Source organism: Anguilla rostrata, chromosome 7 (assembly GCF_018555375.3).
Source record: "Anguilla rostrata isolate EN2019 chromosome 7, ASM1855537v3, whole genome shotgun sequence".
NCBI classification, from domain to species: Eukaryota; Metazoa; Chordata; class Actinopteri; order Anguilliformes; family Anguillidae; genus Anguilla; species Anguilla rostrata.
The window spans coordinates 54,790,068-54,849,322 of NC_057939.1; the positions used below are offsets into that span (position 1 = coordinate 54,790,068).

Genomic DNA, 59,255 nt, shown 5'->3' on the forward strand with positions numbered 1-59,255 from the left:
AGTGTATGGAAATGTGGAAGACATCCCAAAAAATAATAATGATACAGAAAGAAAAGAAACTGCAGACCTCAACTAAAAATTGATGAATTATAGAGATGTGTAGCATATGTATGTCTCCAAAGGGTAACTCAAAAATATTTCATAATCTGGAAAAGCACAGTAGGTCTATATTTTTAACGGGAATCAAAGCCAAAAAATGGACATGAACCACTGGCTAGATGGAAACACAGATGGAATATCAGCACATCAATATGCTTAATCCTGACAGGAGCAAGCTGAGATCACAGAAATTCAAGTCAAGAAGAGATAAGAGTTATCTTTCTTCGCTGAAACACATCTGTATTTTGTCCAGAATGAATGTTGGGCACAGTGGGCTTCGGGACCATGATCTCCACGATGCTTCCTTACCATTACATGTCAAAGAGATCTTCAGAAGTTGATGTACTGCTTGTTAACAAATTTCAGGTCGAACAGAATCAAGCTACGCGCAACAGGGCATTCGTGGATGGGATTTTGTGGCAGTCGGTCCGGTGGAGAAGCGGATTGGTCTCGGACACGCCTTACCAGTGGAGAGAACACAACACGCACCTGGGTCGCGTTAGCTAAGCGGGATCCAGGTGCTTAAAGGTGCGCTCTTCTCCACGGCACGGGGCCGAGACTGGGAGCACACGCCGAGCGAGTGTGTGAGTCTGCTTTAGAGTTTGTAGGCCAGCCCTACAAACGCGAATGTCTGTGACTGAGTGACTGAAGTTACACCATTGGCCGGCCGTTCCAGCCATATACTAGGTTTTGACCTGGTCTTGTTTTTTGTTTGTTGGCCTACAGAAGACAAAGCGAAAGAAACCACTGCTGAAAAGTGGAAAAGCTGGTCAGCGGAAGTATTGGCCAGCTGAGACCAAAGCTGTCAGTGGGTTTTGCTTTCTTTGATCTTTGTTTTTTCAGTCTGCCGTGTTAATTTATTGCTTTTGCCCAGAACCCGTAAAGGTGTTCGGTTATTTGTCATTGTGTTGCTGTCTTTGACTCAGGGCTTCCTAAACCTATTCCTGAAGATCCAACCATCCTGTAGGTTTTCACTCCAACCATAACAAGGCATAACTCATTCAACAGCTATAGATCTTGTTGAGCTGCTCATTAGTTGAATCAGGAGCACCAAAATAGGGTTGAAATGAAAACCTACATGATGGTAGATCTGAAGGAACGGGGTTGGGCAGCCCTGGTTTAACCTCTTCCTCCAATGTACTATGGGACTTCAGTTTGCCAGTTAACTTAATAATTGTGAGGGAGTAGGGGTTTTGGGAGACCAACCGCAACTGAACAGGAGGTTCTTCAAGTTATTCACCAGAGGTAGAATAACCACAAAGTCTAAAGAGACAAGGACAGCGGAAAAATGGAAAGGAAAACAATACTCCTTAGGGAGAGTATCCCAAAGAAAAGCTCTACACAACCCATGTACTGGGTTTATATAAAAAAAAAATAAAAATAAAATTTTTTTTTTAAAAACCTAAAGCTTAAGGAGTATGAACTCTGAAAATAACAAAACTGCCGAAGCAGAAAATGGGGCAACTCAAAGAAAACAGACCTCAAACCGAGGCTGAAAAGGTAACACCCTAAAGAAAGAATTCCGAGTTTAGATTGTGGCACTAACTTGTTGCCAACAACCTAATAAGCTAAAGACTGTTGTGCTAATTTTATAGCCACAACAATCCGTTTACCGTTTACCGTTTACCGTTTACCGTTTACCGTTTACCGTTTACCGTTTACCGTTTACCGTTTACCGTTTACCGTTTACCGTTTACCGTTTACCGTTTACCGTTTACCGTTTACCGTTTACCGTTTACCGTGCTTGACAGATTACCGGCTCTCGTGCAACATAAGTGACACTGAAGCAAAGCTTATCGGCTTGCTCGGGGTTTAAATAGAACGCCAACAGGTGCAAATTGTAAAAAGAAATTTCCACGTGTATAATTCAATCAACTCAATGACCGTAATAACTGAAGAAAAGGCGCATAAAAAAACCAATGGCCGTAATAACTGAAGAAAAGGCGCAGAAGGAAAAGAAATGGTGGTATCAGCCAAAACCATGACAATAATAGAAGAAAATATATTTTCAGTTCATGCGATGCAGAGTATCTTGTTGATTGTCTGCTTGTGTCATTCTGAGAAATGCACTTTGGTTTTATAAATCTGTTTTAAATCAGACGGGAAATGTCTGTGTGCTGTTTTCATTATATTTATGTTACAGATGTTTTAAAATATATCATGTGAAAATGCAATGAAAGTGATACAAATGCATGTAAATTTTAGTATGCTTGTGGATCTATGAATTGCTTTTTTTACAAGACAATGAAACTATAAGAGCCTATAGCCTATGTACTTTTCAATTACTCTGATACGTTTAAATGAGAGTGTCTGGGCTATCTAATGTCGATGATATCTGATCTGACTTCTGATTTAACAAGCAACATCAGCTGTATTTCATGTTATTTTAAACCCTTGATTTACATGATGGTTATGATAGTTTTCAGATCAGCTTTATACATGAAGGTACTGTATCATGAATAGGACAGGCAGCAAGTGAGTGAGGTGTAGCAAACTGAGTGCCCTAGTCTAGCTTCACAAGAAGAGGATATGAGGCCTGCAAAGGCTAGTCATGTTTAGTTTGGCTTTAAACGCAATGTGACAGTGGATCAATTCCAATGGCCACTCTTCGCAGCGATGGAAGCTAATAGGCATGCTACACGAGCTTCCAGTCCATTGATGTACGGCTGTCTTTTAACAGACAGAGGAAGGATGTCTCCTGACCCAACGGCATCGCTGCTTTGTTGTTTGTGAAAACAAAACAAAAAAAAAGGGGGTGAAAAGAGTAAAAAAAAATGGCATTAGCCCGTCACCGGTAACAATGGCGTCTGCTCGCCGACTCAGAGATGATGTCATATATCTAGGCTCCCACGCGTGGCCCTGTAAGGGGCGGGGCCTCCTCGCTGCCTCTCCACCGGGGCTGGATGAGCCTGGCAGTCGCCGGTTACACACAGCGGCCGGGCTAACAGCCTCACTTCCACACGGCCCGGCGGCCATTTCACACAGAATGAGGTTTCCGGGTCCTTCTGTCACCGCTGTCCTCGGCTGAGTTGCCTGCGCTGCCACAGGACAGGTGAAGACAGCACGGGATTGGCGGGATTGCTGTCAATGGATCACCATTTTGTTGTAAATAAAATGGAAACTGAATGAGAAGCACATGGTATTTGGAAGGGGGGGGGTGGTGGTGGTGGTGGTGGGGGCTATTTATCTTTAAAATGGAACAGCAGAGGGTGGAATGAAGACTCTGGGAATTCAGGAGAACTCATCATATCAGTCAGACCCGCTGATATTTCCCTCATTATTTATGTTTTATGTTCAGACACAAAAAGTGAAAAACACATGACTGCGAGTCGACTCTACCTCTTTTGATGTGCGTGAAAACTCTCAGAACCGAGTCCATACAAGTGATTGTTAGCGCACACAGGTCACCTCAGTGCATATCGCAGCCAAGGCTGGAACTGCATGACTCCTAAGCTGAGTACGCGTTGCAGTCGTGCACTGATTGCTGCCAGAGACAGATTCAGCTTGTGGCAGAAAGCTATGTGAAAGGTGGATGGTGTGCCCTGGAGTAGATGGTGGTGCACCATTATCCTTCGAGTCAACATTTCCACTAATATTAAAATCAAATTTTCATTACCACTAGATGATGATAATGTTAGTCTTTCTCATTTGTTTGCTTACCAGATGCTATTATCAGCGACTTCCAGTGTTTATTTTTGAGTCCCGGAATATGGCTGAGTGTTTATTGCAGAAATTTCAGGGTAAATTCTTTGCTCAAATATACAACAGCGTCGCCCCATCTGGGAATTTAAAATTGCAACCTCCTGGCCATAATTCAAGTTCCCGAAAGAATGCCAAATCTTCACTGCCAGTTAAGTCAAACAAGCGGAACATTTTGCACGCCCTTTGCTAGGGTAAACCTAAATTAGTGCAGGTGCAAAAATAAATAAATTAATAAATAAATCCTCATTGGACTTTATGCGCAATAATTGTGGTCCAAAGAGATTCCAGAGCAGTTTAGGACAGTGGCTATATAAACATAGAGTCTGGAGAAATGACTTTTAAAAGACACGTCTAAGTCACTGGGTACCTCTTTGAGCATGGTCAAATCAGTTATTTGGATTCGAGCAAATGTGCTGATTAGGAATTATTATTATTATTATTATTATTATTAGTTTTAGTAGTAGTAGTAGTAGTGGTGGTAGTATTAGAATTATTAGTATTTAAACCACACACGGCTCAACAATGGGTTGAATGACACTGAAGGGCTTAAATACACAGTGTACTGTTATAGTCACTGGAGTGGATGGAGCCTGAATTTGAGCACGGCAGTAGTTATGTCAGTCTTCCGGCAAGTGTTAATGGTGGGCGTTAGGTTAGTGTGAGAAAAGAGAGCCTGACCGCGGAGATAATGCCACATTGTTGCATTTTGTTCGGATTGACAAAGTTATCCCTTCACCACCCACAAACACTCAATGGTGCCTATCACATTAAACTGCCTGAGCGAGACACGCTGACAAAGCTTCCCTTCAGGAAATGAGGAATGACATCGGATGGGAGAGGGCAGGTTCCGACGGCCGACCCTGGGGGGTGGGAGGGGTTCAGCGTCACCATTTTCTGCCGTTGAAAGGTGAACAAAAACCGGGGGGGATCATGTTTTCCCCCCGAGACCAACGGCGGGCTCTCCATCACGGACCGAAGAGCGCTCAGCGGCCCTTACCCGACTGCGGCCGTAGATGTGGGAGATAACGCAGGCTCGTTATCACGTTTGTCCGGACCTGAGTAAAATAAATGAACGTTTAATAGATATGTGTGGAGTATTTTACAGTGTTTAACACATAATGAAAAGATGTTTTAACCAAACAAACAGTGCAGGTGTTCTTGTAATGGTGGTAGTGAAGGGCTAATTATATCACAATTTGAATGCATGTACAAACTCTTTTATTTAGATCCAATAAATGAAAAACTTTGAAAGCTTGGAGGGCAACCTGGAGGGCTGCAGTGTCAGGAAGTTTTTTTTGTTTCCTTTCAATCAGCAGCTTGGAAAGAAGGCATGCAGATCTATTCATAGATAACATATAATCAATTACTTATGCAAGGCTGCTCATAATAATAATGTAAGACAGGGTATACTGGCGAAAACCTGCGAAGCCAAGGTGTTTAAATTGTTCTTAAACAGAAAGAAGTTTTATTCACATGTCCATTTTTTTGGAGTAGGCCATGATGTTCTTCTACATATTATAGTTTTTATCAGAGTTAACTCAATTTTTAAACTCAAACCACATCAGTTTATTAAAGTCCAATTATATATACAAATAAAATTATATATATGAATTTCCGCATTTTGCATCCTTGTTGTGTTTTCAAATTGGAGGAAACCCGTCATTGCAATTGTGGAATTTGTTTAATAGAAAACACAGTTTTAGCTTCCCAGCATGCAAGTCAATTTCCTTTGCCCTGTGCTTGATATATATTATACATTTAACAGACATATGACTCAACAAAACAGTGGAAAAAATGAAAGAATATATAAGTAATATAAAAAATGAATGAGTATTTTATGGCAGTATGGCTATTGAACCACATTAAAGTAAATATCAATCAGAATGACACACACAGGAGAGTGAAAACATGCTGTACGTTACCATTCTACCGTGTTTACACCTAGCCTTGAGGTCTTGGTTTTTGCTGACATATGCGGGAACAGTTTTGGGATTCCAGACCTGAAGTGGAAAAAAAAACTCCGCAATTTTTACTCTCATTAACGAGCCAACATAACGGGCTTTGTTTCAACCAACAATATCCCTTTCTTCAGGCTCTGTTCAAAAAGAGTGAACTTGTGAACGCTATTATGAATGATTAATGTGACTGCAGTGAAAACCACTCTGTCATTATCAGGATGGCAACTGACATCAGTGGTAAATACAAACCACAGCTAACAACACTTGTGTTGTTATTTCCATTTTAAAACATTGTTATTCCTGGCTCTGCAACAAAGAACAAGATTCTTTTTATTTATTTTAATGTTTTGAATGGACATAAAACAATTTCAGGCTGTTTTAATGTAGTTTGTTAGATTTTTTTTTTCTTGTTCAGAATGAAAAATGAAGTCTAATTTGCAAAGACCTGTGTGATACTGCAAGAAGAACACAGGATTAGAGCCTTTCAAGGCAAATCATGCCAGTTCTCTTGAGAGGGACATTTGCAGGGCGAGACTCTTGTCTACAATCATAGAGTAGAATATTAAATGCACACCCGATACTGCGATGGCAAGCCAAAGAGGAAAATACATGGAAAATGACTGCATCGCAGCAAGAAAGGAAAGCTTCGCCCCCTCAAAGTGTGAGCCAGGGAGAGACCATAAATATAGATAAAGATAAAATAACCATAACTTTGATTTGTTTGGTGAGCACTCTTATCTGGAACATCACACATAGCAGGACGTGTATACTGTGCCAGACGTCTTAAGATCTGTAGGAACAAAGTGTTTCAAATAAATAAATACATAAATAAATAAGTATATAAATAAATCGTAATGACCAAAAGTCTACTATAATTCATTAACAGAAAATCAATTGCTCTTTAGAAACAGGTTATCAGTTTTGTCATCACAGTTCGAACAGTGTGAGCTTTCGTAACCTCAAAGAAAAGACAGCATCCAGTTTCTTCAAGACAGAGGCCTGGATCCAATCAGCATTCGCCTTGTTGTGTTAAACATGAACGCATGCACGGTTTGGCAAATTAATCTCGGAGACCACAGAAATTGCCACACTGTTCTGACGATGACAATAAAAAAATAAAACGAATGCTTGTTATGAATGTTTGTGTAAAATTTAAGTTCAAATGTTGATTGAATGCAGGCCTGAGTCTCTCATTTCTGGGTGATATATATCACCAGAGGGAAAATTTTTTATCATTGTGGGTTTGGAAAATCTGATACAATGTGTAATCATCTGATTTACAGCCAATGCAACACAAATCTGAACCTCGATCCAAGTCCGGCCCTGGTTTTCCCCTCCCCCCCAGATAATTAACTGAACAATTAGTGCTACTGATTGACAAGACAGTATTCACACCTGACTCCCAGGTAAAGGGAGGGTTGGCAGTTCCTGGACCTTGAGGGCTGTGGTTTGTGTGACAGGGCCTTATGGTTTCAGTCCAATGAGACAGCATCCTTCACTTTACAGAATGAATGTGAGGTACCTTCAAACAAAGATCATTTTTGGAGTAACTGAGAATTTGTACAAATTTGTCTGCGCCTGTTCATCAGAAGGAATTTATTTCACTCTGTAGTGGAGACTTGGGCCAGCTTCCCGTGGGCTCTTTGTACCTTGCGGATGGCCTGCGTCGTAGCGAACTGCCTCTTTCTGTTTCCACCATTTCATCAGCAGTTCTCTTTCACTTTCCCCAGAAAGTTCAAAGCTGCGATTTACACGATTACGCTGCCCCACAAAGTATCTCACAGCCTTTCCTGCTCGTGCCGAAAGGTCAAAGGTGAAATTGCTTATAGGAGACGCTCACTTTGATATGTTCCGGCACATCCTTGTTTCCCATCAGAGAGGGGAAATGTCAAAGTGATAGCTGCTCAAGAGCAGGAGAGGGAAGCACTTTGTTGTAAACGTCTCTGTTGTCTGCTGATTAATGAGCTGCTGGGCTTAAAGCTGAGGCCCTCTCCTCCTATTGACACCCGGGGAACCGGAGAGCACAGTGGCCGTGGGTTTGATTCAAGGCTGTGAAAATGAAACGGAGTAGCCAAAAATTATTCAGCAGTTGCGAGTCCATTTTCTTGACGTTTCATAGCCCACTTCTGATGTACGGCACCAACATTCCACACGACTTGAATTGAATTTGCACATGTCCCCATTAGACATAAAATGAGCACCTTGTGCCAAAAATATCAAATGCCTGGGAGCTCTGTGCATGATGCAATAGGAGGTCTAGGTGGATACAGCGAGCGCTGCAAATTAAAGTGACATCTTACCTTTGGCTGTGTACATGGCAAAAGACAGGAAACCCCATAGGGCAATATCTTAAAAAATGAAGTGTTCTTCCATGTAAAATGATGCAATAACAACATGGGGGGGGTGTAGGAATACCCGAGGGATTAACTTTCATTGAGTAGTGTGCACACTGCTGGACTAGCCACACCCCCACTTGAGGGCCAAGGGCTTTGAGCTCCTGGATGTGTGATTATTTCTGCATAGTGCTCAGTCTGTGCTGCTTAACTGATCTGAGGTCAGGTCAGGCATTTTAGGGCACTTTGAGCTCACTTAGCTATTTTCTGAAAATACTGATCTTCTTTTTTTTTTTAAATCCATTACTATGCAGCCAAAATAGTCCTCATATGAAAATACATTGGGAGTTATTGTTACCCATAAAATGTGAGCAAATTGGTTTTTTTTTTGTTTGTTTTTTTTTAAAGCCGCTTTGCAATATTTAGCAATTTGTTTAGGAATATTTGCTATGTGAAATTAAGAATTAATGAGACAGTTCAGCAGTTACTGATTTATCAAAAGCAACTAATGATGCCTTAGAATGACACATCTGGTATACAAACAGATATCAAGCAAATGAGTGTTTTTACAGAATTTTCATTTATCTGGGAAATGCAGGACATTTACACTGACTCGGGTATAGATGGGAATTTTCATTTGTTTAAAAATGTGCTTTGTCTTGGAAGTGTGGCATTTTTTCATGAATATTGAACATCTGGGAAACACATTGGAACACATGTTCAGTTTTGGAATTTCCCAGTCTGTTAAAGGGTTTTAATAATAGAGAAAAAGCAGAGGATTTACTGGCCTTTATGTGGGACACTGCAGCAGTTTTAAAAATCATTCCACAGCATGGAACGTCTGCAAGTCAAATATTCTCTTCAGGAAAGGGTGGCATGGGGCTCGTCACTGTAACTGACATAATTAAGTGTGTTCTGTTGTACTTAATTATTGCACCTGAAGGGATTCCTAGGCCCATTCTTGACAAGTTGTCTAAAAGTCTAATAAACAATTTTAAGTGAGTATTGCATTTCATTAAATCTAATTCACTTTTTATGGCTTGGTGTGGTGGATGTACTGCAAAAATAATAGCGAAACTAATAGTTAGCTAGTAATAGTTAAAAGTATTCCCTCAGCATAAAATATGAAATTATACTGGCAATATTTTAGGGAACAATCACGGTCTGCTTCACAGGACCCTTATTTGTTTGGGTGGTCACTTCTGGCCGCCCAAGTTGAGATGCAGGGTCCGTGGTATTTGTAATTAAATAAATTGAAAACAAATCACGTTTTCGCAAACATTTGCGGCTTGGTAGTACACTTACATCTGCTGAGTGAGTGTCTTCGTTTTGGAAAAACTGAATAACAAGTAAAGAAATCCTATCAGGTCCTTTTTTATTTGGGTTAGTCTGAGGAGTAGCCACTTGTGTGGCCCTATCCACGTTCAGAAGATTTCTGGTGAGCATTATTTCCTGTGTACTTTAAATGTGAAGTGAGAAGGGGTTTCACAGGGGAAAGAAGACAGAGCCTTTTGAAGAGATAATATGAAAGAGAACGATTTCACTTCTGAGAAATAAATGGTGCCGTATTAAGTTCATTTTAATTACCTATTTTTTTATGGACGTAAACACTCGTCAGAACTGAATCGCTTGGAATTTCGCTCGAATAATTTGTTTACATCAATCTGTGAATCCTGCACATGTCGAGTGGACCAATCACAAGTCAATTGAACGGGTCTCTGCGAGCGTTTGTGTATACTTTTCATCTTAGCATTGGCGCTCTGAGGGCCCGTGTCTAGGACGCGGCCTGTTCTCAATTTTGTACGTGATGCAAACAGAGTAGATCAATGGCCAGGAGTGAACATGCACAGATGTCGCGTCGGCCGATCCATCTGAAGCAATTCCCAGCGTTTTGCAGATCACACCCATTATAATTTCTCTTTATCGTGTCTCAAAAATGTGCCTGCACTGGCTAGCAATCCATAAATTTGTACGGATGGACTGATGAATTGCTGTAACAGCGCAAAACGAAGGTAAGCGATTTGTAAAAACACTTCTCAGGCAGAATCTCTATCCACTATCCATTAAACCAGCATGAGAATAACTGATTCATTTATTCAATTGTCTTTGTGACCGATTACTAACAGCAATAGCCAGTCACAGTATTTCCAGTATGTTATGATCCTTGGTGAATTCACTTCTCGGAAATGAATGAATTTGTCGAGTCATCAACTCAAATATTATTTTTCAAATATCATGTTTGACTTTATGAATCCTGATACTCTGAGGATCAGGCAGCAACAAACACAACAAATCAGGCGATTGTATGCTTAAGCTGAGAAGCCTCAGTTCTCCACAGAACCGCAGTGTGTAGATCAGAAACCCAGAGGGAGCGCTTGTGTCCCGGTGCTCCTTAACCATCCAAACGCACACGGACTCCTCCAAGCCTCTCAGGAGGGTCAGAAACATCTGTTCTGGAAACTTTGCGAAGCAGGGAGCAAACATATCTAGCAGAACAGATGCCAACGGTCTCTACCTGGCTTCAAAGGTGTAGAGCTGTCCTCGAGCAACCTGGTCAACGTCTGACTAGCCAGAAGCTGAGGAGAGCTGGGTCGCCCAGTCTTGGGGTCCCATATGTGGGAATTCATGTTTTGTTTCAAATCTCAATTTTGTGTTGCTGCGCTTGATATACGAAAGTACCAAAGGTGGAAAGTCCAGGGGTCAGAAAGCTAAAGTCGAGCCACGTGTTTCTTACGCCCATGAACTCAGCCAGCTGATTTCAGCCAATAGTTCTCTGTCCTGGCTGAAGAATTGTGCTAATTAGCAAATCCAGGTGATTGTAACAAAATACTGAAGAGGACACACACACACATGCACGCAGGCACACATATACACATACACACGCATTGATTGCATTTTTGGGAGAAGGAATGGTTAAAATAAGTCAAGGAAACGCGTCTCCATGCTTTCCTTTCAGTTTCATTGACTAGCATACAGGACCACAGCTGTGAGTGTATTCAGTAATAACAGGTCCCAGTTCAAAATGCCATGATTAGCGGTGACAAACCCCAAGCACAACAGCAGCAACTTCCTGGTACATATGAGCTCAGGATCACTGCAAGTGTTAAGTTTGAGTGAGACAGCAAGTCCAATCCCGTGACAAGAGTGAAACAACTTTGCCCATATTCCACGAGTTTATACAGGTTTTTTTTTGTTTTTTAGATATAGTTCTGCAGTTTTGGATATGAAAAATGTTGTCTCTGGCCTGGAACCTGACTGGGTTATGAAGTCTGGCAGGTTTGTGGCAGAAGAAAGCGCAGATGTTATAGAAATATGCCACGGCCATGGACTTTGCAACCCCCCTGTGAAGTCTCTGAATGTCATATCTGACAAGACCCAACACAGAACAGAGCTTTTCTCCAACTGTGAAATGAAATGGTTTTCCTTAACTGTCAAAACAACAGAAATAAGGAATTGAACCCCACTGGCATTAATGGGAATGGAGCAATGGGGATTATCATTTGTATTGTGCTGTTTTTTTAAGTCTTTACCATCAGCCAGATATTAAGTAATTTTTTCAGCATTATTGAGATTAATTTGAAAAGCAATTCATTCATTAATTCATTCGTTCATTCATTGAACAAAAAAAAAGAACTGGAAAAAGTGCATTACGTATTGGGCCCCCTCTGCTTGGAGTATGCTGCAGAAGGACCTAAAACTAACCGATTTAATCCATTCAATGTTTTTCAATCTAAAATGAAAAACAAAATGGAGGCAGCTTACAAGGAGGGTGTAATTTTATTAATTAGCTTTTTACTGGCTAGCACATTGGAAAACTTGTCTTTTTACATTGTATTTTTAATTTGAAACAAAGCAAAATCATTTGGGAACCAAATAAACTTAAAAACAAGCCTATATCGCATAGTGGCAAAATAAAATTTTAAGGAGGAGTCAAAGAGAAATGAGGGTTTGTTGATCTGTGGGGGGAAGTGTAGTCAAGGGCAATTAAGGGTTAGAGTGGGCTGACAGCACAGGCAGTTGTGCACACCATTACTGAATGATGAATATTAAAAAGCGCTTTCTGTAAAAATGAAATGTGGGATCCATATTACTTGCATCTGCTTCGCGTGTCATGAATACACATCTAGGACGGAATGTTCCATTTGTCACCCTATGTAGGTTAAAGGCAGTGATGTCCACTCCGCTCAAACTTTTGATGTTGTGTCTTCAGTCAACAGGAAGGTTCATTTGTCGTATGTGCATTACATATATCAGCGTCCTGGCTCGTTTTAATCTTTGATTTTTTTTTCTTCTTTTTCCTGGAAAATTCTGTAGCTTCAGGGAGAGACTTGACATGAGCTCGTTTAGATATGCCATGGCTGATCGGTGGAGTTGGGAAACGGAAATATTCTGTTTAGGTTGGTCTTTACCCCTCAAAGGCTTTCAAGGTAGGGAAGTGTTGGGGGGCCAGTGTTTACAAAGCATCACATGACCCACACAGAGTGAGAACAGCTGTCGCCAGGAAACCATACTTTTCCCGAATAAGGAAGGACAAAACTTCCCATTTGTCTGGTTGGTTTACTACAATGTGTCACACCAATATAAAAATTCCAAGTCAGTGTTCTAGAACTCCACTGCCAGTAGTGATTGTTACATCGGCATAAGAATGTTCAGTTAAGAACACTCCATTCACATATGTGTCCATCTTACACCTTAAAGGGTTAAATCAAATACTTTAATCTGTATTTGTGATTCTAACTCCCAGACATCTTGCATTTATTTTATTTCTGTATCGTATTATTGTTTCTGGTTTGAATGTTATGTGTCACAAAGAAAAGGAGTATCACCTCTGTTTTTTGTAAAAAAGCAGCTTTTCTTTCTCTGGCATGGTCTTATTCCTCCAGAGGCCCTGCTCTGTTGAATCATTGCGATTTAATTCTACCACGGGGGTTGCATTTTAAAAAAGTAACTTTTTCCAAGTAGCTTTAAGCCAGTGTAATGTGATTTTAACTTTGCTTACAGTGTGCATGCTGACTTTTACTTTGATGAATTGGAAATAGAGACCAATGTCTGCTGTCACCTTACACAGGACACTGTATGAGCTAATGGGTGGCTTTCTGAATGACTTACATATGGCTATATGAGACAGTAAACTGAGGAAAAAAGTTTTTAATTTTTTAAAATTAAATTTTAAATTTCTGGTTCATGGAAAAATCCCTGCTCAATTTAAATGTATTTTCCCCCTCAAAAATAATTTATTAACTGCAGAAGCATGGCATCAGAAAGAAAACATTTCTTTTGCAATTATAAATAATCAAGTGTTAAGCTGAGGTTTAAAAAGTGCTTTTGCCAGACAAGCAAAAAAAAAAAGTAAATCCAAGAAATTAGAATAAAATGCTATGATTTGAAGTCCTAATTAATGGCATCACTTTATATGATGTAAAGTTCTGCACATTTCATTAAAGTTGATTTTTGTTTTACTATCATTTTTCCTTGCATTGTATTTTTACTGTAAATGAAAGTGATCAGTAAATGACACTGGGATTCAGGGATTATACAGTGATCTGGACGTTATTTAGCTGCGTCTGACTGGGCACAGCGCACCCTTCTGTAAGCCGATATCTGCCTGCCAGCTAAACATGGTAATTAATTGGCCACTTTGTGTCTCTCTGGTTCTTGAGTTCCTGGGTTGACATGCTTGCTTGGGAACACATTAGCAGAAAATGCACTGATCAGAACCACCCTTCGGGAAAGAAAGGGTAAGAGGACTACTCATTCTAGCAATAGAAAGGGAACAAGCATTCCATGCTTGTGGGGGGGGGGGGGTGAAGCTTTTCGCTCAGCTCTCTCAGAAACATCCAAGCACCTGCCTTCGATTAGACAGGCTTGGTTTTCCACGCTTGCCCCGCGTTTCCTGACAGGAAAACATTTCATTGCCGAGCACATGGTAGAGAATAGGTGGAATCCGGCCGCAGGTCGGCTTTCTCTAGCCTGCTAACGGTCCCCCCCCAGACCCCCCAAACCCCCAAACCCCCCCGTCCATTATTTTAACCTGCGGAACTAACCCAGAGCAAATGGCGACAAGCAATAACCCAGCCTCACAAATAAGGCTGCTACCACCTCTCTCCTCTTTGTTCTTGTGATCTTGATTCTAATCCACGACTGCCCTGCCTACCCGAGATGCATCAGCAGCAGGTAACTGCAGACAAGCATTGCCGTCAGACACATCCACATCCATCTCTAACTGGCCCGTCCTGCTTCAAAACAGGAACTATGTCATATGTGAAAGACAAGGTAGATTTAAAAAACTGCAGTGAAAGTCAACCAATTCGACGTATGTGTTACTATCTTGCACATATGAGATATTATCTTGTACGCAGGACTAATTATGTCATGAGTATGAGGTGTTATCTTTTGGCCGGCATCTTTTGGTCAATGTTGACCACTATTTATTTATTTTTCACCTTGCCTTCCAGGGCTTCCATATATAGAAATATATATAAATAATTAAAGAAAATTTTGAAATACAAACAATTCTCGTTACGTTAAATATAAATTGTTTAATTTATTGATCATTGTAAATACACAACATCTCTCTGGAAGTTATAAATATAAACAGCTCTACAACATTGGCAACATCTGGATAGGCACCACTGCCAAAGTCCATATAAAGCACCAAGCAAGCATTTTGAAAGAATTTACATTATTATTATCTTTACAGGGACATAGGAATACAGCATGCCAATTTTCTCTGTCATATTTTCTATAGAGTCACAGATATCCTCCAAATTTTTGAATGCACAAAGGGTGGCTCCTAAAATGTTATGGTACTCATACAAAGGTAAGCAAAGGTAAGCAAAGGCATAGGTCAATATATTTTTATATTCACACAGATTGAAAAGGCAAAACCTCAAAAAGACGCAAAACCTTCCAACGCTTACTCCCAAAAGTAAGGTAAGTTTTACCTTAAATGTTCTATTTTACAATAATACAACTGAAGATTACTGTTTTGTTGCAATTTGAACACAGATTGTGTTGGATTAAAACACAATTTTAATCTCTGTTATTGTACATGAAGTGTTCCAGATTTTAAAAATGCCTTGGTATTCATAATTTTTATTTACAATATAAGAGTTCATTACCTCTGGCACTGGTGAAGTTGTGTGTCTGTCTGTCTGTCTCAGAATGTGACATTATATACATATTTATCTGAAACTGGGATAAATTATTAATTCATTAATTATTATTCATAATTCAAATTATTAATTACCAATAGGTGTTTAAGTACAGCTTTGAATTCCACCAGCAACTATTTTCCTACAGATTATCTTTTTGCTCATATGGATGTCATTCAAACTGTGCAACATGGTGGCAGTGTTCCTCAGCAACACTGTTCTTAACTGCAGAAAAAAAAGGTCACCGAAATGGTGCCAACATCCATAATAATATATTGTTTTAAAAATAAAAATGTATATACAATTGGAAACGGACTCATTTTCACTATATTTAATGTCATTTCATTCTTATTTACCTGCATCAAAGAACCATATTATGTTTGGGTAAGGGCTCTCCCTGTTGCTTAAATCAATATGATTTGATACATATGACCTCTTTGGCAATATAAGGTTTAAAAGGGGCAATTCGTGAGATTTTTGACCCTTTTTAACATTTAAGGCATGGCATCATTATGATCTCACTTTTACTCTCATGTTTGACCAGCGACCAAACAAGGCAAATTGGGATTTTAGACAATTACCCCATGTATTCCCATTGGTTTTTTTTATATCACCACGCATACACTGACCTGTGGCCTAAATCAGAATCACTACATTTGTTGCAACATTGCTAGCTAAGATTCTGTATGTATGAAAGGAATCTATATTCAATGGTCAGAGGAAACGATGATTCACGCACACATTAGTCGTTCCAATGAAAACATATGAAAAATGACACTCACACACAGGGAACAGATACCTACTCCTGAAAGAAAATTCAACCGTTAGTCTCCAAAAAGCATGAAAATTCATCCTAATCAATGTCTTGCTACCCCTTGTTTCGGAGGTCTTCTCATGACGTGTCCTCGACCGAAGATGAAGGTTAACTATGAAAAGCGAGTCTCACTGAGTGGTGCTTGCTGGTAAAAGCGATTCTCACTGAGTGGTGCTTGCTGGTAAAAGCGAGTCTCACTGAGTGGTGCTTGCTGGTAAAAGCGATTATCATTGAGTGGTGCTTGCTGGTAAAAGCGAGTCTCATTGAGTGGTGCTTGCTGGTAAAAGCGAGTCTCATTGAGTGGTGCTTGCTGGTTGGAATAGACACAGATTTTTGCGTTCTGACCAGTCAGTTGTCGTCGTGAGACAGAGTCCGCTGGCTTCCGCTAGCGCGGCGCTAATGGAGTCAGTTCCTGTCCCTCACCCCCCCCCCGTCCTCTCTCCTGGCTCCGCCCCCCCCACCCTCTGGCACATGTGCAGTCTGACTTGGGGTTAGGTTAGGGTTGGGGCGGGGTGTATGGATGGGGGGGGGGGGCATGTAGATGTGTGGCTCCGCCCCCTCACACCCTCTGGCACATGTGCAGTCTGGATATGGCGGGTTAGGGTTAGGGTTGGGGTTGGGGCGGGGTGTTTGGGGGGGGGGGGGTGCGTATGCGTGTGGCTCCGCCCTCACACCCGCTGGCACATGTGCAGTCTGGACTTGGTGGGTTAGGGTTAGGGTTGGGTTGGGCGGGGTGTTTGGGTGGGGGGGGTGCGTATGCGTGTGGCTCCGCCCCCTCACACCCGCTGGCACATGTGCAGTCTGGACTTGGTGGGTTAGGGTTAGGGTTGGGGTTGGGGCAGGGTGTTTGGAGGGGGGGGGGGGGGTGTGCGTATGCGTGTGGCTCCGCCCCCTCACACCCGCTGGCACATGTGCAGTCTGGACTTGGTGGCGGCGGAGGCGTCCCTCCAGGCCTTGCAGGCCAGGCCCTTGGCGCAGTCGCAGCGCTGGAAGATCTCCAGGCCGTGCGAGCCCTTCCTGCGCTGCCGCGTGCACACCTCCCCCTGCCGCAGCACCGGCTTGCAGATCTTCGTCCAGAAGTGCCGGGCGCAGCAGTTTCCGTCCGCGCAGTCCGAGGACCGCAGGCAGGGGGCGCCCTCGTGACCTGTCCCGGGGAAAGAGAAGCTCTACCTCAGGCTCTGCGTTTAGGAGACACACCTGACTGCGTCTATGAGACACACCTAAACACGTTTTAGAGACACACCTGACTGTGTTTATGAGAGACACCTAACTGCGTTTAACGAGACACAGCTGACCATGTTTACGAGACGTACCTAACTGCGTTTAACAAGACCAGTACCACCTAACTGCTAATCATCACATTACTGAAGGAAACCGCCGCTTTTATTGTTTTTAATTTTATTTAATTTTATAAAGCCATGAGAAAAAAATTCAATCAGGCGCTTTTATTTAGTTTGTAATGACCTTGACAGGAATGCCTTTACAAAACATGTTTAAAACAGCTGAATGCCAAATGTGCACTGATTATTATGTAAAAATACAAATAATGTTTTATGAAGCATGAAAATAAAATCAATATTTAAATTAAACATAGTGCTGTATACAATGTATACAGAGGAAATGGGTCTGTGTTCTTTCATCAAGCCTTCACAACCCGATACAATAAATACAATTAAACAGAACGCTTAGCAACTCATGTTTATGGAATGCATTACCAATAGTACAAAGAACAAAACCAGCAAGGAGGATGTACTCTGTGGAAATCCCTTCAAAATGAATTCAATTTACACGCTTTTGGTAAAAACCAAATTCCCTGGATCTTCTAGAGAACAGGATGCAATACCTACTAATGTCTATGTTTTTGAGTAAAGCCATTCGTCCTCAATTATTAAGTAATTAAATCTCATTTAAGTATAATTTGATACCCGCAAAGGTTGGTACACGTTACTCTTTCAAAGTCATAATTAGTAAAGCAAATATTTATTATAGATGATAATCAGTCGTGCAGCTTTCCATGAAATTAAATGGCATTCCTGGTTCCTTTGCCAACGGCTTTTTCACACACGACTAGAGGCCCAGAATCCTTTGCAAATCCGGCACTTTCCGGCCCAGCTTGCTTAAATAAAGCTGAAATCAATAGTGTGCGATAAAGCATGGCATTATGGCTTTGCCTCTAGATGGGCTCTCTAAAATGATGAATGGTTTGCAGTTGTATATTTCCGGATATTGTTTGGCATGCAATATGAAAAGCTTGTACTGCTGGATTCAGTACTCTTCAGAATCTCAGTGCATTACTTTCACAACAAAACTGTTTAGACTGGGTTTGAAGGATTCATCTGTTTATTTTTTCTTTTGCGTGTAGTCTTTGTTTTACTGTGTGCGTAATGTAGTTTACATTTTGAAATATTAATGTATTGATATACGTTCAATGCTGTTGGGACTATTGTAACTTGTGTAACTAGCAAAAACACATGCCATGCACGTGCAGTTGAATTCACCAAATATTTATGTGAAGAGTACAGTCTCTGTTCTTTATTCCATTCCTTACAACATACTCTGCTATCATTACCTTCACTATATTCATGCCAGATTTTAAGATGTATAAATACAAAGACGTGCTAAATGTTTTTTTGACAGAACAAGCCTTATCACGTTTTGTAGTTGTCTTTTTATATTACAAGCTGTGTGCTGAGGGGTACTTTGCATAACCTTTCATACGGTTCCCAGAATAATGTGGTTAGTCTGCATCCAATGCTGTTATTCAGCTCGGATAATTATTTGAGTGGTAGCGGACGGGTGTCTGACTCACAACATGTGGCTTAACGAAAAGAATAACAGCAGTTACTGATTGACTGCTGGTCATGCGTGCAAGGGGTCACAGAAGACTTTTTGAACTACGGAACAAAAGCAGACCTGCACCAAAGACAACTTTCACTGATGTAAAACTCTTTTCAAATCCTAAAATTTGCAGTATAAAGAGACGTTATTTTTCCAATGTAGATTTCATTTGAAATGCAATGTGACAGAAAATTATGCAAATAGCTTTAGACAAGTCCTAACTAGTTCTCAATGCATTAAAGAAAAATGAATGTCTGGCAAACCTTTGGACAGAGGCAGCTTTGAATGTGCTTTTCCATTCTTTTTCCAGCCATTCCTCTTGACAGGCAGCTTGTTGTGCTCCTCTAAAGCTGGGATTTGGGGTGGCAGAACACTTTCTGAGATTGGAACACAGATATCTGAGTGAGAGAAAGAGAGAGCGAGAGAGAGAGAGATTCCTTTGTTATTACATTAAGAATAATTTGAGTTAAGAATATAAATGGCACTTGACACATTTTAGTTGAAGATGACATCGATTCCCATTCCAAAGATCCAAAGAACTGCAAGTTCTCAGATGAGAGATTAAATGCATGAAAGTATCGTTTTACTTTTGTTTTATTTCACCATCTGTAAACCAATGAAAAGGCCACAGCAAGCGGTGAGCGTCCAAGCGCACTGAGGAGAGGACATCCTGGCGATAGATCTCATTTAGGTGGGAGACGTCAGCTCCTAGCACAGCTTCGGCGAGCTGGAATGTGATATCCCTGGGTATTATCAGACACTTAGCATAACGTCTCGAGGCAGGCGGAGAGACAGACAGTCTGGTGCGTGAGACGGAACAGCGGGGGCTTGGGTCCCCGTCCCGTGGATAAGCCGGGGCAAATCTGGGAACCCCCACCGGCGCGGGCAGCCGAATATATCAAAGCAGTCGAGAGGAACGGGTTTTGGTGATGGAGGGTGTGGGCCATTATAGTCATCAGGAAATGAAACTCCATGTCCAGCATGCCGTTATCAAAGATGAAGAAAAAATAACAAAGCCCATTTTGGGAAGAGCTATGGACTCCTGTCAGGTCTGCACAGAGGACCAAACATTACTTCATAGAAGGTTCACATAAATTGTATAAAGCTTAGATGGGGAAGGTATAGCGATGCCTTGACAGAACAATCAGTTCAATATGCCAATCTCCACACATAGTGAGCTCCATGATTCTTGGGAGAAAGGCATATTTTTTTCTTGATTTGGCTCTGTACTCCACATTTTTAGATTTGTTATCAAATATTTCACGTGTGATTAAATGCACATTCTCAGCTATTATTTAAGGGTATCATTGGCTTCACCATGTAGAAATTACTTTATATACATAGCCCCCCATTTTTGGACACCATAATATTATATATATTTGAATATATGTAACATATAGACATATTAATGTTATGTAAATGAAAGTAGTCATGTTCAGTACTTCATGGCATATCCTTTGCATCCAATGACAAGATACCCTTAAATAATAGCTGAGAATGTGCACTTTAATCACATAATGATTAAATATTATTTATGATTATTAATATTTGATAACAAATTAAAAATTGTGGAGTACAGAGTTAAATCTGGAAAAAGAATATACCTTTGTCCCAGCAATTATGGAGCTCACCGTGTTGCACTTCGTAGTAATTTTCCAGACATACTGACTCACGAATAGGATGTCAATTTTCCACATTCTCTTAGGACTCCATAAGTCACTCATAAGTCACTCATAGCAAGGAGCCAGAAGCTCAGGTTGACGTACAGCTGCTGCAGCGGTTGCCGGGGCAACACATGCTGTCTCTATGGCAACGCCTCTTCCTCCTCCGGCAGTTGAGGCAGCGGGAGGGGCCATGGTGGGGGGCGTGGCAGTAGCTTCCCACGGTGCACTCCTTATCGGCGCTGCAGTGATACACCTACAGGGGGGGTGGGGGGGGGGGAGAGATGGATCAGACAGACATTACAGCAACACCAAGACTGAAGGGCATCTAAACCAAGCCTGGTCCAATGAAATTACTGGGAAACCAGGTGTGGTCCAATTAAATGGCTGAGAAACCAGGTGTGGTCCAATGAAATGACTGGGCTGAGGGGCAAATAGTCCTCTATCGTATCCATAAAGCTACCCAATTAAGTGCTCCTCTTAATAATGCCCTTGACTTCATGCTAATATTTGATTTTCCAGGTATTCTACAGATGCCTTATTTTATAGACTCTTCGACTGAGCAACTCTATCCGTTTGGTTTGGATGTCTCAAAAGTGCCTCATAAGTTTGGGAAGATTTTGGACACTCTGCAATAAGGAATAAGGCTTAGAAGTAAGATATAACCAATGGCACTTTGACAAATAGTCCTTTTTATATAAAATATAATAAGGCAGATTTACTCTTTTCAAAATAAAACACCATAAATTAAAATGAAGTGCTGCAATAGATGTGAAATTCAGCCACTTTGGCAAAGATGGAGCCAGAAAAGAGATACTGTTTCACTGGAAAATAAGAAGACTGTACGTCCTAAAACAGTTATACATCAGCGCCGGAAAAAAGCTGTCGCATTGCAACGATTATTCGGGCCTTAGAGACAGGGTGTTGTGCCTCTTACAATAAAACAAACAACTCACCAGCACTGCCTCAAACGGCATTCTTATTTTAAATTTAAATTGCAGTAGACAGTAGCCAGATTTATAAAGCATTTTAAAGCAAGTTTCTGCATTCCCTTGGAATGTATAGAATTTCAAAGAAGTGCTAGCATTCTTTTGGAACACTCCTGTAAAGGTATTTACCACAAAAGACGGCCAGAAATATTTCTGAATGTTGACAGCGGCGCCACTGCATTTCTTAACCGCAGATAAACCACTGCTCAGTGTCCTATATGGCCAATCTCTAAATGGCTTTCTGTCCACACATCATCCTAACTGCCCAGTGAACCTCCGACAATGCACACAAAGCATTTAAAAATGGCAGTTCTTTGACTCACAACATTTTGAATCATCACACATCAAGGTGCACAGGTACAAGTAGAACAGAGTATTGGTGCCCAATACAAAGACATATTGTCATCAACTTTATCTCACCGACTATTGCGTTGTGTAAAGACCTACAGCAGCTAATCCTCGCAGTACTGGAGCATCTGGGCACAGGTCGATCAAAAAATATAAAATAAATACAAGCGTTGTTTTATTCAGTCAAAGGACTGGTGAGCTTTAATTCTGAAGAGAACATGTGAGTCAAAGTTCAGGACAAATGTTGACTGAAAGCAGCCCACAGAGTCAGTGGTGTCAATCCACTGAAACCGTGAGTTCCAAAACGTAGCGGGAAACTGCCAAAAACGGCCTCAGACGAAAGCACGAGAGAATTATATCTGACCGTGTGCCATTCCTCTAAACTAAAATTAACACAAAATCTCTCTGGATTTTAATAAAATACTGTGTGAACTGCAGTTTGAGGTGCCAACCAAAACAATCGAGGATCAATTCAGGTTAAGCGCTTGGCTCAGGGGCGTTAAAGCTGTGCACCGCAAAAGATTTGAACCCGCAGCCTCCTGGTTGGGAGCCATGTTCCTACACACTGCGTCAACATGCTGCATAACACACAGCTAGTGTAGCACTGGGAGGAACGATGCTATCAAAAACACTCATGTGACAGGAAATGCAACAACTTCCTGCAGGAATTCCTATCTGGCACTCCGTAATCCTTAGAAGGTGTGACCAAACAGCAGTGTCGACGAAAACTCTTCATGAGATGAAAGAATGAAATCCTCACTTTACTGATCCACGAGCCTTTGTGTATGCAAGTGTAGCCGTTGTGATGTATGGTTCAATCGTACACTGAACAAACGCAAGGATACTCCCCCAAGAACAATAATTCATCTTAAAAACTAACATAAAAATACTTTCAGTCGTCAGTCGAAATCAAGTGAAATTATTCTGAGTGAAGCATACCCATTATTTTTTAAAACCGAAATAGTTTTTAGACATTATTTGCCATTGTTCGGGAAATTTCATTAGATCTCAAAGCTTGTTACACAGAGCTCAGACATACTGTCTCCCCGAGCATGGATAAGTAAATCCACTTGCGAGCCATCATTAATATGAAGCAACTGCTAGGGCAATGTATGGAAAATGTTACAGGCCAGAATAATCCTATCATACCAAAACAAAAACATAAGCCTTTGATTTATTTTGCACCATAATGATATCAATTGGGGCCAACATGGTTGACAACTCAACCAGTCTATAAGGTTATGCTGTAATGCACTGCACAATACACCTAAATATGGTTCTGATTTTGCTCTCGATAAGGTCCCAGTCACACATGATCTGGTTACAAGCACCATTTCACCCGCAGGAAAAAATTAGCAGTAACATCCACACATCATTTTCTAATGATGTAACAATATATGTGTCTAATTCACAAACACTAAAATATAGGCTATTCATTTGATAGGCAAAGATACATGACTGGTTTTGCTGTATATTAGCACAAGAAAGTTGTGCTTTCTTGTGTTAATATACAGTAGATGCTATATTTTGGTGTCATCACAATGAATCACCTTCTCTAGTCTTCACTGTAAAACATCGATCCTTGAAATGCATGGAAAACACCATAGACACTGGAATTAGCGTCACGTACTGCAAAAGCAGCGTCTTTATGTGTAGAGGGACTTAGTTCGGTTCTTCAGACAAACGAGGTGCAAATTTTCTTATGTAGTAGCCTATGTTTGCGAGTACGGCCCTTGCTAGCGGGCTGAGAGGTGGTGACAATTCTAGGGGCCCAAAACACAGCGGTACCAATTGCTCTTTTTTTACGACCAATGTGAAAACGTATAAAATGAAAGTGGTGGGGTCTGTTGCATGTTAACTTCCGCTGCAACGACTGATTCGTGTGACGTGTGCCATTTCCAACACATATTAGTCGATGCGAAAAATTCACAGCTCATTTCTCCCATGAACGAGGGTATGATTAGGTGGCGAAGACCAAGCCAATTAAAGGATTTTGCCAAGAAACTTGGCTTAGAGCCCTCTGGTGTTCCATTTTGGAATCAAAAATGGTCGTAAATGTTTTATGACATTGTTTTGCAGATGTTTTATTGACTGTAAATTTTATGGCGTTAATATTGTTGCGTAATGAGTTTGTTGCGCAGCCATCCAACTTTTGAACTGCTGTGAAGTCATTTTGCCTTCACAGCTATTGCTTACCATCGAGGACCACAAGAGATAAGTTTTTTATCTTTATTGTGCCATCCTTGACCATAAAAGCTCTGTCTTTTATCAATTGGTCAAATAAAAGTAATTAACTGACTAATTAGCAGGTCCAATTACGGCATAAAACGCATACGAGTCTCTGTGGGACACTGTGACTGCGCTGCAGTGACGTCGTTTAAATTCCTCCCAGAATTGTCTCCCTCCCCGTTCCTCTCGAAGTGCAGAGCTTTTCGGGGTTCGTTGGTTTTACAGTTCACAAACAGGGGTTTGCACCAAAACAGAGGTCAGTGTGGTATCAAGCAGTCACACCGCGCTCTGTTTTATTTCACTCTTTCAGCTCGTTTGTATCACTAAGCACTTTATTAACTTATGGCAAGGAAGGTAGGAAACGTGCATTTTTAACGAGCGAATGAAACCTAGTAGCATAAATTCGTTTGATAATCTCTGCACTAACAATCTGATCCAATAGATTGGATTATTTATCATTTCAACAGCAAACTGAATAAATAAATACATATGAAGGACATCAAAGTGCACTTTATCATAAGTCATAAACAATGCCAATTCAAACACAAGGCTATCCTATCCAAACAAACATTTTCCAAAAATTTCCGGATATCCAGGCCCATAATTTCTTACTATTATAAACGATCAAAAGACCGTCTGTCATGACAGCAGGTTAGCTAAAGTTTGGCTTAATATGCTTCACAAACCGTTCTGATCGCGAGTTTTAACGCAGATGCTCCGTTTTGAGTGAGACATGCCAACTTGCGCGCAATGCACTGCAGCACTAACAGGCTAGTCAACCAGTTTACGGTGTTAATATCGGCCATGACCCGCATTCGCGTTATTTCGTATAAGTTCCCTGGGAAATAGGTGCATGATTATATAGGATGTATTAAAATCTGCAAAACTTCGCAAGAAGGTTTTGTGACCCTTGTTTTTTTCCCCCCCGTTAGCCCGAAAATGTCGTTCTGGATTGGTGACCCCCCCATATGGGCCATACATACACACATATCCATTTGGTGTACAAACTGGTCCACGGGTCTTGCTCAGAAGTTACATTAATTTCTGGCGGAACTGAGTAGCTATGCACCGCGCTTTCCATTTCAAGCCGCTGAACGCGAAGTTTAATTTGCTGCGTAAACAATAATTACACTCGGAAATGCAGGTTGTGATTGCAAATGTCTGTGAGAAAAACGCCAGCTCTTGATTCCCAAGCGGAGTTAAATCATTTACTTGTGGAGCCATGCAGGGGTCTACAGATTAAATATTGTCCACCATTTCCGGTTCGTTTTTTTACCTCCATAATATCAGGCGTTTATTACACCACGGTGTGATTTAATTAGGTTACATTCTTCTAGACATCTGAAAGGGGGCTTTTAAATAATTTTATTTCAAGTTTAGCAATAAGAAATAAACACAAATTGTCGCCGTACTGTGTAATCAAATATTATCAACATGCAATTAATTGTTTGTGTGTAGCACAGTGCGTTTGGATTTAACAATTACGTTCGAATTGTTTTTTTTTATTTATTTTTTTAGCTTAGCATAGTTGTTCCAGGTCTTTATTATTTTCAAGTGCCTAATTTATTCCTACTGAATGGTCAGCCTACTTATGACAGAATTAGTTTGAATTGATCAATTCACTTACCTGTATAGGGTTGGCCTTTTTGACGGTTCCAGTCTGATGATTCGCGGAGTGGTTGGTCGATTGTGTCGGTGGTTCCTCCAGTAAAACCGATTTGATTGCGTTTACCTTAGCCCCTACTTCTTCCATCCTTATCACCGCGCCCAGCAGAATAAAAAAACACCAGCACCTAGTCCACGCCAGTTCCAGCATTCTTGGCAAACAGTCTTGGTGGTGTGTATTTCAGAACAAAAGTAGGATAGTTTAATATTGACAGGTAACAAAAAACGAGTAGGCTACCCTTCACTGATTATACGCCCACCTATAAAGATTGACACTTGAAAACAAACTACTCCCCATGTAATTTTTGAAATTCTGAAACTGCAAATAAAGTCGTTCTTTGGGTTGTTTTTGTTTTTAGAGAAATATAGCCCAATGAATGTGGTAGACTATCGCAATACCGTGGCTAATATATTTAGTGTAAATACAAAAGTTTAATTCATTAAAAATTTAGATGCCCACAGGATACAGAAGTCTGTCCCTCACTACATGTGAGCATTTTGCGAGGCAGCTTAGAGTTTTATGATCTCAGATACATTCGTTTTATAGGTTCCTAATGGGTCTGTTTCCCCCGCCCCTATTCAGATTTGACAAAGAGTGAAACCGATCTCTCGCCAGTGCTCGCGCGCTGGAGAGCTGTTCATTGTCGTTTGAGCACCTTCGTCCAGACGCAGGCACCCGAAACCCCGTTGGGGAAAACCTATAAAGTTGTGCACTATATTTGTGACTATTTATTTGACCACGTTTAGTGTGAAACGATTGAATGCAATGGAAACTGTGAGTGGCTAATTTTGGGGGTTAAATTCTTATGAGCCAAGCAATAGCCTACAGCCTACTGGTATAACTAGGCAGTTAATTTCGTATCTCTGACATTGTATTTAACAACATTTGTCGTAACAAATTCCGATGGTGAACAGATTTGATCGTTTAATTACAGATATCACGACCAGCATTAATCGATATGAGGAATAAAATATTTGCCTTTTCCATGCAATTAATTTTCACAATTAATAAACATGCAGCATACTTAACCCTGGATTTAGATATGATTGGTCATTTACCTTGATTCGCAAGTAAATGCAAATTAAACGTTTATTGTTCCTGTAGAAAAACATTTTTGCGAATTCAAATAACATAAAAATGAAAATGCGATTGAACTGAAAAGCGAAACTCGTTATTTATATGTTAAGGTTTAAGTTAGACTGCATGGCATGTCGTCTGTGACCTTTCTCCTTATTCTTATGAAGTAATCAAATAAAATAAATAAAAATTGGAAAACATATGAGTGTGTAAGAGAGAGAGAGAGAGAGAGAGACGAACACATCTGGTTGCAACGGTACTCTGAGCTAAAACAATCTATGCGCAAAAGCAGCTGGTGATTAATTCTCAATCTGTAGGAGATCCGCAGTAAAACGTTTTTTTTCTTTGCTACTTGATTGTGATTTGTGGGGAGGTATTGTATAAGGCAATAACAAGCATTCTGTTTCCTGCAATTACTGTGTGAGTGCGCGCGCGTGTCTGTGTGAGTCCGTGCATGTGAATCTGTGTGCGTCTGTGTTTGCGCAAGCGAGTGTGTGCGTGCGTGTGCGTGGGCATGTGCATGTGTGTGTGCTTACACTATATGAATTGTACAGACTTGTTACAGAAGGCACGTGAAGTTGTTGAATAAAGCAGGCCTTGCACACATACTGATAAGTGCAGCTAATGTATGACTAAAAGTCCACAGCAGTACTTTCCTATATGTCCAAAGGAAGTTCCACCTGTAAATTAGCGTGCACCACTGTGCACTGATTCCAAACCCCAAAGTTCTTATTAGTGGCACACAAAGCCTTAGCTGTTTTAGGCACAATATGTGCACATTTTTTTCAGCTGACAAGTGGAATCTATTGGCTACAGAAGTAACCACAATAGATGTTGCACAATTCTCCTCTGGAATGTAATCAGGCTGAAATGATTCAAACAAGAAAAATGTGATTTAAAAAAAAAAGATTTTTTTGACAAGTCTACGTGTTAAAGCACATGTTCACACAAAAAAATACAACAAAACCACTAAACAAAGATGCACTTAGTTTAGACAATTTATGGATGAAGATGGAAATTCTAAGGTTAATAATGTGCTAAAAACTAATATTTTATTCAACTTCATGTGGGTTAACACAAAAGTATGTAAACAATGTCTACTGTTGTTTACCATTTCCTGATATTTGAATCACATTTGCCAAAGGAAATTATTCACAGGCGGTTAAAGAAGGGTCAGTGACAAAGCATGCAATTAATGCATAATATAGAACAAGATGGAGTAGACTAGTCTGGTGCCAGAAGTTAGGTGCGTGTTCTGGTTTCTGTCCCAAACGGTTACACTCGCAGAATAGACACCCGTACACACAAATACACATTCACTCCCATATCCATCCACGTGTCCATCCATCCACTTTCTAAAACCACTTATTCCTGGAGCCTATCCCAGCATGCAGTGGGTGAGAAGCAGGAATACTCCCTTAATTTACTAACTGACAGCTGGCATGGCAGCTGACTGTCTGAAAAATTTCCCAGCAGGGATGTGGGAAATGTATGTGATACGTAAATATGAAATTATGTACAAATTAGGGCCATCCATGTGGATTGTCAACAAAAGCTAAACCAAAAGGCTAGGCCACTGTGGTGTTGGTGGACTATGTGAAAAGGAGCAGTCTTGGTATACGAAGCCCTGCGCTGTAGATGACCTGCTTGGTCAGTCACTTTTCATTTTTAAATGTCTTTTGACAAAGCACAACACCATGGAACAAAAGTGATTGTGTTCTTGCACAAATACGCTGTTCATGTACCACAGAGGATAATTAAAAGAACAATTCAGGGAAATTAAATATAGATGCTGTTGGGGGGGGCCTTGTGTTTGAGCAAGATTGGAAAAAAAGTGTGTTGAATATCAGGTGTTGCGTTTCCATTTTGGCACAATCTAGCTCATTCATACGGGGAGCACTTTGTAACGCTGGACAGCCTCCAGCGTAGGCAGTTGTGAAACGTGATTCAGCCGCACAAATAATAATGCGTTTATTGTCCCACACACAAGCGCAGCGAGCAGCACTGCTCTATTTCGGAGGCACCCTTTAACCTTTTAGAAGAGCGAAGGCTTTTTTGGAATGTTTTTTTTGTTCCTTCTTCTTCAAAATTCCAAGCCAGCGTTCTAGACCTCCATTGCTTTCAATCGCCGGTAGTGATTGCTAAGTCAGCGTTTGCCACCTAGCCCTTGTTAAATTCACGCACGTGCACTGTGCATGTAGTTCATGTAGTTTGCGTTTATAAAAGTGTTACCACGCCGCTATCGGAACGATTTGCTGGTATTAATTTGGGCATCTGTGGTGACCGTGATGATGGCCTCGTTAGGCTACAAAAAGTGACCATGCCATTCGGCCTGGCCTGCACATGGACAGCTGTCTTTCATGAGCCTTGCGTTTCTGGTCCCTGCATGTGCACATCCAGATACACAGAGGAACGTATCAAATATCCAACCGCTTCACTTCATCATTTGTGTTTTACTCCAGGCAATCAGTGGTCAGCAGTCTTGACTGGACTGGAGTCTCTAAATGATCTTGCGGGATCTTAATTTGCCACCCAAGGCCAATTTTCCATTTTAATGCCTCAGTTCACATTTGGGCAACCATCAAGTAGGTAACCGTCTCGGGACCAGTGCTCCCTTGTTAAAGGGCGGGATCGTCCCACAGATCGCTTCACCGCAAAAGAAGCCAATTAGCCTGCAGCTTAGCCTGAGAGCGAAGTGATATGCATCTCCAGAAACAAAGCAAGGAGCCTAATTAGGCACATGCATTTTCAGCAGATATTCCATTCACAGGAAGTTCTATTCATGCAGCTCCAGGAGTGCATGACATCATGGGAGAGCCATATTCTTTTCCTCAAAAGCATGTCACTTTGTGTGTTAGGCTACCATTGTAAGACAATGGTGCTGCAATGCTTTTTATACCCTAAAGATCACATGGACACTGATTGCAAATATGGAGCTTTCACTTGTTTTGTTTATCACTATAAATTAATGAAGAATGATATATTTTATTATTTATTTATTTATTTATTCATTCAAAATTACTTTCCAATGTACCCATATTAGGTTCATTGGATAATTAATAAGCCAAACACAAGATGAGACATCAGAGTTAATGTTTCAAGAGTGCAATTAAATATTTGTGGTTTCATAGCTTTGAAGCACATGGTGCTGTTGCATTCCATCTAGCCCCAGTAAACTGCACAGCTTCCTATATAAATAACGGGACCTACAACTAGCCGCATCTTTTTTTAAAACAAAAGCTGCACATCATCAGGGAAACACACGGGCAGAGCTGATTCTTTATAGAGGCCACCTCGGTTTTTTTTTTATTATTCGTGAATAGAGAGTCAAGAGTCGGGGCCTTGCACACATTAGTTTTTTTCCCCCACAGTCGGACCTCGTCAGAAACGCCTTTAAATCACACACGCCAAGGCTTTTTAAGTGAATCTGTGGATGCGGATCACACATTCGCAAAACGACGAAGAGCGATTTAAAAAATAATTAATTCATTTCTCTACCGCCTCCTCTGTCTTCCTCCACATGGAAGCGATTTGACGGCGCGGGTTTGTGCGGCAGGTGGCTGGCAGTTTGTATCTCATGGGGGCGAAAGGGGCGGTTTAGAATGTTGGAGGATGAGCCGCGAGACAAGCGCAGGCAGCTGAGATTCATCTTGAGAACTTTGACCCACATTTTATACGAACTGCCGGTCCACCCCACGCAATGGATCCGACAGAGCATGATGACATAGAGCAGTTTACACTTCTGAAGCTGGGTCTTCTGTTATGTAAATAGGTGAATTAATAACAAAAATGATTTTTTTTTAGTCCGTCAAAGTGTCAGGTGATGGCATGTGGTGTTGAGTAAACTGAAACCACGCTCTGTACCTGTACCCCCCCCCCCCTCACTTTGAGCTACAGCAGTGTAAAAGGCTTGAGGGTTTGGGTGGGGTGGGGGGGAATGGGGGGAGCTGGTGTCCTACCTGGCAGCGACCACCTGTCTCCTCAGCACGGAGACTTCCTCCTTTCATCTGCAGCGATGGAGAGTGTGTTCAGGAACACGCTGGCACCAGGTCAGAGAATCTCTTGGCAGGGACTTCACATAAGTAATGAGAGGATCAGGTTCATGTGGGCTGCAAGACAACAGATATAGTATTTCAGGAATAGCATGAGCACCCCTGATGTGGTAAGCTGGCGTTCTTCTGTCCGATGCCAAAGCAATTGATTTATCTTGCCAATCTAGATCTACTTTGCATGAATACTTGAGAATATTCCAAAATAATATATATATACTGAAGAAATACATTTCCCTGCCATAAAAAAGATGCTTAAGAAAACGAAGAGGACAAATAAATCGCGCTCCAGAATGACATGCAGTTTAATGTGGTTGAGGACAATCTAATAAGAAGCATCAATAAACAAATCAGAAGACTTTATTAGTTGTCAATTAATAAACAAATGAACAATTATAGTATAAATTCCTATTCTACTTATCATTATGTTGTCAGAATGCAGAAGGGACAACCTTGTTAAACTGAATATTACTAAAACATTTTCTTAATTGTTCCAATTTTAACAAAATGAAAATGGTAACAAAGTGACTACAAAAGGATAATTGTGTCTGCATGTCACCACATAACTGCACCACAAACATAAGTGGCTAAACAGTGTGCGTATGAGCAAAAGCAGTTCTAACATCCTTGACGGAATGAAAGCAAATTCGACTGTCCCGTTTCAATTATGACAGATTTTCTTAGGTTCTAGCAGTTTGGAAGTCCACAAGAGGAGCTCGTTTTTGGTCGTTGTACAAGCTGTCTCCCTATCGAATGCAATGTTTCTGTCCAATGATCAAACACATTAAATTCCGACTATGTTCACTCCAGAAACCGCTAACATAAGGAGTAAAATGCGATACATTTCAGTGTGATTACCATCGGCGTGACTACTGAAGCACACCGACATGGTATTTTAGTCTGCGGATATCAACTGAGGCACGACTATCTCTCTCCCTCAGGTGGTCTGATTCCAAGAAACATAGCAACATAATAGTAAGCCTTAGGTATAACTATGGAAATGTGAGATATGACTTTATGACTAATTACTCATATTAAGATCAAGAAGATGTCAGCAATAATGTCAGATTTGGACTATTTCCCAAGGATTATATAACGCATGAATTGCACTTCATGGGTGGAATCTGAAGTGTATCCTCTTGAATTCCCAGTTAATAAGCATTTTTATGCACAGTAGTAGTACTTTTTTTTTGTTTCTTTGCGATTACTTTTGCAAAGTGCTTGAAATAGGCATGATCTTTCATCATCAGCCTCCTAACAGATAAAACTGTGGCCATCAAAACAATATATCATACAACAGTATGTGTGTTTTATGAACAGAGAATATGTGAATATTCTTCAGCACATTGCAAAAGGATTATGAAATCAATGTTTTTGATTGCTCTAATCCATTGTGGATTTGAATAGTACTAAACTGACTTTATTAACATCTGGTAAAACATATTTAAATAATCATAATCTGAAACCTTTACTGCAAATTACAGGAAGTTGTAGCTATAAATGGTGAATGGGGAAATTCTGCCTGGGAGGATATGTTGTCCGTTCGATAATTGCCTCTGTCCTCTTATGGTGCAGGAAGATGGATTGGTTCATTTCTGAGGAAATGGCTCCTCACCTGAGCTGGATGTAGCCAGAGAATAAAAGCTCCTTGCCAAACTTTAACCCTTTAAGGCGTAGAGAAAATGTGAATAGAATGTTCTGAACTGAACATTCTAATGCTGATGCAACAACCACTACGGATAATTGAACGCAATGAAGTTCTAGAACACTGACTAGTTCAAAAACGTTTTTTAAAAAACCTACTCTTCAATGATTATAAGTTTTCGTTCATTTGGTCACCACTATTTGGGGAACCAAAAATTTTGCAACCTTTGCAACATATAACAGACCAATTTTAGAACAAAAGCTACCTAAAAGAAGGTTTACCTGTAGGCCATACACACTGTGAATTTTGTCAGTACAGAAAAACAGCACAAGCTTTCATCAATGTGCGTTACGCCATGCTCCCAACCTCGTCCTTCATGAATGGCTCCTCATTTGAACTGGACCGTAAAACCTGCGAGCCTTTAAGGTGGTTCTTTGTTCTTTTCACAAACAGTGGTGACATCATTTTTTTTTTATATATGATCGCTCATTGTCAATGTTACTCTGCAACACGGGATTAAATAACTCCGGCACAATGCGGCATTGTCCCCGGACCCGCGCTGCCGATACTCACCGAGCCAAGCGGTTCGGGTCTGAGGATATACTGATTTCAGGTCTCGGTTTCACTCAGCCTCATTCAGTTACCAGCGTTTGTCGCTCGTGAAATCCTAGCATTCTAAATGAACTTTGTACGCCGTTGGCTTATGTAAACAGACATCCCGTTCGATGCTGGTTTTCAGCGGGACAAAGTGGTCCCACAATCGCTGCTAAAACGGCGGGTTTTTTACGAACTCCCACTACCGCTATCCTTATATGTTCTCATCACAAACACTTATGTCCATTTCTAGAGGGATATTGCCTTTCTGATCGTCTTCACATGGTGCGATGTGTTTTTGGGATGGGTGCATCGGGACAAACACGTGGCACGGTAGTATTTCAGCGGAGTTGGAGCACACTCGCCAACTGCCACAGTCAGCGGATAATCCAGTTTTGATCCAAGAACATGGGGCTCAAGGATTGATCACAGTGAACAAGGAAGAATTGATCACAGTGAACAAGGAAGGATCGATCACAGTGCACAAGGAAGGATCGATCACAGCGAACAAGGAAGGATCGATCACAGCGAACAAGGAAGGATCGATCACAGCGAACAAGGAAGGATCGATCACAGCGAACAAGGAAGGATCGATCACAGCGAACAAGGAAGGATCGATCACAGTGAACAAGGAAGGATCGATCACAGTACAGTTGACTGGGATGCAAAATGCTGCATACTTATTGGTTATCCCTGGTCTGCAGACATACTCTGAGAAGCAGCCACCTTTCCCTCTTCCATGTGAAGAAGCTGAGGGGGTCTAGGAAAGGCTTCAGCTCCATTAGCTTGTCACATACTTTCTCAACATCAAGGCCCTTACTTACCCCTGATATATAATAGCTTTAGCATGTCAGTCTGGTAACTGAATTTATATTAGAGATGGAGAGACAGCAGCCCCATTCGTAGACCATATGTATCGACCAGGGTCTGGCTCTTTATTGCTTGAATTTTAAAAGTCAGGTATTTTACCGTAAGTGCTTCTTAAAGAAGATCAACCCAAAAAGAATGTCCCATTTGTTGCATACTTTCACTTCTAAGAAGACAATCCAGTATTGTTTCCCAACAATCTTTCAATAAAATGCACTAACTCTCTACAAAACTACAGAGATATAGCCTCAGTCTGACCAGTCGGCCAAAAAAGCATGAAACCAGAGGAACTGTGCGATACAGACCCTCCTTATTATGACCGATGCAAAAAAAATGAGAATGAGAACAACGTGGAAATGAGTCACACTTTCTACTGAAACTCAAAGTGCCATCACACCTAAACAAAGGGGTAACTTTATTGCCTAATAAATTCATATCAAATGTGTTCAATTTAAATTCTAGTCATTCCTCTGAGGTTCCACACTTCTGTATTTCAAAAATCAAAATTAAGAATTGTTTATATATTTCATGAATGAACAATGTTATGATGAGAAATGCTTTTAATAAAGTTTTTGGCGGAATTATCTATGGACTTCAAGTTTAGTTTAGACTTTAGTGTGCGAGATAAGTGTATCTAAACAAATTATGGGGAAATGTTTGAAGCTGATGTCTCAAACACCTGATTGCCCCATCTTTCTTCCAGATTTCTATTTTTCTAAACTTACAGTGAACAAGCTGTATACTGAAATAAACAATCCCAGAGTATGTTTATTGGAAAGTCATTCAGGACACATATTGATAGCCCTGAAAACAGAAACAGAATTTAGCCCTGTTGGGTCAGTGACATGTAAAATCCAAGCTGAGAAGGAAGTTTGGATATAGCATTTTTGATGAATGACTTGATGTGTTGTTAGTTAGAAGCAAGAGCATAGAATGGTTTCAGGTGTTAAGTTGGATCTGGGAAGTCTGTTTGGTATTCTCCACTCAAAAGCACTTGAAAAGATCATGGGTCACATCCAAAGCTGTTTCTAATTTAAAAAGATTTTAAAAAAGAAAACTCATAAGTTTTCACATTCTTGCTGTTATAATTATAGGTTTGGGGGGAATATGATAAATGACCAAGTTCTCCAAGTTGTTCTGATAACAATCAAAAAACACTGTGAGTGACTTTAATGTTATTAATTGAGATGGCTCCATGGCAGGTTTTTGCAGGTTTTTCTGAAGACTGTAACCTTGAATTTTCCTTTCATTTGGCAATGAGATCATTCCTTGTGACTGCTGTTCTTGATGTGCATTTTTGGGGGGTCATTCCGTGTAATGTCAACCAGAACAAGCCCTAATTGCATTTGGGCTACACCAGATATTGAGTCCCTAAACAAAACACCTCAGTTCTCCGGTCGTAAGATGCCGATACAGCCTCCTTGTGAAAACGCCTGAATAAAAATCCCCATCTCAATGAGTATTTCACTGATACTGTTCCATAACAATACTAATATTGGTACTATTGGTACTTATTTGTGACGTCCAGTCAAAAGCATTCTGAGTAAGTCTAAACACAATGTGGAACGTCTGCAATTAGCAGGTCATTGCATAACATTTTGATGCACAACTTCACACAATTGCTCTCTCTCACCATTAAAGTGCCAGATTTTGAATGAGTCTTTCACTGGTTTCATTTACCTGGAACATTTTTTAAAAAGCATTTTTAAGCGACGATTTATGGCCTGGTAAAATGGTGCACATCACACATACCACATGCCGGTGATGACGTACGCAGGTGTGAACATCTGCAGTGGTTTTAGCATTAGAGAGCTGCACCATTTTGATGGGTCAATTGAACCCTGTGGTTTACACGGTTTTGGGTACAGGCTACATAGTGTGCGCACTGCGGAGGGAACAGGGTGGAGAAACGTTTTTTGTTTGTTCAGATAATAAGACCGAGCTTTTCACACCTCAGATGCAACCACTGGTTATCAAACGGCCTAATGGGAGGCAGGGCTTCACAAATAAAATCCATCTGGTGAGAAATCGCCTGCTGTGACACTGACAGGGTATTTATTCACACGGAGAATGCATCTGTTGTAATAAATTCCACCTGGCCAGCTTTTCAACCAAATATTCAACAGAAGTAGATTACTGAGGGCATTTACTGCAAAGGAGTAGTTTGCACATCCACACACTGTGGCCAACTCACTGATTGCACTTTTGCATACAGAGTATCAGAGTGGTCTAATATCAAATCTAGCAGTTTTTCAAAGTGAACTTGCCACTCATATGGTAAATGGTGTTGGGGGATTTGTTTGGAGTAGAAGCTGTTATTAGTCCAGGTAATAAATAGAGAACCTCTTATTTCGAATGACTTGCAGAACTGCATTTACTACAAGTCTTGTCATCGGTCTCATTTCGTTGCAGTATTTTCCTAAAAAGAAAATGTAGGACTGATGAGTTACCCAAACAGAGAGACAGACATGGATAGGCGTTTAGGTAAAATCAAAACTATGAATGTAAAAGTTTATATTGCAAATAAGTAATGTTAGTTATGATCATTTATTTATTCACTTATTTATTTATAACTGCACATAAGCATCCCATGTTAGTGTTCACAGTTCACCCCAGAGAACATTCTTGCATGATCAGAGGTCACATCATACAAAATAAAATGTGACAGGGCACACCTTGATCTCTTTGCCACAGAATCATAAATCTAGAAATCTAGATTCATGTTCTGTTAGAGAGAAAAACCTACATCATTGACCTCATTAACCTCTCTAATCTGCAATCGGGTCCACGCATAAAGTTTCTGCGATTCAGTTGGCCTCCATGTTATATTTATTGGAAACAAATGCCTTTTTATGAAGGACCCAGCTGGTTTGATTTATAACTGAGGTGAGATTTTGACTCCCTGTAACTAATCTCAGTTTCCTTTTGGATTTGACAGCGGGAGTTTTAAAGCACTTTCACGATGTTGTTTTTATGATTTTCTCCATACAGTGGTGTCTGTTCTGTGCAATGATTTATGTTTTAATGCATTAAAATGCTAAATATTTTATATTTTGTCCATTACATTAAATAAATGTGGGTCTGTTGGTTGAACGTATCTGATTTATTGTTTTAAATGCTGATTTCCCCATCTTTATGCACTCATTCCGGGTGGTTATAGGGAGAAACCTTGTCCTATATTGTGTGAACTCAAGTGACATGTGTTTTCAATCAGTCTCTGGTCTACGTGGGGCCTGAGATCTAAGACACGTAAAGCACATGCACAGAGACCATATACATAAGTAACAAGAAAGCACTGCTAGCATGAACACAGAATTCAACAAATACGTGCATGGGACACGTAGATTTCAAATAAAATATGTGGTCAGTCAGAGTTAGATTTGCATATAGATAGAAACACCATTTGAAATCTTTCTACCTAGTACCAACAATTTATTGCATGCTCATTGGATGCAATGATTGCATTTCCATAAGACAACAGCCACATGCTGACTGCACTTATTTCAACATTACCTATGATCAGTAACCACAGGCTTGGCTGGAGTTACTTTGGAAGAAACCTTTGAGCACTGAACCTGCAGCTAACGGTATTCCATATTGCATGATGCCATAAATGCAGGTATTACACAGTAAATCAGTTCAAAGTAAAGATTATTTTGTCATCTGCCCCAGGACATCTGTGCCCCTTGAGGCCTGGTACCTGAGCCTCAGGGCCAGAGCATGATGTCATCAGCAGGAAATGAGAGTGTCTGAACTTCCCAGCCCGTTTGCCCTCAGATTGTGACCAGAAGTCGCCTGAGTCACATGCCTGAGTGACATGGTACGATTGCACTGGCGTTCCAGAATCTATAAATGAACAATCCTCTCCATTCATATCTCGGGTTTTATTCTGTTTTGTTTTTTTTTCTTTTTGTTTGGAGATGTTGGGATGAAAGTAGAAGGGGGAGAGGCAGGGGGAGGGGGAGAGGGATGGGGAGGGGGGGGATACCTGGCTCAATTTCACCCATTTCGTTTACACATCCGGACTTCCTGCTAATTTGAAAGACGTGGTACAATACAAGGTGCAGGATTGCAAGCTGTGCAGTTGAGGGAAAACAAAAAGGACAAGTTTAATTGGGCTGTTGATCTCCTTGCCCTTTACCTCATACATATTATGTTTGAACTTGTGTAAGCTCTGGCTTCTAGTGTTCCATAGACTGTACGCAGAAGAAAGTACAGCTGGAATAATTGCTGCAATTTCCAATCAAAGCAAGTGCAATGCACAAGACACATATACCGAAATATCAAATAACGGTGTATCTGATAATGTAAGAGAATACATTTCCAACACTGGTCTGTCAAAGGGCTAAGCTGTATTACGATATGTACACACCACAGTTTGTCAGCTACTGGTTCAGATTGTTTTTTCATCAAGATTTCCAATATGAAATTGAAATCAATTATTATCTTATTAGTATAGAACTTTACTCTGTGTTGAAATCTGAGAAAATTGTGCGTTCTGCTACTATTGACTTTCCTAAACAGAAGTTTGAATAGTCGCTCTCACCCCAAAGGTAAACATCATTGATATCCTTGATAAACTTAGCATTTCTGATTGTCTGAATGACTACCAAAAAATCTTTAAGATTCTACTTTTAGAATCTTGGCACAACATGTTTGCTCTACAACCACCCTTTTGCATTTTCTCTGCTGGACAACCCCGACACAGGCCTGATATTACTGCAATTAGCTAAATAGCCAACCCTATTACAGTCTTCAGTGTTGTGTGTGAATTATAAAAGAGCCCTATAAAGGTGCACACAGCGCGGTTTGTTTCAGGGCTGGAAAGGAAGCAATGCCTTCTCCTGTTCACACTGAACGTTTCCCGAACAATCTGCGCCGAGCTCTTCTGAGAAATGAGCCTAAACAAACCCCTTCAGGAGGTCTCAGTTCATTAAGCGTGCGCTCGTTTCAGTGCCTTCCACAAATGAGCTCAAACCTTCCTTTCAGCTGCGCAAATAAAATGCTCATCCTGAAAGCCCTAATGGGAACACGACCTGTCAGAGAACCGTCTGTGGAAAATACAAACAATATGTAAGAAACGAGTTGATATGACGATTGTCTTTAAATGATTGTGTGTGACGGAATACACTGTCTGATGATAGGGCTGCATGGACGAAGGCATGGACTGCAGCAATGCAGTTTCTAGTTTTGCACTTTAACTACAAATGTTTAACACAGCAGACCCTCACGTGCTGAGATATTACTGTGTGCAATTACACATAAAGTACCGCTTACTATCTCAGGTTATAAATTAATTGTATTGAATTGTGTCAATTTAGTATATGAATTATGTATCAGTTTTCCCTGTGAGGTGAACACCAAACAGTGCTACCATCGAACGTGGAACGCACAAATACATAGTTAGCGCCCGTCTGGGAAATTTCCAAAGACATTTGAGAACGGTGCTCTTCTCCTTCCTCTCCTCTCTCCTCCTCTCCCCCTCCCCCCCCTTTCGAATGACAGGCAGGTGAACTGGGGAGGGAACATTATCTCACCCGTGCCCTGCGGCCGTAGCCTGGCTGAATCAGCGCCTGATTGGCCCTGGAGAGGCACGAAACCAGGAGAGCTGCCCCACTGTCGCCGCGGCGACCGAGTCGCACCTCTCCAGCAAAAAAAACCCGGGCGCCTGTAACGAACACCCTGGGGGGGTCGTGTTGTGCAATCAGAAAGCCATCACTGGGTGACACGCAGAGTGGGGCAGCACAAAGTGTCCCTGCCTGTCTGGGCTTGGGGGTTGTGGGGGGGTGGTTAGTGGAGTCTGGCCTAATCCAATTTCCACTGCACATACAGTACACATGATATCGAACATCAAAATCACTCACTTCTCCTTTGAAGTAGCTGGCAGACTGCATTTCCTTGTTTCTAGGGATTTCTGAGTCAGTGGTGAATCAGAAGAAGAAAAACGATTGAACTGTGAAAAGGGGCCCACAACTCATTGTGCTCAGAAAAGGATGCTTTCAAATTGTACCGTAGTGAATTCCCCTCAGGGTGGTCTGTAATATACCATCAGATCAGTTTTTGGGTTTGTTTGTTCCTTTCTGCGACCACTATGTAAATGGTACACTCTTGTATATTCAAAAGTCCTGAAAATGCACTTCCTGTCATGATCTTGTATTTCCTGTCAGCATAGGCACACGCAGGTACATTCGTCAGAGCTTCACTTAATATACCACCCAAACTGCCCAGACACCTGATAGGTGCGCTGAGAATTTTCAGCACTCTTTCAAATAAAATAGCGTGCCACGGACGGCCAGAGATTTGAGGCAGAAAGATTTGAGGTTCTCAAATTCGGTTTTGGAGCCCCCTCTGACAGCTGGGGGCCTCAGGACAAAGTTTGAGAACACCCGATTTAAAGTCCTGAAGTTGTTTTCAAGCTGTGCCAGGGTGTGCCAGGTGTGCGCTACAAAGGACCATGCTTTGAATGGATCAGAATCCTAACGGCTGAAAATTTTATATTTATTCAATATACATATTCTGTGATTATATTAGATATGACATTATTACTAAAGGAGCCTGAGTATGTGCATGTCCCCACAACATAATCAATAAGTCTTTCTTTATTTCATAATCACCCATATGAATTAATTCTGTATTAGTGCATGGTTGCCACTGTGCAAAGATCAGGTTTTGGGGGTGAAATTTCCATCCACCCATCCATTATCTATAGCCGCTTATCCTGGGCAGGGATGCGGGGGGGTGCTAGAGCCTATCCCAGCATGCACTGGGCGAGAGGCAGGAAGGGTGAAACTTCAAACTAGTTTCTTAGTTTATATCCGACATGATGTAGTCTGTCGGATACAGAAGGGCGTATCGTGAAACATGAGAATAGACAGCATTAGCGAAAGGAAGAGACCAGCTCAGAGCATTGTGAGATGGTGGATCATTATCATCACTTCAGAAAATTTAATAAGTTCTACGCTGTATTGTCCTTCACACACACACTCACCATCAGTCTCCACTGAAACAAAATAACACCCCGCCCGATTTTTTCCATGAAGGTTTGATAATTACAATCATGCCGCCAAATGAAAATAAGACTATTAAAGTATCTTTACACGGGAGAAACGCTAGCATCAGCAAGCGGCTCTGCCCTCTCTTAATTGCGTTATTGAATATCCTCTGAAAACCACACTGGAGTATGGGTTCGAGATCAAAAGAGAAATGACTTGGGTGGCAGATCCACTGCGTACCTTTGAGAGCTGGAGAACCGCACAGACCTACTTATTGTTTTCCTTCAGCGGTTAATGTGTGAAGAAAAGTGCACTGTGCCACATACAAGCCGACCACAAATAAAATAAATTACATGATACATTTCAAAGTGTAAAAGTGGACTGGGGCCTACAGATATTTTAGGCACACACTGTGCTGTCCATTGTTTGCTACTCGTTATTATTAAGTGTAATTGCAGTGCAGTAATTTTGTGAATTGCTGGTTGTTTCACAGCCCATAATAGTTTACACAGGCTAGCTGTTAATGTCCCATTTACAGGTTACATCATTATTTACAATTGGTTCTTTCCAGTAAAGCTTTCTATACAGAAAACCAGACAGCAAAGACTGCGGTCATCATTTCTAGGTGCCCTGGTATCATATTCTCAACTCACACAGCCATCCTTTTCTTTGTCGAAGAACTGGGTGCCTAATTGCAATAAGTGACCTTGTTATCACATTTCTCATTGTGGTTCTCTCCTGCTGTATCTACTACAGGCTGCAATCAGACCTATACCACAAAATGAAAAGTACCCAGAAGGTCATAGTCATAAATTTCATATACTTCCTGCTGTTTGTCTCAAGAAAATGAACTGCATTGCACAGTATTGGTAATGGATGGCTATGTAGAATGAGTACGAGACATTAATGTCTCTCATTGCCTGTAAAGTTCATTGCTGCACTCAGTATGAATGTTTGTTTTAGGTGAGGCTGACCTTTCAATCGAAATACTGTTTCAACATACCTTTCATTTCCATTAAACGTCTGATTACAGACATCACAGGTCTGAGCCAGAATCAGAGCCCTGGATGGTATGGACTTAATTTAAATCACGAAAGGACAGGATGATCATTCAGTCATTTTATCTTAAGGCCTCATTTTTTTTCCTTTGATTTTCTTCTTTTTTTAAAAAAAAATTTGTATTCAGACATCCTGGTACGTACCAATGCATTGCATTCTGCCCAAGAAGTCTCTTCTTTATCGAGATTCGCTTTGAATACAATTCAAAACAGATGGATGTGAATTGGAGATAAATGCAGCTGGATTCCATGTAAGCACCGAGCCCATAAGTGGGAGGGATGATGTCATCGTGTGTGTGACATAGCAAGTGCACGAAGGGTCCCCTCCAATCGTGAGCATGGCTTATTGGAGGACCGGACAGGTTGCTATGAGACAACGCTTTGATGCCGAACAAGTGGAAGAGTTTTTTGCCTCTCCATAACACCACACCCGATTTTCCAGCTTCTGCCTTAGTTTTGCACAGTCAAATGTCCAGTGTTTATTTAACTCTAACAGAGTACGTATGAGTCCAATGGGAACCGTATGCATCTTTAAGAGCTGATTTACTTTACGGCATTCATGTCTTATGAATATTACAGAAGAAATACACATCTCTAAACGAGCTGCGCTAGCATAAATCCAGGGATATTCCATATAACAGACAGGTATGTAATGGATCGCATTTGACTTTGTAGTTTGTGGAAGGAATGGTCTTTCTCCATTGACTAGGTCTTGGATGCAACTAATGATGCACAGATTCTTCAAGATGAAACAAAGATCAATTGCAGCTTTCAAACATCTCAGTAATATATGTTAAATATAATAACATATACAATATATATATTTATTACTTGTGATTGTAAAATATATCTAAATGTTTTCCACTACATACATGAGTAATTGATAGACCTCAGTATGGTCATTTATGTTTGATTTATTTTTTCGGTGTTCTACAGGTTTATTTTAATATAAGCCCTTTGAAGATAAGAATAATAGTACTAAGATTTATATGTTGTTATTAGCTTAGGCTAATCTAATTTTGCCCTGGTAGGCATATCTGGATACCATACCCATTACCTAAATATGTCTCAGTAGACCTCAGCCTATAGAAACTCATATCATTGGGGTCATAAGTTGCGTTAAGTAAGCCACCACATATACGGGAATCTTATTACATGTGTTATTACACAATTCTTTTTGTTTTATTACTGCATTAGACTTCAGCACAACTTTATACATATGAATTGGACACACGTGTGTTTTATACATTTGAAATAGCAATGCAAAATAGCATATGACTTAATGACATACCCAAACTTTTGAAGAAGCCATCCATTCTCAGTCTATGCACATCACCATTAACATAGCAAAGAGACTCGTGTGACAAGGCTAATCCAAGAGTCAAAGGAAGGAATATGCCTCCTATTACAGCGCAATCAAAAAAGGACAGTGAAAAGGTAGCAAACGCGCTCCCCCCTCTCCCCCTCCTCGGTTCGGTACACAGAGCATTCCCTTTGAAGTGGTATCCAGGTGCATCGCTTGCTTGATTATGGTTTGATACTCAACAAGATCTGGCACCAGCGCCCGGTGCTGCTGGCGTGCTTCTACATTACATCACGGAGGAAGATCTAAAAAGGGCGGAGAGCCAGAAGGCCGTATCCGTGACACGCCTCAAAGGGCGACCTGCCGCGTGCGTGCGAGATTAACCCTTTCTTTGCCACTTTTAACTCAGCTGTTGCCTTTCTGAGAGCCAGTTGGAAGTGTTTAGCCCCCCCCCTCCCCCATCCAGCCCCCCCACCCCTCATCTGAACGGTCTGGCCTGTGAGATGGCATTGGTGTTACAGTTGGGGGGTTTACAGAAGCCCAACACTGTATCTGAGCCTTCAGGAGACTGAGACGGGGCCCAGCATTCAGTGACATCAGCATGGAAAATATGCGTGGAATGAAACGGGCCAAAGGTATAGAGCTGAGGCGTCAAACTCCAGTCCTGGAGCACAACAGAACTGTGTTCAGTGTGACTGCGTGGCACCCATTTTAATTCACACAATATTAAAAGCTGCTCTGCACCCAATCAACCATGAGGCTTCCTGAGGGTCTTGCAGCAGCCTACTCTGCCCAGTTCATCCTGGTCTCTGGGCTCTATGCCGATAGGTCTGGAGGACCTGGGTTTCCCAGAGTTCCCTCACACATGCAGGGTGTTCAGGAGAAGCCAAATTCTCGAAAGGCTGGAGAGCAAGACAAAATGGGGGTTCTCTCGTGAAGCATGTTCCTTGCAGCTGGCCATGGGTGGCTTCAGTATTCAGTTTCCAAGAAAAACTGAGTAACCAAGTTTTTGCAAAGGAGAAAAAAAATCCCTTCTGAGAACAAAGGGGACTAAGTGAGAAAGTGCTAAAAATGGCTCCAGTGACAAATTGAACTCTGGGGATGTGTTTGGGTGCATCGGCTGTCCTGCACTCTGGTCCTCGAGCACAACAAAGTGTACTGATCTTCATTATTGTTCTTGCACTTCATAGATCAATTCAAGCAGCTGACTACACAGTTAGCTCACCATACCCCCCCTCCCACACACACACACACATACCGCGCTGTGCCTTTTTCCTTCAACCCCCACCCCCTTACACTCCACCATACCCCCCCCCCAATCCCAGAACCACTGAATTAGATGAAGAAGCCTTTAAATGATCAATTCCAAACCAAAAGCTTATATAAAGGGGGGAAAACATACTGCTTTTTCATTGCTAAAACAATTTTCAGAATCCCTCTCTGAAATCACATCTCAAAACTCAAATATTCTCAAAATAGACTCAAGTATGATCGACCTACCTTCTTCCAGAGCAGCTTGTCCAACGATACAACTTCCTGCCAGTTCGAATTTAATTTCCTGTTGCCACAAAGATGTTTCCCTCTGTCCACGCGGCCTTCCTCTGAGCCCTGAAGCCGTACAGTCACGGGGCAGATGGTGCGGATCTCTGTGTGATTTACAGACCTGCCACCGAACTGCTTCGTCCACCAGATCTTTAACAGACAGCGGGCAGCCTCTCCTGTGCAGAAGCAGGGCATACAGTTAAGGCATACAGAAGCAGGGCATACAGTTAATACATACAGAAGCAGGGCATACAGTTAATACATACAGAATTACAGTTTTATTTAACCTTTATTTACCCAGGGTAGGTTCACTGAGCACGGATGCTCTTTTGCAGCAACGCCCTGCTTCACACTCATACACATTCACACCTGGGAGCTGCCCAGTACAACCACAATCCTCTGTTGTTAGCCACTGAGCAGCTCCACTGGAGGGAGAACATTTTTTTAGCCAGTTAATACATACAGAAGCAGGGCATACAGTTAGCATAACGTGCCTTAGCCTGACTCCACAAAATCCTGTATTTCTATTGTCTGGTATAATCTACACTACGTGTCATATAAAGCGCAGAGACACAAGAACAATGGTAGTATGTGGTCAACTATTATAAGACAGTGGTTCGCAGACTATGTATCAAGATTCACGGGTTAGTTGCACAGGTTAGTAGAGTTTTTTTTCTGCATAATTATGCTGAAATCTCAGACGTTTCTGTGCCCTGTGAATATTTTTGCACCGTATGTTGATAGAACGGAACGGAACGGACAGAAAAATAAAGCGTTTGTTATGAAATTCCGAATGATGATGGATTTAATTATGCTATCAAGAATTCATTTCCCCTCCATCCCTGCGGCGTTGGAGGATCGCGGCGTGATCGCCGTTCTGTCTCTGTGATGTCTGGAAAGATGGTCGCATTTTTACGGCCAGATGAACACATAAAACTATGTGCTGTTCAGCTACACACTAAACGTTTTTATGTCAAACTTTGGTCATATTTTTAAAAAAGAAAATGTTGCATTGCGCACACATTACTGCACACTTTAGAAAACCACAGGGAGGTGTGTCATTTATTTAATAAAGTTTTCAGTATCAGGAGGGGACAGCATCACTACAAGCAATGCAAGGGCCCATTTCCAACCTGTGATTAAAGCTATTTAAGACAAGCTCTAATTTCCATATTCACACATTCTTATCATGGTGTATCACTCCTTTTCTGAATTAACCAGATAAAGACTTTATATAAGAACAGAAGCCCCAACAGGGTCATCAAGGCTACCTGCATCGTTCAACTAAATCTTTTCATAGCTGGGCACGAAGCCTGCTCCAGAGTCGTTTACTAATGGTGATACTGGAGTCAGTTGACATGGGCATCTTAGCTACACTGTGGTCACAGAACGATGTTGAGCAGCTCAGTCTTATGAAAGCTACTCTGGGGAATAAGATGCAGTTGATAAGGAAGTGGTAAGACATTAGCGACCAGGTTATGTGTGTGTGTGTGTGTGTGTGTGGGTGGGTGTATGTACGCGAGAGAGAGCGAGAGAGACAGAGAGAGAGAGAGAGAGACAGAGAGAGACACACACACACACACACACACACACACACAGAAAGACAGCGAGAGAGACAGAGACAGAGAGAGAGGTACGGCCCGACCCACAGCGTCAGCTGCCCCTGCCCATATGTGCATTAAATCCTGGGATGTGCAGCCTGTCAGGTCTTCCTGCCCATAATCACACGGGCTAATAGCGTGTTTTTTGCATTTGAGCATTTGTCCAACAGAAACAAATCTGGTCCCAATGATTTCCAAATGACCCCTAGCAAATGATTAAAGGACAACAGGACTTCAAAAACGGATCCAGAGCCCTGCGTCGGTGGAAATGTTCGAGCAGAGAGAATCAAAGAGCTCGATCAATCAGTGCTTAACTCCTTTTTTAAAAATCTTTAAAATGTTATCTTCGGGCACATGATGAGAATCGGCCGCACAGGCTGGTTTTGTTTAAGGGATCTCATTTTTTAAAGATGAACAGATCGCGCCCACACAGAAAATGCATTCGTTCCAATGGGAAAGCTGCGGTGCCTTTACCCAGCTAACTCAGTAACCCTGCTTCCCCCCCCGGAGTGTGCGCTCTCTAATGATCTGAAACCTGCTGATGAAATGGGCCAGAACAGCAGCAGCTCCACACAAATACACAACATAAACAGCTGCTTAGGGTCCCACGACAGCCGGTGGGGGGCCCCCAAATCACGTTGGGTTGGGCCCCCTCAAAAGCTCGGGCCCGAACTGCACCAGAACTAGAGAGTGTACGTCCTGCTGGCTGAAAAACGAAGAGAGGCTGCTGGGTAATTTATCCCACAAGGCCACACTGTGTCAAACTCCAGTCCTGGAGGGCCGCAGTGTCTGCTGGCTTTTTGGGGGTGTTCTCCACACAGGCGTTTCATTTAAGTCATTCGATTGGCTGAGGAATCCACACACACACCTTGTTCTCAAGACCTTAATCGGCAGCTGATTGAAAGGAAACCACAAAAACCTGCAGCCCCTTGCAGCCCCCTTGGGGTTGGGCTTGAGACCCCGGCTGCAAGGCAATGCGTTGATCTGAGTCACAAGTGATCTCAAAGGACGCGTATTTTCATCGATATTTTCATTTAATGAGAAGTCATTGTCATTGTGATCATGTTCACCTTCAAAGGAAAATGGGACATGCTCTACTGCATGAATGGGATGGCAGAAACTTTATCATGACTGTGCCTCAGTCTTAGAAAAAAAGAAGGCCCAAAATGATAACGCATAATTCCACATAATCACAAAATCATAACATCATAACCACATGGGACGTGAGATTTCTCAACACACAAAACAGGTTCAGTTTCCAAACAGCGCTCGTAATCCAGAAAGTGCAGGTTGCCGTTTCACATTATGATTCTCGTTAGTCTTTAAACACCAGGTTCAAAATCTTAATGGGTCTTCAACGAACCGTTTAAACATGTTCATACGTTCAACAGTTTGCCAGGGAAATACCACTGCTTCGGTCTCAGATTACGGTGTGTGGGAATTCACATTTTATTCCACCACAATGGAAAAGATAACTCATTATTGCACGCACAGTGCCGTGTGTGTTCAGTTGTGGCCAGGAATTTGTGCACTGCCGAGGTCCATCTGCAATGCAAACTATTTCTTGATAAATATTTCAAACATAAAAAAGGTGAAGAGGTCAGTTTCAAAAAGGAGTTCTGAAAGCATGATAAATGATTACGATAAATACTAATATTAAACTATCTAAAACTAATTATCAATGATATGATAAATACTAATATCAAGCTTTTGTTGAGACTGGAATGATAGGGCATTTCACATCTTGGCAGGGTTCTCCGTTGGAACCATTTGGAAAAATAGAACCCTTCGGGATTTTTAATAACCCTGAAAACAGCCTAAACTGAGAGGACACTCTTGCATCTGGAAACCGATGTACAGTATTTGCTTCAAGTTTTCTTTTGGAGGAAGACGGTGTTTGGATCTGTCGAAATATCGAGGTCGAAAGCAAAGGGATAAACTAAAAGTATTGTAAATAAGCTAAGCTGTGGGGTGTTGAGGAAAATCATCTGAAAAAAAAGAAGATAATTAGGGATTCAGAGAGTACACGGTCTGAGACAGCAATGGGACTTCCCCTCTGGTGTCTATAATCTACGTTAGACTCTCTTTCGCATCTATGAGGGACTGGTGTGAGTACGGCACTATCGTTGACGTAGCAGTGCTCACTGAATGTATAGCTCCTCCTTGTGGTCTCTGTGTGAAACAGGCACCAGGAAGTGGAATGTTTACTTCCCACTTGCTAGTGTACTGGCAGCGTGCCGACCCAATCGCTGCCCAAAACCACTGTCCTTAATCCATCATCAGTAACAGCCAAACCCACTTGAGGACCAAATATTTTGCCCCATTTAAATAGGCTTCTCATTAAAAAAAAAGAAAAACACAAAACGCTTTAAACCAAAAGGGTATGACCCTTGAAGCTTGGCCCATCTTACAATAAATAAATATACCAGCTGTACTGAAGTCATTTTAAATGATAAGATCTGAGGAAAAGGTGTGGTCTGATGAGGTCACACCTTCGCTGTCTCCTTCCCAGAAGGCTGTTCGGCCAGCTACAGCCGACACTGGCACAGTCAGCGTCAGGGTTCGCAGTCAGACCATCGTGCACATCACACACTGGATCCCCAGGTGTTTTCAGAAACACCTGGGGATCCCCCTTCTGTGATGACACAGAACAGCTCATTTTCAGGTTACAGTAAACATCGGATACACAGCACAGTGCTGCCTTTCAGTACTCAAACGTGCCGGAATTACAGCTAGGGCTGAACATTTCCTCTCAGAGAAAGCGTGGACTCTCCATCCTGTCAGAAAATTACATAGACACATGACTTTCATTGGATATAAACCTTGAGCAAAGCTTGGTGGAAGCCCAGTTTACCAGTCAAACCAAACTTATGGGCATTTGAAAGGCAAACTTATTGGTCAGTATTTATATAGTGGCCGATAGATTTTAATAGATGTTATACATTTGTATAACATATGTGCTGGACAATAATGTGTTGATAGCATTTCAGAAGTAATTCCAAATACAGTCAATGGGCCTCATTCAAGAAACATGCATATGATCACATTTGATCATAAACTGTGTGTAAGAACATGTCCAACTGTTGCATTATAGCTATATGATATACCAGAAAGAGGTAGGATACTTTAGAAAATTTAAAAATGAATAATTTTGCACACTTAAGCTTTTAGAAATTGTTGCCAGTAGTACATAGCCCTATCAATCTGAAAAGAAGGATCAATGAAATTGATTTGTGCTTGCTTTTCCACAATGGTCTTACGTTTTCTGATAATATCACATTTATAAACCTGCTTAGTCTCATGCCAAATTATATCTACATTCCAAATAATATTATCAGCATTGCCTCCGCAGATTGTTTCTTATCTCTATATCACATCATGCATGTTTTCGTCGGAATAGGTTTTACAAAACCTGGCCGTTTATTAGTTCAGAGTGCCATCTAGTGTCAAATATATTTGGGTGAAATACACGGATATTCTGTATGGATTTATCACCACTGATGGATTATTCTTGACCACGAAGCAGGATAATGGAGTTAGCTGGAGAACTGCACTAAGTAAAATCCAGAGCAGCTCTTTTTACCTCAATACCATGTTCCAGATTTGGGAGAGTTACGGGTTTTACTCATTGCAGTTATCCAGCTAACTCCGTAATCCTGCTTCGTGAAACGGGGCCCAGCGGACTGGGGCAGCATAAACAACTGCACATATATGCTGTCGCATGAATATATAAGCAGTCATAGGCAAGGATTGCGGCAATAAATCATTTAAATGCTTGAATTTTGTCTTTCATGTAATGGCTAATCTCTAAACAAGAGATCCTGCTCCATGCTTTCTCCGGGGCTGGAAGAGCATTCTGTAGTGGACATTCATATGCTAATTCGCGCCTCACAACTCCACACTCACGGTGGTAACCACTGATTGAAAAGACCGTTTCACTACGGATTCCTCTAGTTTAGAGCGTCGTTTTCTTTCCCGACCTAATCAATAATTCAAATAGACAAACTGATCAGTTTATTCCACCGTCACGGGTGGTGCAGAACAAGGGTTAACTAACCACAGACCAGACACAAAAGGAGTGAATGCGTAAGGCATTCGGTCAAGTGCCTGAAGGGCATTCAGTGTTACAGTAGACATTGTTTATATCCATTAGTGCCAAACAGTTATGGTAAAGCACTACCTTCTCTTAAACATGCATGCTTTACGGAAATGATTCGAACATTCTGTACTCAATTTACTAATCTGTGTTACCAGGCTTGTTTTTGAAAATGCAAAGTCAAAGTGGCGCAATCAGTCTTTAAAAATTAAAACCAAGCCTTTTTGAGATTAAAATGCTTGTAAACCCCAGCTAAGCAAAACAAAAAATATGGACATTTTCTCCAAGTCAGTAAGAAAGAAAGAAAGAAAATTCAGGGCACTAGTTCTCGCTGCTGAAAACCTGAAAAACCACACTATAACCAGCTCTTCCTGAAGTGGTCTGTCAATTGTTTATTTCGAACACCTGTGCAGTGTGCAAGCAGTTCGTCATTCTCACGCGGCCGTGTCAAGTGCGGCGGAAATGCGGGGTCGGTCTATTTGTCTGTCAATTATTCATACATTTAGAGGCCAAGTTCCAGGGTTTCTGATGTTTTCTGTCCAAAATTCATTATTTCACGCCACTTCTCTCTATCTCTCTCTGTCCAATCCTAAATACCAGTTGTTCAACAGAATTTCCCAACAGCAAATTTTACACAAATAAATAAATAAATAAAATGTATATAACTTACGATGAACTTCCCACGCGAACGAGAAGGATAGCCTACGCACTTCAAGTTACTTTGCAGTCTTTGTAATCTGCTGGGATTTAATCAGTGTTCAATGGTGATCGACGGGGAGGAGCTCAGATACAAATAATTGCCCGCTTGTTTTAACGCACATACAGCCGGAGTTTGACTGAACGCGGAAAGAACCAAGAGGAGCATAATTTTTTTATTTATATTCGCTGGAGGTGAAGGTACGTAAAACATTTCCCCCACATTTTCGTAATTGAGTAATTTGGTAAATAATTTGCTCTAAAACTATTTTAAATGCATTTTATTTTTGTAACCTATTTAAGTTTCTTTTCGGTGGTTGAGGTTTACAGATGATCTACTCCACCGTTTCGCGTGTACTTTATTTTTAAATGTAGTCTACGTCCTTTTCAGTTTTCAGGACTGAAAACGTGGTATTGATTGCCTACTTAGTCACCTGTAGGCGATGAGTTTTAACCTTAACGTTATATATTTTCTCTTATCTTTGTAATATAAACGTGGCGGCACAAATGTGCATTTTGTTAAAAAGGGAGTGAATTTTGATTATACTGTTTAGATGCCCATAACACAATCTGACCTGTGAAACTTCACATTAGCTTGCTTGTAGTAGGACTTTCCTAAATAAAGTTTAAAACTGTATCATTCGCCATAGTGAGCAGTGTGACATCTTCAGTCACATTTGAACATGTTTCTGTGGCAGACGATATATGGAAAACGAGTTTCATATTTCCTCACTTATTATTTTATCCCATGTCTAATTCATCTATGCAATAGTCTCTCATCACCTGCTACGATGTCTGAGTGTCCGTTTCTAATTGTCACCAAGCGAATGGTCATGCAAAACGTATTTACTAAACCCGGGAAATAATTGGATAATTACTCAATTAATCGGTCGCTAGTAGGCCTACTGTATGGTTTGATACGTGATATGATCTGCGTTAGTGGTTCTGATTTGTATCACTGTGGGACTTCGTTGACCTCCACCATCACCATAAGGCTACCCCTGGTGAAGTGTGATGGCCTGGTAAAGCACTGGGAAAAGATTTCTGTCTGGAAGTAACAAGGTGCATGTTCTACCTGAGGGGTGAGGCTGGACCCTTAAAAGGAAATGAGGCCAGGTAGTTGGAACAATTGATTTTGGTGAAGAGACCCTCTGTTGAAAGGAATATCTATGTGTTTTTGTGGATACATGCAGTGTCCAACATTTAAATTAAATTATTCATATTAAGCAACTGGACAGCCGGGCCTTTTTGATGTATGTAACAATGCAGTTGAAGTTGTGGGAGAGGATGTATGCTCTGGTAGATTACTAGTAAAAATAAAACCTGCATTTCATTGTGTCAAAATTAATGACAATCGTTGAATGAAGCCAGGCTGTTGTCTGTTAAAATAGTTTCAGAGGAAATGAATACATTCATAAACCAGCTTTATATGCTCTCATTTTTATGTATCTTATAAATTAATTTAAATGGCGGACGAGCTATTTAATTAAACTGAATACGTTTCATGGTGACAGTGGAAAGGATGTTTCATAAATGCTTCCATTGCACTGGAGTAAGTCCAGCCGGTGACAGCCAGATAAACCTGTATGGCATGGTGAGTTGTGTTAAAGTGCTTTGTTATTCAAATACCTTGTACGTTACTGGTAACACTGGCCAACTTAAGTAGACGTGGGAATTTTCTGACATTAAGGAGAGAACATACTTCAGTTGGCTGTCTTCTGAAGATTCACTATGTAGGTGCAGATAATGTAATCCATGAAGAAAAATTATATTGATATACTTTTTCTTCATGGATTGCGTTTTTTCTAAATTCAGACAATGAGTGTGTGTAATGGTATTTAACTCCAGGACTGCTGGGAGTGTGTGTGTGTGTTTGTAAGAGAGAGAGAGAGATTGTATTTAACTCCAGGATTGCTGGGAGAAAGTGTGTGTGTGTGAGAGAGAGAGACGGGGAGAGAGAGAGATTGTATTTAACTCCAGGATTGCTGGGAGAAAGTGTGTGTGTGTGACTGTGGGAAAGAATGTGAGGCTGTGGGTGTGTCAGCAGGTTTCAGTTTGCTGTCCTCTCGAGTTTCACACCTGTGACGCAGTCAGGTGCGCTGGCTCCGTCACGCGGTGTCTTCCACGTATGCAGCGACTCGCCTTCCTGAGCGAGCCCAGCTGTCTCACTGGGGCAGTGCGTAGCTTCTGGGTGCTTCATACCAACACGCCTCCTGTTTACAGTCTGATCCTAACAGTGGGTGGAAAAGAAATTTCCACAAGTCAAAAAGCAGTTGTGATGGGTAAGGGAACATTATTATTATTACTGGTCAATTCCTGTAAGTAGATTGTTGGCCAATTGTTGAGAGCAAACCTGTGGAACAATTTTGAAAGAGTATAGCACTGTGTGACAGTAAAAATGGTGCTGCTGTTGTGTAATTGCTCAGGTGTGTAGAAGTTCAATTCGTCACCCCGCGAACGCCGCCATGACGACGTCTCGTCCGCGCGGCGGCGGCGGCAGCGGCGGCAGCAAAGCGGACACCAGCGACGCCCTGGACGTGTGCGTGGCGGTGGACGACGGCGAGCTGGCCAACGGCCTGGCGCACGGTGCCCTGGCGGACGAGGACGGCGACGCCAACCGCGCCAAGCAGGGGGGGGGCGGAGGTGGCGGTGGCGGCGGCGGCGGCCTCCTCCGGGGCCTGCGGAAGAGTGCGCAGAAGCACCGGGACTACGTCCGGATCCCCGACCCCAAGACCGACCGGCTGCCGCTGGAGTGGTGGAAGACCGGCGTGGCCTTCGTCTACGCCTCCTTCACCCTGGTGCTCACCACGGTGGTGATCACGGTGGTGCACGAGAGGGTGCCCGACAAGGAGACCAGCCCGCCGCTGCCCGACAAGTTCTTCGACTACGTGGACCGCGTGTCGTGGGCTTTCACGGTGACAGAGGTCAACGGCATGGTCCTGGTGGGGCTGTGGCTCGTGCAGTGGCTGTTCCTTAAGTACAGGTAAGCGGGGGGGGGGGTCGAGTCGAGGGGGGATAATCCTCCGGTTCCCTTTCCTTCAAAAGCAGTGCTTTTTTGGCGAGATGTTTGAGAGTTCCATTTTGGAAAAAAGTTGTTTTTTTAATGCAGTTTATCCACTGTTTAGAGAGAGGAATGCATCAAATGTATGAAGTTGGAAAGCATGATATAAACTTAGATAAAATCCAAACTAAAAGCTTTGTTTGCTGTGTAATGAGTTTTATTTTTGTTTTAAAACTAAACCAAGTGTGTTATGTTACCTTTGAATACATTCCCCATCAAACTTGCTGATGCCACCATTTCCTTTAGACTCCAGTTTATTAAACGGCAGATAGAATCAGACTGGAGATGATCGTGATTTAATTGCAGCTTATGCAATGTCGTGGCTACTGCACGTTTATGGGGATGCATCACATTGAACTCCAGGTGTTTAACAGAAACATTTCCTGAGTATGAAAATGTGGTCAGACATGTACATTGTTCTCTCTGGTTTCGTTTTGATGCAGAAGGCCACCAGTACACAGTAAATGTTGAGAAATTCTGGGTGTTTCCATTGTGTTGTGGTGGAATGTTAATTTGACCAGTAACGGGTCTGTCTGGATTTGTCCACATTCTGCTGTACGGTATGTTCAAAATATCAGACCTGTTATTGGCTTCTGTACTACAGTCTGTTTCCGTTTCAAAACTCAGGAAATGTAGTGCTTATTAGTCATTACTTATTGCTCCACCTCTTAAATGAAAATTGCGCTGCCAAATCACCATTGGTCCTTTAGGGCGATCTCTTAGTCCCAAAGCACGGTCTCACTGTTGCACCATGCTTTTGGAAGAGTTCCATACCTTAGCCGTTTTGCTGTTCCCGGCAGATTTATTTGCATGGTGCCTTTGAATCCCCATTACTCAGGTGCCCAAGGCCAGCTGATACTGATTTGCCTGCCTCTTGTTTGGCGTTTCCAGGGCGATCGCAGGCAGGAGGTTCTTCTTCCTGATGGGGACGCTGTACCTGTACCGCTGCATCACCATGTACATAACCACCCTGCCCGTCCCGGGCAAGCACATGACCTGCGCCCCGAAGGTGAGCTCCGCCCCGGGGCGCCCCGTCTCCCGCTGTGGGGAAAACAGGGTCTGGACGGGCCAGGTAGCCCTCCCTGAACACTCACCTGGCTGAGTAAACCATCTTTAGCTTTGTGAAGCAGAGAGGGGGTTTTTTTTTTTTTTTTTTTTTTGAGAGCCACAGGGTCTGCTGCTCTTTGTTTTCCCCTTTTAAATTCAGCAAACAGATAAATTCGCCCCCCACCCCAGGAAACCAGTTGAGTTGAGTGTGACAGTGTAGTCAGCCACTTCTGTCGATCAATTAATGGCCAAGTAACAACAGCAAACCAGCAGACTATGCGGCCCCCCAAGACCAGGTTTCAGAAGCCCTGTTGTAAAGGAAAACAACATGACATGATAGACGAGAACAGGCCATTCAGCCCAACAATGCTCTCCATTTTCCTGAATAGGTTGTACCTAGCGCTTTGAATACCTACAGAAATGGAAAGCATGGATATTCATATAGTTATGAGTAATATACGTTTAAATTAGTCTTTGTTTTAGCCCAAACTCGCCACCACTGTAAGTGCATGTAAAGCTAACTGAACCTGGATCAGTGTTTTGATCAGTGTTTTTTTTTTTTTTGTCGTCCCTCAGCTGTACGGAGACTCCCAGGCCAAAGTGCACCGCATCCTGCAGCTGATCTCTGGAGGCGGCCTGTCCATGGCCAGCTCGGACCTCATGTGCGGGGACTTCCTGTACAGCGGACACACGCTGATGCTGACGCTCACCTACCTGTTCATCAAGGAGTGTACGTCCCTCAGGAACGCCGCCCGCTGCGCTGCGCTGCGTAGTCGCGCGGTCGCTACGGAAACCAACTGCCGTTCGTTCCCTTCTCCCAGTGGAGAGGGCGGTGCGATGTCGGGACGTCGGTCTCCGGGCCGGAGTCCGATTGGTTTCGATTCTTTCATTTCGTACATGCTGCTGTACCTGTTGAAAAAAATTATTACATTTTTATAGAATGTTGATGGTCATTAATGAGCGCCTTGGATGACTCCTAAAAGTAAGGTAATGAGTAAAATAATTATTGGAATTTGCTGTGTTTTTAAATATTATATTGTATCATACAGTGAGAAACAATTAAAATGGAGACTTATTGTATTTTATTTGTAATTTATAACTGTCAGATTCGCCACGCTCCTACTGGTGGTACCACCTGGTGTGCTGGCTGCTGAGCATTGTGGGAGTGGTGTGCATCCTGGTAGCCCACGATCACTACAGCGTGGACGTGGTGGTGGCCTACTTCATCACGTCCCGCCTCTTCTACTGGTACCACACCATGGCCAACGTGCAGGTGAGGTAGGCCAACAGGCCAAAGCCTTAACCGCCATGTGGTGAAATGAAATTACTCATCGAAATACTCTCTCCCCCCCCTTACTGACCCTCCCCATAGGGGGCGTAATCTCATACTCTTCAAGGCTATGTTGTCAGAATATATTTGTGAGGGGTGGAGGCATGATTTTTTTTTTTTTTTTTTTTTTCCCCCACATCAACAGGAGCTGAGAACCTCGAAGCACAACTACCTGAAGAACACCTGGTGGAGCCCCATCTTTAACTTCTTTGAGAGAAATGTGCAGGCGCCGGTGCCCTGCATCTTCTGCTGGCCGATTGCCTGGCCCCCCTCCTGCTTCAAGAACTCCTGCCAGACGTACACTGCAGTACAGAGCACCCGGGAGGAGTGAAGAACCGGACCAGACCGGACAGAACCGGCTCAGACCGGCCAAGCTCAGACATTCACTGCCACTGGTGATCCAGCACAACTCCACAGTCTGTATTCATACACAGTTGGGTGATATGGGTCTGGACTTTAAAAACCAGGACTTTGTTGAACCTTTGCTGAAGACTCCGGAAAGCGCTTCCAAGGTATGCAACAAAAGTACGTGTCAGACAACCAAATTCACTTTTAAATGACAAAACAACAAGCAAACCAAAAAAAAAAGACACTAATTCATGTTTGTGTTTATACGTTCTGTTTTTTGTGCAGAATGAGGGCAAAGGTGCACCAACAAATGAATTTGGGAGTTTATTTGGTGGATTTCTGATAATGATTAAATAACACTGATGTCAACGTGTTGTGGTGTTTTGCAAGCTTGTCCTCTCTGATAAAAAAAGGTCACTGTGGTTCACGACGGATCTGAAGCGTCTGTGCTGTGACTGAAGTTGAGTGTCCCGCTCTTGTGCGTGTGCCAGTTCTTCATGTGTGCCAAATCCTCACGCGTGCTAACTGCTCGCTTTGAGTACAGCACAGTGAATCTCTTGTGAGTCTTGTTTCTGTCCCTGAAAACCAGCTGCTTTCAGTGTTTTCTGTTTTGAAGGAATGAAGTTTTCCGCTCAAGAAAAGGTATTGCTATAAATGTTGACTGGAAGATACATATTTATGCTGATGTTGACCAGATATGGCTCGGTTTGCCTTGCTAAGTCAAATCTTTGAGCATTTACCAATGTATCTTGTTTACTTGAAGGCCAATTTCTAGCCATTGTTGAACAAAAGATGGCAGAATTAATTTCCATATGTGGTCAACAACGGCAATCTTGAACTATTCAGCTAAAGCACACAAGTTCAGATTTATATTTTCAGTTTGTAATTCCGTGGAAAATGTGCTTCCATAGTCTACATCTTGGGCGTTTGCATGTTGATATGAAGTTTTGGCTATTCATGTTTATTCCACCCATTTTGTTATTGTGCACTACTTTGAAGCAGTGCCATTGACCTTTCACTTCGTCATATAATTAAAAAACCGTGATTCCTTTTTAACGTGTAGTGATGAACGTCATCTGATTTTGTGCGTATTTCATGTTTTAAATGGCATTGGAACCTTTTTGACTTGTTAAATTATGCAAAGCTGTATGTTTCTCTGTATGTATTTGTTTTGTTTTTTGATACATTGTGGTAGTAATGGTGTAATATTGGCTTGGACATTAAAAGACCAATCGCACCTGAAGAAATTTAAACACAGTTTTTCTGTTCTGCATATTGTATCCAGCTTTTCAGTATGAAAGGATATAACCTCTCTTTGAAAATGTTGAGCACTTCTGAGCAACTGAGTCACAGGCTAAGAACTAATAAGTAAGAAGGTTCAATCCATTTCAAGTTCAAATGTTTTTCCATTCCCTGTAGGACAGTGGTAACCAACTCTGATCCTGGAGATCAACCACCTTTAGGTTTTCTCTCTAACCCAAAAAAGCACATCATTCAACAGCTAGAGATCTTGTTGAGCTGCTAATTAGTAGTCAGGTGTGCCAAAATAGGGATGAAATGAATGTTATAAAATGTATGCTTTTCTGCACTAGAAAGGGGAATGTTGATGTGATGTTAGCTCAGGGATGGGTAATACCATTTTCTGCAGCTTTTTATACACTGACTTCTGATGAATGAAAAAATATTGAGTGCTCAAGCATTTGAGGATGAGACATTCTGCATATTTATGTATGTAATAATTGAGACTAAGAATAAAATAAGCATTTTTTTCTCATAAGTTCCAAAATCATATTGGACTACATCACGAGGTACTACGTTTACACTAGCCCCTCCCCAACGCAGTCAGCTTGTTTTGACGTGAATAATAGCAGTGTTATTTACCATACAGAAGCTGCTGCTAATAAATGAGCTGGACATATTAAAGATTATTAAGTGCTTTTTAAGTAATTTCCAGTGTACGACATGTTGGCACATCTGGATTGTCTATAGCAGTGGTTCTCAAACTTGGTCCTGGGGGAACCCTGTGTATGCTGGTTTTCATTCCAACCTCACAACAATCCCAGAATTTTAACAAGCTGTTCATTTGTCTTAATTAGGTGCTTTTCATGTTTTAGAGCTGGGGTTCCAGAAAGGGCCAGTGTGTGTGCACACACCTGAT

The 59,255-nt window shown here is 41.6% G+C and overlaps 2 protein-coding genes across 3 annotated transcripts; one reads left to right on the top strand and one right to left on the bottom strand.

Annotated features, from left to right (window-relative positions):
* Positions 1-16,916: 16,916 nt before the first annotated feature.
* LOC135260092 (dickkopf-related protein 2-like) lies at positions 16,917-51,420 on the bottom strand. Of its 2 annotated transcripts, XM_064345265.1 has the most exons (6): positions 51,286-51,420; positions 44,877-45,094; positions 30,828-30,977; positions 20,665-20,815; positions 19,162-19,296; positions 16,917-17,204 (listed from the first exon to the last, which is right to left on the bottom strand). In XM_064345265.1, exons 3-6 carry the CDS (start codon positions 30,873-30,875, stop codon positions 16,954-16,956), a joined length of 585 nt encoding a protein of 194 aa, XP_064201335.1. In that variant the 5' UTR covers positions 30,876-30,977; positions 44,877-45,094; positions 51,286-51,420; the 3' UTR covers positions 16,917-16,953. The 2 variants fall into 2 exon arrangements, with proteins under 2 accessions (XP_064201335.1, XP_064201334.1); XM_064345264.1 differs by lacking the exons at positions 30,828-30,977; positions 44,877-45,094; positions 51,286-51,420 and adding an exon at positions 25,753-26,310.
* On the top strand, positions 51,375-58,350 carry LOC135260091 (phosphatidylcholine:ceramide cholinephosphotransferase 2-like). The gene is made up of 6 exons (XM_064345262.1): positions 51,375-51,512; positions 53,738-54,294; positions 55,264-55,381; positions 55,996-56,149; positions 56,526-56,692; positions 56,895-58,350. The coding sequence occupies exons 2-6, from the start codon at positions 53,777-53,779 to the stop codon at positions 57,078-57,080; spliced, it is 1,143 nt and encodes a 380-aa protein (XP_064201332.1). The 5' UTR covers positions 51,375-51,512; positions 53,738-53,776; the 3' UTR covers positions 57,081-58,350.
* The last annotated feature ends 905 nt before the right edge of the window (positions 58,351-59,255 follow it).

What these genes read in the sequence shown, in the direction of transcription:
- LOC135260091 (XM_064345262.1), top strand. Translation starts at nt 53,777, where the DNA reads ATGACGACGTCTCGTCCGCGCGGCGGCGGCGGCAGCGGCGGCAGCAAA. An exon ending in ACATGACCTGCGCCCCGAAG is followed by an intron (nt 55,382 to 55,995) that starts GTGAGCTCCGCC and finishes GTCGTCCCTCAG; the next exon opens with CTGTACGGAGACTCCCAGGC. An exon ending in CTACCTGTTCATCAAGGAGT is followed by an intron (nt 56,150 to 56,525) that starts GTACGTCCCTCA and finishes TATAACTGTCAG; the next exon opens with ATTCGCCACGCTCCTACTGG.
- LOC135260092 (XM_064345264.1), bottom strand. Translation starts at nt 25,941, where the DNA reads ATGCTGGAACTGGCGTGGACTAGGTGCTGGTGTTTTTTTATTCTGCTG. An exon ending in CGGCAACCGCTGCAGCAGCT is followed by an intron (nt 19,297 to 20,664) that starts GTACGTCAACCT and finishes TCTCTCACTCAG; the next exon opens with ATATCTGTGTTCCAATCTCA. An exon ending in AAAGCTGCCTCTGTCCAAAG is followed by an intron (nt 17,205 to 19,161) that starts GTTTGCCAGACA and finishes TCCCCGGGACAG; the next exon opens with GTCACGAGGGCGCCCCCTGC.